General features: G+C 31.8%; 5 protein-coding genes across 6 annotated transcripts in view; 2 read left to right on the plus strand and 3 right to left on the minus strand.

Annotated features, from left to right (window-relative positions):
* Positions 1 to 1,116: 1,116 nt before the first annotated feature.
* Positions 1,117 to 8,804, minus strand: LOTGIDRAFT_236595 (hypothetical protein; the record flags this gene model as incomplete). Its single annotated transcript, XM_009067623.1, has 7 exons — positions 8,216 to 8,804; positions 7,663 to 7,813; positions 7,283 to 7,431; positions 6,573 to 6,673; positions 5,975 to 6,112; positions 3,564 to 5,525; positions 1,117 to 2,862 (listed from the first exon to the last, which is right to left on the minus strand). Exons 1-7 carry the CDS (start codon positions 8,268 to 8,270, stop codon positions 1,117 to 1,119), a joined length of 4,302 nt encoding a protein of 1,433 aa, XP_009065871.1. The 5' UTR covers positions 8,271 to 8,804.
* Positions 8,805 to 13,443: 4,639 nt separating this feature from the next.
* LOTGIDRAFT_222671 (hypothetical protein) lies at positions 13,444 to 27,331 on the minus strand (the record flags this gene model as incomplete). Its single annotated transcript, XM_009067624.1, has 22 exons — positions 13,444 to 13,668; positions 13,980 to 14,094; positions 14,651 to 14,868; positions 15,134 to 15,201; positions 15,509 to 15,672; positions 15,797 to 15,900; positions 16,127 to 16,237; positions 16,594 to 16,704; positions 17,123 to 17,241; positions 17,681 to 17,793; positions 19,389 to 19,578; positions 21,293 to 21,372; positions 21,998 to 22,137; positions 22,564 to 22,677; positions 23,070 to 23,151; positions 23,426 to 23,509; positions 23,757 to 23,906; positions 24,443 to 24,595; positions 25,387 to 25,544; positions 26,145 to 26,210; positions 26,530 to 26,632; positions 27,162 to 27,331. 22 exons carry the CDS (start codon positions 27,329 to 27,331, stop codon positions 13,444 to 13,446), a joined length of 2,838 nt encoding a protein of 945 aa, XP_009065872.1.
* Positions 27,332 to 37,474: 10,143 nt separating this feature from the next.
* Syt1 lies at positions 37,475 to 55,642 on the plus strand. 2 transcript variants are annotated; one of them, XM_009067654.1, is made up of 9 exons: positions 37,475 to 37,797; positions 44,286 to 44,498; positions 45,595 to 45,773; positions 47,292 to 47,417; positions 48,242 to 48,409; positions 49,064 to 49,237; positions 50,476 to 50,593; positions 51,503 to 51,636; positions 54,872 to 55,642. In XM_009067654.1, exons 2-9 carry the CDS (start codon positions 44,309 to 44,311, stop codon positions 55,055 to 55,057), a joined length of 1,275 nt encoding a protein of 424 aa, XP_009065902.1. In that variant the 5' UTR covers positions 37,475 to 37,797; positions 44,286 to 44,308; the 3' UTR covers positions 55,058 to 55,642. The 2 variants fall into 2 exon arrangements, with proteins under 2 accessions (XP_009065902.1, XP_009065903.1); XM_009067655.1 differs by lacking the exon at positions 51,503 to 51,636 and adding an exon at positions 52,143 to 52,276.
* An 11,494-nt stretch (positions 55,643 to 67,136) lies between these two features.
* Positions 67,137 to 67,508, minus strand: LOTGIDRAFT_98433 (hypothetical protein; the record flags this gene model as incomplete). Its single annotated transcript, XM_009067625.1, has 1 exon — positions 67,137 to 67,508. A coding segment is annotated over one exon (372 nt), but the record flags the coding sequence as incomplete, so codon positions are not given.
* A 2,238-nt stretch (positions 67,509 to 69,746) lies between these two features.
* The window catches only part of LOTGIDRAFT_236598 (hypothetical protein), a 9,813-nt gene continuing 7,470 nt past the window's right edge, over positions 69,747 to 72,089 (plus strand). The window contains exons 1-2 of the mRNA XM_009067626.1: positions 69,747 to 69,889; positions 70,993 to 71,175. Coding sequence (XP_009065874.1) covers positions 69,845 to 69,889; positions 70,993 to 71,175 — 228 coding nt within the window. The 5' untranslated portion in view covers positions 69,747 to 69,844. The remainder of the gene's footprint in view (positions 69,890 to 70,992; positions 71,176 to 72,089) is intronic.

Genomic DNA, 72,089 nt, shown 5'->3' on the forward strand with positions numbered 1-72,089 from the left:
AACAAAATATGAGCACAATTCTCACCTCAAAGTCAACAGTACTTACATGAAACATCAGAATGAGCTCACTTTGTAGCAGCAAACAATCCATTTCAAATAATGTTTATGCTGCAATATATTTATTTTCACCAAAAAAAACAAATGTGTTCCAGAAACTTTATTCATGAAAAAAAAAACACAGTTGGTTCTCTGTAATAATTGACACCAAGAATTTATATAGCTTTTCAACAAATAAAATAACATTTGTATAAAAGACAAAATGAAACAAGTGATAGAAGTTACCGTACCCAAAACATCAAACTACTGTAACATTATTCTACCAGAAGTTACAAGATAATCAAAAGGCAAATCTGGATGTGTTGTTTTGTGTTTTTCTGCGCTGCCTCCAGGAGCCATTGCAATAGGGCAAAATTAACTGAACATGATTCAAAGAATATTCTTGTCAGATCAAAGAAGACATGTGTGGTAACCCACAGAAAAGCACAAAACTAATCATTTTAATCAGATTATCTGAAGTGAATATACTCATGGTTTTGGATCATCCGGTGTCAATATTTAGTAGTAAAGACTAGATAACAAGTTAGTATCATCAACAGACATCTTAAGAGCAGCAAGTAAGGACACCAGAGCAGTTTGTATTGCTCGATATTTAACTAGCAAGTACATTGCAGGCGGATAATTATTGGAAAATAAATGAAAATTATTGGATAATATATGCACATGAAAGGTACCAATAAGGCCTAAGTGGTTGGAGAATTGTAGCAGAACCTGACGTCTGATTTCTATTCTGAAAAGTGAATAGCTGAAACTAAACTCTATCTGGACGACTATATTGTTTAGCTGATAATGAAAAATCATTGCAAGAGGGGAGAAAAACTATTACAAATGCACTTGCCAAACTGAGTAATGACAGTTGTGCATTCATGTTAGCACATTAATCTCTAGTTTTTCAGTTCATCAATAAAAGAGCCCTGACACCATAGCGATCATCAGTTGCTCATGGTTGCAAATACAAATAGCGGTGATAAGTTTCACTTTCATCATTCACAACTGGTAATCGCTATGGTGTGAGGGTACCTTTACTATTCTATGTGCTTATATTAGTTGGTGCTTATTCTAACTTTCTAATTCACTTCGTATGCGACATGTATGTTCTGTTAATTCAGATAGAAGACGATTTAAGTTTTTCATTTGAGAATTATCATAATTCATTACACTTTGTTCCATATGTTCTATACTCCATATATAATATTTACGTGCCTTTTCCAAATAAACGAGTCTATTAGGTTTAACACTACCAGTTAATGTTCGGATCAAAATTTTCCTTTTGTTCAGTAAATAGTTCAGATGATCAGTTAAATATGACAGTCTGGATGATGGACCTGATAAATTTTGTTTCTCTTTATAAGCATCGAGTATATCATGTTTAATATTCAGTAAAGACTTATATAACTGTTTAGTCAAAAAAGTATTTAGATACATGAAACAGTCTCCTGTAGCATACAAACAGTTCATTTCATAATCAAAGAGTAAAGATGGCGGCAACCTTTGATTTGGTCTGTATAGAAAATGACTATCTTGTAATTCCATGATCAATTCTGTTTCAACGTGTAGCAAGGCTGATCTTAAAGTTTCTTCATCTGGGGAATCAGAATTCTGATTACATGATAGATTTTGAGATAAATTTTCCAAACAATTGCGAATCACTTCAAGTTCTTGTTTGACACTAGTGTATTTATTGCTTGTAGGAGGTAAGGGGAAAGTGGGGCAACTATATTTTAATTTAATCAATCTCAACCGTTCTTCATAAGCTTCAGACACATGTGGAATATCAGCCTCTATTTTTGGTTCTTTCTTATAGAAGTTCTCGCAGGAATTCTGTGATTCCATTATGTTTCCATTTGCTATCTTATTCAATGTGCTATCTTCAATATGTTCTTCATAGTCATGTGCAGGGGAGAATTCTTCTGAGCTATTAAAATGCACTTTTTCCAGTGAACTGATAGGTTTATCATCAGTTACAGGGGTCAAATCTACAGGACTTGGTGTAGGGCTTTTAAGCTGTTTAGGTTGGTCTGACTGACTAGGACTGCTATCACTGTAAGCTAGAGAACTACCGTTTTTGTTTGGACTGCTACCAAATTGTTTGACATCAGAGATATGGTCCATGTTCTCTTCTTCTTTTACATCTGAACAATTGCTAAATGAATTTGATTCTTCTGTTTTACTAAGTTGTGTTTCAGTAGAGGAACAGTTTGTATGGTATACTTCCATTTCTTTGTAAGAAGGTTTTTCCTCCTGTTCTAACAAACTTGTGTCTAGTTTATCTGAAGAGATCGTACTAGATGATTCTGGAACATCACTTTGTTTATGTGGTGATAAATCACACACCTGAATACCATTAGCAGTCGATTTTCCCGCATTTAGATCTGGCTTCATGTCAATGATTAATTCATTAGAGTATTCATCATCATCATCATCATCATGCAAATCTTTAGCACAACAATCATTTGGTGATGATGCAGTAGTGAGATCATTTTGCAATATTGGTTGGTCACTTAGCCATGAATATTTAGAATCTGATGCACTGGATTCAAAAATACTTTTTAATCGTTTAACATCATTATCATCTTTATCATCACAAGAATTGCGTCTTTTTGCTGGAAGAACATCATCTTGGTTATTTTCAACTGGAACTGATTCCATTTTTTTATCATTCCCTTTCACATTATCATCTTTAAATAACTCAATATGTTCCAAATATTTCTTAACAGATTTATGTTTTTTATTTGAAATATAAGCTGCCAAATCATCTCTCTCTATAATGCAGGTTTTACAGTTAGTTAAGCTAGCTTCAGCCACCTGGAAAGAGAAACGTTGAAGAAGGTAAATTAAATCTGTCAAATTCTAGTGTGCATGCATAAGCTAAAGATTGAAATCTTTGTTTCCATTTCCTACCCTTTTCATCTTTACAATGTCAAGCTATTAAGAACTTTGTACTTATACCTTGACTGAAATGTTCACATTTCTTGTATCATAGAAGTTTGTAGATGAAGTTATTTGATTGGATTGTTCACTAGCAAATACAGGCAAGCAGAGGTCTGCAGAAAGCCTGTGAACACAAAGCCATAATGTTTACAGCCTTTCTGTTGAGGGCTCTGATTGGCTGTATTTGCTGGCAAACAATCCAATCAAACTGTTGCATTCTATGATACAAGAATAGTGGCTATTGCAGTCAAGGTATAAGTACGAAGTTTATAATGACTAGACCTTCCCAAAATAAGCCTTTTTGACTCCATATATCTCTAATTATTTTGGCGTATTGCATCATGATAACTTTTTGAAAATTACATATAGTTTCTACCCTACCTCCTTTGGTGGTTACTGATACCCTTAAGGGATACTATTACTAGTATGGTAAGCTATTTTGGAATCAGGGATTAATGGGTATGGATGTTTTAATGTACATCATAATGACATAAACAGATGATAGAACTTCTTGTAATGTTAATTACAACTGAACATCTTTTCAAAATATAAGGGATCATAATTAATCATCTTACCCTTTTCAAATCAACTAGTTCTACTTTTGGTTGAAACTTAAAGTTCATCTTGTTCACATCTTTATTTTGAACTAACTGATTCTCTTTCAGCCATTTCTTCCACTGTCTCTGGCTTGAATAAAGTCCCTCAAGTTTTTGACTACACTGAATGTTCGGTTCATTAATAGCTACAGGTTTTTCACTGCTAGCTGAAGGATGTTCACTGCTAGCTGAAGGATTTTCACTATTGGCTACAGGTTTTTCACTGTTTGCTGAAGGATGTTCACTGCTTGCTGAAGGCTGTTCACTGTCGGCTACAGGATGCTCATTACTAGAAAGTTTTCTATTGTATACAGAGCACTCACTGCTGAATACAGCCTCGTCATTGCTGGTTACAGTGTCTTCAATCTTGGTAACAGATTGTTTGGTACTAAATATAGAGTGATCAACAGAATGTTCTGCACTGTTTACAGAATGAGTTGTCTGTTCAAGCAGATGATGGGAGCTATTGTCATTGGTAGCAGGATTTTTTGTGATAGTTTTTTCCGAATTTGTCCCATTTGAAGAAGTATTAGCTTGATCTGACATGTGTTGAGAATACGAGACAGAATTTGGCCAGAGAGTTTGTCTAGGATCATTTTGACTTTGTGTGTATTGCACAGTTGATGAGTTTATTTTAGAGGGATCTTGTTTTTGTCGATAATCAACGTCGCCATAGCAATTAACTGTTATATTACTGTTATCAACATCACATATTTTTGACCGCTGATACTTTTCCAAACCAGTCCTATCAACAAGTGACTTGGAAAAATACGGATCTGAAATATTTTTGTCAGGATGAGAATTAGGAGACTGACTGATTTTTTGAGGACTGGCTTCTCCAGTGAAATTAAACTTAGAAATAACATCCTGTAAGTCACCTAAATTCTGCAGTTGTGCTGCCAGACTTTGAACATAGCTTGTGTCCTTTTTAGTCTCATGTTTGATGGGTGACACTGTTTCTGCAGGAGATTCCACCATTTTTGTTGGACTAGAGCAGGATTGTGATTTCTGGCCTAAATTTTCAGTGCTGTCATATCCTGAATGAGGTCCAAACATTGTACCCATCTCCTGTACAGATTCTTTTGGAGGTTCATTAGAAGTTGGAGCTTTGCCGAAAAGTTTATTCACTGTTTTGATCATTTCTGCCATATTGGTTTGAGCAGGAGTTGGTTGAAGCTTCTCAACTTTTGGAGGTGTCACTGGCAAATTAGTCAAACTATCTTCTTCTACTGTGGTGGACTGAGGAGTTGAAGTATCAGACACAGAAAAGTCCAACTTTTCAATAATTAAGTTATTTTTTCTCATCTGGGTTTGGCCAGTGGACATTGTTACTGTTCCTTTTTTCTTTTTTCTCATAAATGGGTGAAGTGGTTTCTCTCCAAGTTTCTGTGGCAAATCAGACTGTGATGAAATGGAATTTGTTGATGATCCTGAGGAATATATAGATTGACCATGAGCTGATCTGCGAGGATCTGATATAGAAGACTGTCTTGAAATCATATCTGGGTTAGCTGTCGGAAAGCTTGATTTTACACCTGTGTCAATCAGTAATTCAGGTCTCAAATAACCAGGTTTCTCATTGTACGTGTCTTTGAAACCTTCCTTCATGATTAAAGGATTGATTGATGGTTGTAAGGATTCTTCCATGTTAAATCCTGCATTTTGAATTGGTATTGGAGATTGATCTAGACTGGTTCTCTTAAGAGCTTGATTTCGTGCGCCATAGGTACCTGGTCTGAATGGCAGACCCTGATCTGAGGAACGACGTCTGTTGCCAAATGTAGAAGATGAGGAAGATGATGTGGTATTAGATAAACTGGAAATCAATGTTGTCTTTGTTTGTATTTTGGTAGCTTTAATAAAAGAGACAACTGCGACTGGTAGACAATGTCTTGGTCTATTAATTGGCAAAGCATCATCGTCATATTCATACAAATAAATCTGAAATAAACATATTACAAATAATTAATCATTCTGAAATAGCAGCTAGTGATATCAGCTTCTCAAAATAAAAAAAAAACTCTTGGTTCAAACATAACATACCCTTAAAATTGACATCTTTCCACTTTTTAAACATTTTCACAAGCAAATATCAATGATTGTCATGTCATGATATTACTTTAATTTTAATAAGCTGGAAGTGATGACAGTCTTAATTTATATGGAAGAATTTAGTTCATTTGCAGAAGAATTAGACATCAGACTGAACTATAAAAATAAAAACAGTTAGCTGGTTTAAGTATATCTGAGTCTTTAGGATCAATAAAAGATTCAAAGTTAAGTATATACCTGTGATCTAGGAAAGAGTACATTGGGTGGATCATTATTAAGAGTAATTAAGTATATCTGAGTCTTTGGGATCAATAAAAGATTCAAAGTTAAGTAAATACCTGTGATCTAGGAAAGAGTATATTGGGTGGATCATTAATAAGAGTAGCTAAAGAACTGGTGGTAGAATCATAGTTTGGTGCTGGTTCACCCATTATATTACCCTGTGGTGGTATAGCTTTACATCTACCTAACATGTACTGAATCAAATAAGAAAATTTGTCAAGCATGGTAATTATTTTATCAATGGAAATATAGCCATAGACTTTTCTGAGAGTCCATTATGAACAAATTTTGTCTGTTTAACAGCCAATGAGGTCTTTTTGACCGAAATATTTGGTTTCATTTTGCCATTTAGACATAGAATGACATGTAATAGGTTTACCTATACTTAACATCCGTTACAGGTTATTGACCCTCAGTCATTTGAGCTGCCCTGACGGTCATGTCCTAACAATTGAGCCAAATCAACAGCTCTGCCATGTCGTTTTGATTATAACCTATCAGCTTTTCACAAGTCTTGTGTCGTAAAATTATCCCTCAATAATGCAATTAGCTTGTAAACTTCACATGTCATTTATATATCAATATGCAACAATAATTTGTGGGAAATTTAGCACAACGCGCCAACTGAATACAAGATAGTTATACTAGATGTACCTTGAATATGATGATGTAAGCTGATTCATCATGTTTCATTGATGGTAATTTCAATTGAACATCAGGATATTTACATATATAAATACCAAACTCATTATCACCTACAAACAATTTGATATTTCTTTCATCATCCTATACAAAATATCTTACATGGATAATAAAAATATAGGATCTCAGCTAAGCATAGTATATATTCAGTACAAATAAGATGTCCTGTTTGTCTACAATTGGATAAAAATATACTTGCAAAAGTGACAGCAGTCTTATTTTCTAATTTCTAAAGTTAATATTACAAAATTATCATTAGTTGTAATTACTTTAATGTTAATAATAATGATATAGGATCAGGTTCATATCATCTTCACAATATCAATCTATTATGAACTGTGTCTAATACCTTGACTGTGATAGTCACTTTTCTTGTATCACAGAAGTTTGTAAATGCAGTGATTTGATTAGATTGTGCACAAGAAAATACAGCCAATCAATGAGCAGCAAAATTGATAAAAGGCTTTCTGTCGTGAGCACTGCTTGGCTGCTTTTGCTGGCATGCAATCCAGTCAACTCTACAAATTTCTGTAATACAAAGAAGATGGCCATTTGCAGTCAAGATATAAGATGAAGTTCGTAATAGCTTGACATTGTGGATGTGTTCAGACTTCAGACTTCAGATCCACCATATTCTGAGGTAAAGAGGCAATAGAACCTACCTAAAGGATTAAAAACAGATTTCTTAGCTTTTAGTCCTTCTTTTATCATCTTTGACATCAAAACCATTTCCTTAACAAACAAAAATCCATAATGATCCGCTAGCTCCCTTTGATTTCGTCCATTTTCCTTGAATTCTTTCTTTTTACAACTGAAAGGTAAGTATAAGATACATTATGAAAATATCATGCAGCACATGAGTCACTCAAAGACTATTAAAAATGGTTTGTGGACTCTCTTAAAGGAGTGCTGGGTTCGGAATCCCAATCACAGACTGGTATCAGATATTAAAGGGGTTGCAAAGATGTGTATCAGGACCATTTAAGGCTTCAATTTGCATCACTTGTAAAGCTAGAAAGGAAATAAAAGATATCATAATTACCTGTATTCCGTCTGTAATTCACTGTTGTCTACTAACGATACTTTATCTATCGTCCAGTCTTCTTTATATCTTTCATTAATACAATTACGATTAATAATATTCATTATCTCAATCGCATCTCTACTATTTATATCAACATTTCTTAAATTACCTACAATTTAAGAAAACAGCATATCAAATATTCTGTTATCAACAAATACTGAACCTTTGGGTCTCTTCAAAAGCCTCTGATGAAACAGCATTTTATATCAAGGGCAAGGCCAGTTTAATAACTCTTATCTAATTGAATAGAGCTCATCTCATGTTGTCAGCATGTGTTTCAGATAAACAATCCTAGTCAGGACAGCATTATTGGAAATTGGGGATAAATCACCAAAATAGGATAAGACATATGAAGAAAGTAGGAAACTAACTGAATAGGAGTGAATACTAGAAAGAGTAGCAAGATGATATGTGTTTCAGACATATATCTATAAACAGGACAGCTTTTTTGGGAAAAAGAGGTATGGATTACTAATTTTAGGACTCAAAAGTCTATATTGAGCTCACCCACCTTTAGATTTGGCTACCTTAAGTTTAGGTATACTGAAGTTCTTTGACTTCTCCATTATTCATAACAGGCCTTAGCTTTCTATTCTGAAATATTCAAAAATATTCCTATTCAATTGATATCCACATTGTCTACAGTCTTTTGCTTCCTTGTTAGGGATTTGCTTAAAAGGAGAGTGTGTTTATGGATGGACTGAGGCAGACGAAATTCAGAATATTTTGACAGTGACAGCAGACTACACGTCCTTTGTTATTTACGCAAAGTATAAAACTAAGCCTTACAAAGACCCTTATTAAGGCAAAACAAAAGTGTGCCATTGAAAGCGGACAAAATCCTTATAAAACAGAGCCTATTTTTTCTAACCCTACTCCAATTGACAACTCATAAGTTGGAATTGAGTCAGATAGTGCGACTGGAACCCAGCCTAATATTTTGTAGATGTACTGTACACGTCTTATTTCATAATATTAGGATCGTTACCATTTCAAAGTTCAATACTTATGCCATGAGCAGTGACAAAAAAAGACACTGACGTCTTAAATCTAAAATGTAAACTTCATTATTTTGAATGATTTTAAGCTTTCATTTTTCATTGTCAATCATATGTTGCCAATTCAATGCAAGGGGACGTAATTCTAGCTTACGAATTAAATCTTTTCAACGGATTTCTTGAGTCATTTCGACCCATATTGACGTTTCGACCTCTGAAAAAACTGATGATCTGTCTGTCAATTTATAATAAATTAATTGCCGTCGCCCAAGGGATGTCAACATTATATTCTAGAACCTCAAGGCACTGAGAAAAGTCAAAGAAAATCTAAATGAAAGTATTTTAGTTATGTTACTTCCCTTGACCTGGTCAAAGGCATCAAATTTAGCCTTTTATGATAAAATCCGGTATTCAAATTTGCATTGTCTACGTTTTTTTTATAAGAGATACTCTCTTATAGAAGCACTTGCCAAGGTCACAAGTAGAGCCTATGGGGTTTCAATTAATTCTACCTCACCCTTACTGACGTATGAGGTAGCCCTGACTCTGGGTTTCAGCATTGTAATACATCAATTTGATAAGAAGTTACCTACTTAATTGTCTGTGTAAGCCATATTCACATTAAAGAAATTTCTGGCTAGAGGGGGGATGGCCCCCTTAAGAAAATTTTAACCCCCCCCCCCCCCCCCCCCCTTTCAAAAAATTTGGCCACCTTGAGATCCAATTGACACTTCGTCATTACTTCAGTGGCCGCCCTAACTCCTGAGATCCTGTGCTGGCCACGAGCCTGGCCCTATTGCATGCAACATAAAAAAAAAACAACGAACTGCAGCATTTTAAAAATTTCATGGCAGCTTTAATCTTTTGAAAAATGACTAATCCATTTTAAACCTTTTTCTTTCCATTGTCCCTTTCAGGTTCCACGAGTTTTTCCTTATTATTTCATGGTTCCCCCTGCAATCTTCTTGAATGTCTATGACTGCATAGAGCGCAATAAATGCCCAAAAATGCTATGCCAGATTACAAAGCACCTAGGGCCTGGAGACGATAACTGATAGGTGACAACTATTGATCACTTGATGATGCAAGCTAGAAATTAGTATAAAATCTTCATTTAGGTACGCCCTTCATCAAATTCTCAAATTGCAAGGGGCAAATTTACTATTTTGTGCTTCATAGGCAGTTTTATCATCCGTTTAACCAATCATATCCTACCACTTTTCAAGACCCAAATCAAACCTCGAAAATGGCAAACCATGGCCTCTAAAAACAAAAAAAGTAGGTTGGTAAAAGTAGTTTATTTCATTCCATACACAGTTGTTATATAACAATATTTCAAGACTTTTATGTAGGTTAGTAGATGACACTTTGAAGGCTTATGAATTTTGACCTTCAATGACCTTCAACTTGGTCCATAAACTCCAGGTTACAAAAAAAGAAGGCCTAACAAATAGCTTATTTTATTTAGACCCAGGCTGCCATTTCACATTTCGTATGTTTTCGATCCCATGACTAACCTGCGTGCGTTTCAGTCCAACTGCTGTTTTTGATATTGCGATCACCGAGTGCGAATCGAACGAAGCCTATGGGCTACTCTCTAATAAAAGAAATTAAAATTGATCTTGATGGCAGAAACCTTTTTTTCGCAGACGACACTATTGATTGAGGTATCTGAAGAGTTATCTACAACAGGAAAATAAACTGCCGCAATTAAAATTTAAGCAAATTGATCGAAAATATAGTTTTGGTCAGGGGACAAATATAGGGGCCTAAGGATACACCCTCTATGATTAGGTTACAACCGACAAAAACGTGTAAGGAATAAAGTTACAGAAAGGTAAGTCTTTCAAATTTTTGGGGCGCAAAATAGGCTTATGTCTGTCTGATCTGTTACCTTTTGTGTGTTTTCAATAGGTTTATTTGCCCCTGTAAATCATTCACGATTTTACTTGAAATGTAGGCATATATGATGTTGGTAGCCTGTTTCAGTAATTGTAAAATTGAGGATAACTTTCTCAGTTAGCAAATTAATTTGGCCCAAATAGTAGCTGCACAATAAATCAATTAAAAAATTGTAGCCAACTTTCTGTATATTTGACTGGATATTAGAATGGACATAAATTTTATAGTCTCAAACTTGGTCATTAAGTGTATGTACATATATTCATCAGTTGGACTTACCAGGTGCAATGACTAAAGAATGAAATCTCTATATAACACAATATATCCATTTAACTAAGTAATAATTACTTAGTTAATCTATTACAGTTCTATGGTTAAATGGATTATTACTTAGTTTTATGGATTTATTGGATTATAGAGGGATTATAGCATATAGTTTTTTGAAACCAAGTAAGTCAACTGATAAACAAGGCTTCAGTTTTCAAATTGTAGGTCCTCCTAAAAGGTAGTATACCTTTAATAATCCAATAACGAGAGAGAACACTACACCCTGAAAAAGTGATTAGTACATGAAACTGAGTAAAATGTGGAGACTCATTTTTAAAAATTTAACAAGATCCATTTTTTCTGGTGATATTCAACATCTTTCATAACATGCAGGTGAACAATCAAAACATAACAATTCATTTGGAGAAGAATTAGTGGTAATTGAAGGTATAGGGTTAAATCAGAACTTTATGGGTTAAATATACAGAGATACATGTTATTTATAGTACATAAGCACCATACATTCTCATTACAATATTCAGTCTCTAATTTGTCTATAACATATTTACAATTATGGCTTGAGAGTGAAAATCATAGATTAAATAAGCTTAAAGTTAACATAACAAAGTTCTACCCCATACTTTTCTACTCCAGATTGATCTGAATAACCAACCAATTGAAATAGTTCATTTTTCAGCCTTTGATCAATATTCAAACATCAAATACAAATATGCAGTTTAAATGCAACAGACATAAAGTATTTAGTACAAGGCAGTGATTGCCTCTTCTGATTGTCTACCTCAAAATTCCAGTTCAGCATAATTAGCAATTGAAAAACAAGAGCAGCAATTGAAAAAAATACATGGTAGGTTACCATTGTAATTTTAAACTTTTATTGAAAAACTTTTATTGAAAAAAATACATGGTAGGTTACCATTGTAATTTTAAACTTTTTTTTGAAAAAAATACATGGTAGGTTACCATTGTAATTACATTTAAACTTTTATTGAAAAAAATACATGGTAGGTTACCATTGTAATTTTAAACTTTTATTGAAAAATATACATGATAGTTGGTGAACATAGATGAGAAGCAAGGACGACACTATTCCTTGGGTTTTAAAATCGCGAAAAGGTCCAAGGTTGTATAAACATTAAACAGTTTGCATCAATATTGACACTTATTCTTCCATTCACAAAGTCGTGCCATTAACGCTGTCCTTTACAATTGCACAAATACTGTGTCAGGTAATACTGGCCACAAAATTATTTCGTAAGAATTATAATAATTATATAAAATAAATATATAGAAATATAAACCCAAACCAAATTTAATTAAAAAGATATAGTCATATAAATATGCTAAAACTTTACTAAAATATTTGTTCAACATTAAATTCATAACTGCCCACAGAATAATGCATAAATTTAATGATTTTCTTAAAGTTAATATTTGCTTGACTAGTTGACATTTTTTAGAATTGAGATGTCGGGTTGCTACATACCCTACAATTTATAATGCCCTAGGTGTGATGTCAGATTAAATTCTAGAAAGTGCTATGGATAACAGAAATTGAACTCTAGTAAATCTATATTCAGACTGAATCCATGTTAATTAAAGGGGCAGATGTGCCATTTTTTTGACCATTCATGCCTTATTCTCAGTAACAGGAATTTTTAGCTTAGCCAATTAGTAATAGTGTTCACAGCTCACCATTGAAATTTGAGACTTCAAATCCTTTTGTGTCTAGAATTATCTGTGTTTGAAAGTTAAAAAGATGAGTCATCTTTTTTGAGACACTGCCACATATAGAAAAGACATCTTTAGAAATAAGAAAAGCAATTCATAGTTTGAGATATTTTTGAAAGAATTATGTGATTTTTGTGAATTTCTAGTACTTCTAAAGACTATTTACATATATTCAAGACTCAAATCAACTCCCCAAAATGGCACACATGTCTGGTTAAGAAGGCAGAAAATATAATCTAAAACTGGAATATTAATTATAATTATTCAGTAAACAAACTAAATTAATTAATTTACATCCAATCTGCTTAAATATAGAAACCTGAACATATAATATGCTAATTTTCATTAGCTATTTTATGTTATATGTGGTTGCATTTGTCAGCATTAAGAAAGTGAATTGGACATAATTTGTGTAAACACAAATTAAGTGAATGTGGAGATGAAATTAAAAATATTTATACAATATGTGGAGTTAAAAATATACTTAAAATATATAACCCAAAAATTCCCTGTAAAAATATCACAATTTTGTGTATATAATGGATTAAAGTAATAACAATGCTCGATTATGGCAGAGATAATCTTCCATAGATATATAAAGATGAGTGTTTCAAACAGGTGTAAGATAAACCAAGCATATCTGTGTCCTTTAACTCCCTTTAAACTAGAGAATAATTGAATTATTCATAAGAAACACCGATAACCTTGATTTGACTTAATACATACTGGGACCCATCTTTTAATACATTCAAACATGTAGATACCAGATGAAAGAAATTGCCTCTCAATATTTGTTTCCTTTAAACATGCAGTATCCAAATAGTTATGTGTATAGGGTAGAAGGTAATAATGCCTCCTTAGTTCCAATAGCAGGAGCCAAATTCTCTGATTTGAGGAAATCTCGTGGAAGCAATACTAAATGTCCTTTTACTCCTTTTAATTTCTCTCGAGCTTCACTTGGGTTAGATTCACTTAATGATGGTGAGTTTGTGTAGTCTCGAAGTTGTTGAAATGTATGCACAAAATCACAAGGAATACAGTTAAAAACCTGGAAAAAAAGTTTGAAAAATTGAGAATCTTCACATATGTCATAAATCATGTGATATCAGCTTTGCTTACAAGAATCAGTGCACCTACTTGTTAGATTCAGATTCAAGCTTTCTATTTTCGAAACCATCTTCGTGATAGGATGTCCTAAAACAGGGTTAGAAGTTAAAACCCTAGGACATCCTAGAGCTAAGATCGTTTCAAAAATACGTGGCCAGGCTTTGTGGTTGTAAAGAGAGTTTTAACAGTTGAGATTCTACAAATTCAATAGGCATGGTTAGTGAGTTGTTTTTGCACAAGAATCAAACTTACTTTATCATAAATAGTGGTGTTAACAACAGCTTGTTTTATCCAAACACCTTTATAAAAATCATCATGTACTATATCAGTTATATCTAAATCATCACTGTCTAAACCAAGATGTTCCCTGTAATATAATAACAGTTATAAACATGGACATTTAATTGATATTATTTCAAAAAGATGAAACTTAAGCCAGTTATTCAGTCTATCAGCCTAAGTAAGTTAGATCATATCAAGTAAATTTTCCCTTTGCTCTATTTGCCCACTTATAAACCACCAAAAAATTTTACTTCATAGAATCTAATCATAAAAAAAATCCCGTATGTCAATTCAAACTCATCTTAAATCTTTTTAATATAAATAAAAATATGAATTTTTGTCAAAATGTCTATACTATAAGTCTCAATGGTGACGCACGTTTGGAGAGTTCTGAACAGTTTCCTTTCGTATTAATTCTGGCTTCAATTGAACGGATGAAACATTTAAAATTTTCTCATCTATTTCTTTCTCTGCCCTTTGAATTCTGTCTACACCTACTAGTACTTGTTCTAAACTCTGTTCCAAATTGTTTTATTGAATTTATTGGTTGATTCCATGATTCCAGAGCACGCAGAACTCACCCATAGAGCAGCCCCGATTTGAGATCTCATGCATGAAAGTGTATAAAATGTTTGTATTACCTAAATAAAGTAGTACGTATAGATGATGCAAATTTTCCAACCATATGTTCTTTTCCGTTAATTTGAACACCAGTTTTCTGATTATCTTCTACTATCACAGCTAGTTCACTATCACGTTTTCCTAACATACTTCTATCATTAATATTAGCAGAGCCAATTATAACTGTATCATCATCTACTATCATTAATTTACTATGTACATATATCAATTCTGTCATCTAAAAATATAATACACAAATTCTATTAGTTTCCACTCTACTTTAAAACTGTGTCAGTGCCAGCGTGGGTACAAGGGGGACAATTGTTGGGGGGGGTGAAAGCCCCAGCAAACAATCCAAGGTAGGGTTGCAAAATGCTTCTTCTTATGCTTTATTTTGAATCCTCTGACTTTAATGCTCCTCCCCTCCACCCAAAAAAAAAATCGACAACAACAAAAAGAAACTTGAAAAGAAAAATACAGAAGAATAATAAATATTATCATACCATTTTTCCACTTAATTCAGCATGTTTTCTGAGGCCACAGAAGACCACATATTTTAATGGATCAGGAACTGAAAAAAAAAGAATCAATATCATTATGTTTAAAAGAAAACAACAAAGATTTGAAATTGTCGAATCATAACAAAATTTATATTAGATTTATATTAACATATTCATGATGTAAACATTGTTCAAATTTTTTCTCAGGAGATATACTGTGGCAAAACACTGTTTCTTACAATTCATGCAGCTATTTGAATTTGTTACCATGCTTTTCTTATAAGAGTCATGAATGACAATTACCCTATAGAAAATATACCAAGGGAAATATCACTAGTGAAAAAGTTCTACTTTAAGTAAGAATATTTGAATATTTACCTTCCTGTGATAATTTTTCTATTAATGAATATTGACCTCTGCAAATAGAAGCATAATTCCAGTTAGTCACAGCTTGTAGATTGGTTCCACCAGCAGTACCAAATTCTCCTTCAAAAGCAGGCAATAATGGCATCACAACATACACTCTAAATTCATCTTGACATCTGAAATGAAAAGCAATTTATTTTACACGTGGAATTTTAGAAAACCATTGGAAGAGGCTAGGTATAATTTGGGTTTCCTTATCTGAAATTTTTATGATGCAAAAAAATTGCTTTTAAAACTAACCTATGTGCTCTAATTATACGCCTATATAGTGCATCACCAATACCATTTAATACTACATTTTGAGAATTATTACCATCATCTATCTGTGTAACAAAAAACTGATTCTACAAAGACAAAACAAAAATATTAATGCCTTTTTCAATTAAAAAAATATAAGCTTTCCTTTAAAGATATTAACTGATAAACCAAATGCTGATTAATAAATACATATTTTATTATCATTTATTCTTTAACAATATTTCCTGCACAACATATCACAAATCTGGCTAAGTTTGTCAACCTTAGAGAGTCCACATACCTTATTTCTTTTTGATACATGTGTTTTCTTACCTCAATATAAATATAATGCTTAGCATTTTCTATACAATGAATATATGCTGTATGAATGGATGCTTCAATTTCAGCCAAACCAGCTGACCAGCTGCAGGAACTTCTCAAAATCTGAAAGGGAAAAAAATATTAGCTGTCAATGTTTGTTTGGTATATGGATGTGGCAGAAAAAGGTGTGAGATTAAAAAATGCAAACAACATTTATGTTACACCAATTTATTGGGTTTATTCTCTGAACTGTTAAGTGGGGGGGTGGGATAGGAACAGTTGACTGATAGTTTTTGGTGGCTCTTGATAGACAGGTTCTGAACACGTTCGGCCTGCTCCAATCTGGCCTCAATCGAACAGACAGAACCAGATTATGTCGCATTAAAAACTCTGATCCAACTCTGAATCCCGAACATGCAGAACTCTCCAATCAAGCAGTCCCCTTTGTAATATACAAGTGGTTAAAATTAAAGTCTCACCTGTGTTTTCACATCATATGTAACTGTTTTAATGGATGTCGGTACTGAACACCGGCTGTAATTTCTTGGCATCAATAATGGATAATTAGTCTTCTCTTTAAATTTTTTGGTCTACAAACAAAACAACACATGATTCAAATATAATCATGCTTAATTTATCAAATAACCTTACATACGAATTTTCATGATTCAATCATGATTCTTTAAATATAATAATTAATATATTCACTTTAATGATTCATAATCATTCCTCAAATACAACACTCACTTCAAATCATTATAAACCTGAAGTCAAGATAAAAACGTTTTTGTAAACAGTTAAATGAGCTGACAGGTTCAGCATTCAAATACCATACATGACAACCTCATGTTCACTTAGCAAAACTCTATAACAGTTTTGATATCTTCTGAATGAGTGGTGTCAATATTAACACTCCAACTAAAGTCATGACAACAAGTTTTTTGAAACACATCTAATCATAAGTAAAATGTCATGATTCTAATATTGTGTAGTTTAACAAATTTGTACCTTTGTGAAATTCCATCGGGTAATAAAATGTCGAGCCACATCTCTTGCAGCTTTTCCATAAACGACTGCTCCAATATCATGCCATGGCATTCTAGGCATAGTTTTTCTGTCAATAAAATCTGTAAATATCAAAATAAAGATGGTTTATAAGACATACACTCATGGCAGTAGTTAAGAAATAATAATCCTGTCTTATGTGATCAAAATATCACAGGCTAATCTTTTAACAGTAAACTCATCTGTTTTGTGCATTGCAACTTCAAAATTGTCTGATATCTCATTCTACACTGGAAAAAACACTATATTTTCTGTAGTCTTGACAATAATTTGAACTAAGATAGATTACTAACTGAAAAATAGCTCATCAAAACATCATCGACTTCAAACGTTTTTGTGGTCAGAAGAAACCCATCTAACCAACAAAGACCACCAGATAGCTCCCCTTTCATTCTCTTTAAGCAAGATCAGAACCATCCTAGGCCTATTCATTTGGGAGAAGTAAAACTTCCCTTTCAAATATATATCAAGGAATTATGTGATGTTCGGCATAAAACCTACCAGTAAATGGTGCATCTAGTTGAACTAAATCCTTAAATATAAAATTAACATAATCTTTGCCAATCCATAATTTAGTAGAAACTTTTAAACCTTGTTCATCAATAGCTTGTTCACTATCAGTTCTATGAAATTCTTCAGACGCTCTCTGATCACAACTAAAACAAACAGAAATACTACAAGAAATGTGCAATAGATGTGGTCTTATAGTCAGCATATACATGTTGGCCCTGGATTGGATAGTTCTAAAAAGGTTTTAATTCAGGTCAAATCAAATGGTATGAAAGTGGATATTTCATATTCAAAATTTCCTGTCAATACCCCTATCTTGATTTCTTCGCCACTTTGAATTCTGTCTACATCTACCTTTTTTCGTCACACTCCAAACTTTGCTGAATATTGCCAATTTGTTTTATTGTTGATTCCATGAATCCAAAATGTGCAGAATTAACAAATAGAGCTTAAAGCCTGCTTTCACTTAACCCGTGGAAAAGCAAAAAGCCAGCTTTATCTCGTTCGGCAATAGGGGGCGTACTGGTCTTTCCAGTCTATTGCATTTCTTACTGGTCAAAACAGTAGTCTTGTACATCAGTTGTTGTCAAAAATGCCCGACTTTGTGATCGAGGCTAAAGTCGTTTGGGAACCAGATTAACTCAGTGTAACCGCAATGCATTCGGCAATAAAGCTGGCTCTAAGCTAGCTTTGAGCCAGCTTAACAATTCTCAGTGGATACACCGTTATTAACTTTAAATATGTGTGCCAATATTTACTAACAAAAACCATACCTTTCACTTTCAGGAGAGTCTGACCCTCTTCTTTCTCTTAGCTTTTCAACTAGACTAGCAAACTGAATAGAAAATACAGTTTTAATACAGCATTAGAAGTTTACTTTGCTAGAAATAGCCACATTACAGTTTTAAGAAACCAGGAGCTTTTGTCAGACACATTGTAAAATTTACAGTAATTAAGAAATTGATGTAATTGATGTAAATGATATATCAGTTATCTGGAAGATTATGAAGATACCAGAGTAACAATCTTCCTTAAAACAGGCCACCAGTGGCAATCCTCAGTCCTTACTACTAATAAATGCGAGAATCTTAGTTTGCTTTGAATTTAATTAATCACATTGAAAGAGTGCATTGGTCTTAGTCTTTGAGTCTTGAGCATATATTTACACAAAGATATGATCAACAAAAAAACAACACACACAGTTTACTTTTGTTCAGAGTTCACAAGTTGGTGTTAATCAGTAATATACTGATCTCAGGTCATTTTGAACACATTTGATTGTTGTTAACTACCTATATCTCAACTTACCTTAGATTGCTTTGTCGGTTTTTGATCTACAAGGTACTTTTCAGGAATTGTTTCTTGTTTGCCATCATCGTGTTCTGAATCATTTCTACCACCTTTCAAAATCATTTTCCACCTTCTCCTTGCTGGACTTTCACCTTCAAAACTGTCCCTTTTTTGTAATCTATAAGAAGCGAACATAATGTGTAGGTATGCATATAATTGGTGTCAAATTGTCAGATAGATGTAGGTCTACAGTGATTTTAATTTCAAACAAAAGTAATCTATAACTAGTAAGGAATAATTTGGTAATACGTTGAAGGTTTTCAACTCTTGAACATACATCAAAATAAACTTTTTTGTTTAGTTAATGATGCAGAAAAATGAGATGACATTCCAAAAAGAGTGTACATACCTATCTAACATGGAAGCTGTCCTAGCAACGGCAGAGATATCAGTCAATTTAGATGAATTCTGTGTCTTTTGTGTCTGTTTACCAGTTCCTCCATTTTCCCCAATAGAATCGATATGATCATCATTGTCCTGTTCACTATTTTTATAATTGTGTTTCAAATTGCCAGCTTTGCTAGTATCTAAGTGAAGACCTTTGTCACGTGCTTTCATCCATAAATGAGAACCTTTTTGAGTATTTTCATTCAAATCATTGGAGATGTTATCAGGGTTATCATCTGCGTATTGGATATCGTCATCCTGATGCATATTGTGTTGTTGAGATTCATCATTATTTGACATTCTTCTATGCTGTTCATTGGAAGATGAAGCATTGTTACTGGCTTTTATGGAATCATTAGAAGTCTAAAAAAAACAACAACAAAAAATATAATTATCTAGAGAAACATATAGTGTTCAAGTTTATATTTTGAGAATATGTAATCAAGTGTATATTTTGAGAATGTGTAATAAAGTGTATATTTTGAGAATGTGTAATCAAGTTTATATTTTGAGAATGTGTATTAAAGTTTATATTTTGAGAATGTGTAATCAAGTTTATATTTTGAGAATGTGTAATCAAGTTTGTATTTTGAGAATATGTAATCAAGTGTATATTTTGAGAATGTGTATTCAAGTGTATATTTTGAGAATGTGTAATAAAGTGTATATTTTGAGAATGTGTAATCAAGTTTATATTTTGAGAATGTGTATTAAAGTGTATATTTTGAGAATGTGTATTCAAGTTTATATTTTGAGAATGTGTAATCAAGTGTATATTTTGAGAATGTGTAATCAAGTTTATATTTTGAGAATGTGTAATCAAGTTTGTATTTTGAGAATGTGTAATCAAGTTTATATTTTGAGAATGTGTAATCAAGTTTATATTTTGAGAATGTGTAATCAAGTTTATATTTTGAGAATGTGTGATCAAGTTTATATTTTGAGAATGTGTAATCAAGTTTATATTTTGAGAATGTGTAATCAAGTGTATATTTCGAGAATGTGTAATCAAGTTTATATTTTGAGAATGTGTAATCAAGTTTATATTTCGAGATTGTGTAATCAAGTGTATATTTTGAGAATGTGTATTCAAGTGTATATTTTTAGAATGTGTAATCAAATGTATATTTCGAGAATGTGTAATCAAGTTTATATTTTTAGAATGTGTAATCAAGTTTATATTTCGAGATTGTGTAATCAAGTTTATATTTTGAGAATGTGTAATCAAGAGTATATGTTGAGAATGTGTATTCAAGTGTATATTTTTAGAATGTGTAATCAAGTTTATATTTCGAGATTGTGTAATCAAGTGTATATTTTGAGAATGTGTAATCAAGTGTATATTTTGAGAATGTGTATTCAAGTTTATATTTTGAGAATGTGTAATCAAGTTTATATTTCGAGATTGTGTAATCAAGTTTATATTTTGAGAATGTGTAATCAAGTTTATATTTTGAGAATGTGTAATCAAGTTTATATTTCGAGATTGTGTAATCAAGTTTATATTTTGAGAATGTGTATTCAAGTTTATATTTTGAGAATGTGTAATCAAGTGTATATTTTGAGAATGTGTATTCAAGTGTATATTTTGAGAATGTGTAATCAAGTTTATATTTCGAGAATGTGTAATAAAGTGTATATTTTGAGAATGTGTCATCAAACTCCTTTTTTGTGACTTTAATGTGAATTTAATGAAATGAGACTTTACTACAGTTTAATATTTAGGAATATTTGTCATTAAGAAAATTACTAATGAAAATTTCTTAAATTTTGAGCTAACCATAAAAGGGATAGAGAAGAAAACGTCTCTGATAGGCCTTCACATAGGCTATAAAACATATATAAAAAAAGAGAATGTTTTTGTACAAACCTTGTTGGACATAGAAATTTGAGGTAGATCTATCACAGAGTTTCGCCGTGTGATTATGTATCCGAGATCTGTTAATCTACAATTAAATAAAAAGCATACTTAGATATTGACCAGGGATACAGTTTATTTACTTATGACACTATTCCGTATGCACATCTGGAGTGCCGTTAATATGCAATCAAAAACCTATATACTAACTTTATTGCCTTACATTTTATGACCATTGGTTCTCAAACACCATTTATAAGGCTATTAAAAGTAATTTCTATTATGACCTCAACAGTCTAATTAAAATTACACCAAACTTTCATTCCATTATTTTTTATTTTTTTATTTTTAACATAGCCACTTCAGTTAGGGTCTAACAATATCCCTCTTGAACGTTCCTCAAATTAACCTCTTGACCTAACCCGATGACGTCTGCTTTAACCAATCAAATTTCTACCTTCTCCAGCGCTGGTTTTGTTTGTAATGCAGTGTTTATCAGGTTAGGTTAAAAGGTTAATTTGACAAACGTTCAAGAGGGCTGTCATTAGACCCTAATTGAAGTGGCTATATTAAAAAAAAAAGCTAATAGAAAATGGACCGAAAGTTTGGTCTAATATTAATGAGACTGATGACCTCAGTGAACATTTATGGACAGGCAGAATTGCCTAGAAAGAAAGATATGGCCATCTAGATAGGTATATAAAATAAGTCACCTGTGCTGAGAATCATCCCATCTACCATAACAAAGGTCAATACCTCCAAGAAAGGCAACTCTTTGATCTATAACAACCATTTTTTCATGATGAGCCCACAGTAAAACATCTCCTGGTAAATGATCAGGATGTCTTATGACCTAAAGGAGACAGATGGATAAGGGATATAGGTCTCTTGAAATATGTCCTAATTTCAGCTGTCTGTATCACTTTTGATAATCAAAGTGAAAAAAACACATCGTTTACTTTCTGTATATATATCATTCTAATTGTAATGAAACCCCTTTAATCTAGCTGGCCTGATAATGGATGTCAGTCACTGGGATACTTCACTGTTACTAAAATCTAAGTTTTAAACTGGTATGGCACAATTTCAACCAATCCAATGATTTGTTCAGTGCGGGCTTAATTACAACTTTTGAGGAATTCTGGGATATTCAATAAAAAGCATTGTCTGGTACTGTGTCTAAAATGGATGCTGTCAGATAAAGAATGATTGAATTCACTCACTGAAATAAAGGAAACAAAATGGCCTAGCTAGAGAGTAAAAAAACAAGTATATTTACCCTAATATTTTCCGAATTTAAACCTAATAGTTTATATTTACTATATGCACTATCTATATTTAAAGCTACCGTTACTTCCTTATATAACATAATATAAATCTTTACACCAGCATCCTGCAAAATAATAGGTTTCATTGACTGAAAAAGACCTATTCTTCTTTTGAAAATGGGAGGGCTAGGATGGCTTGCAAACTTACGAATGCAATATGGCATAGGTTGGAATAGTTTTTTCTATAACTGATGCTAGTTGGAGGGACTGACATAGATATATCCTTTACTTGCTCAGATGGGACAATTAACTGAAGCACCGCACAAGATTCTTGTAGAAGAGTTGACTAATGTTTCTAAATTTACCCTCATTGAATGGTTTTGCAAGTCTTCATTAAACAAAACATCAGCAGAATAGTAGGATATTACAATCAAATTCAATTTCATTAACTAAGCTTTCCCATAGAGAGCTGTGGGCATATAAAAAAGATGAATTGTCTAGCAGTAGTATTACTTACAGCTTTCCTTTTTAATATTACATCTAATCTCCATTTGTCCCCTTCTGTCATTGGTCGTTTTAAATATATTTCAGGACTCAACCTGTAATAGGAAAAAGATACAGATGGTCTTAATATGAAATACATTTCAAACTTTCGACATAGTGAGAGAGATCAAACTATTAGGCTAGACATCAACAACAAGCACCAAACATTCTGAGTCATTGATCAATAAAGGTAAGTTTCTATCTGTTATCTATATCATCATCATGTATATATTGACTAGATAATCTTCTGACAAAACCTTAAAAAGGCTTCAAGTACATAGCAAGCAATCATACTGATCATATATGATTAAAAACAGATATTTTACTTACCACCAATCTGTTATAAAGATTTCTTCTCTAGCCTTTTCTAGTGATTCAGCAACAGCTTCAAAATAACTACCAGCATCAACAAACCTGTAAAACATAATCCTAAGCCTTAAATTTGTCGGGAAATGTCAGGAAATCGTGTTTTTGGGCGTCTTATTCTCAAATTCTCTAAGCAACACACCTCAGACCCAGAGAGATTGAAAAGAACTTTTTGTATGTTAAAAGAAATTTGCTAACATCAGCATTGCTTTAAGTAACTTCTTTATATCAATTCCATACATCAATTATATCAGGGCTCTTTCCACTCTTAACTACATTGATAACAGAATCTTACCAATGTGCATATGAATTTTCTCGCATGGGAGCAAAGGCTTTAAAACGATTTTTTTTGGTGAAGTCTGAAGCTGTAGTTTGTCCCTTTATTCTGATCCTTTCTGTGAATTCTTGAGCTTTTCTTGCAGTCCAGCATTTCACAATCAAATTCCTAAAACATACAAAACAAAGAGCTTCTGAATTAAGACGCAAAAATACAATTTAGATAATATACATAGCTTTAACGTTCTTACAGATTGAACATTAGCAATGAAAACTTTGAACTGTTGGATACAGCACAGTTTTTATCAACAGATATTCTCATAAGCCTGGAACATTGTCCATGATGCATCTTGTAGAGATTAGGGTGGATGAAAGGTTACAAGTGACTAATCATCAGGCATTGGCACCGGTTAAACTAATGTTCCCTAATGTTAAGGCTAGTAGGCCTACGTTAATATTTAAATTTGTAGCACACGTGTACTTTCATTTCTGACATAGACCTAACAGTCTAGAAAATAATTAGATGGATGTCCTTACTACCATAAAATCTATGCCAGGGTGGAAACATTACCAACAGACTGAAATTGATATAACATGTTTAACTTTCATACCCTAAATATATATCCGCCTTTTCACTTGACCTCATAAAACGTAACTAATTGCTTTTTAATTAGAATATTAGAAGCTATGTAAAAAATATCACACCTTTGTAAGTTGCCAATGCTAACACCATCTTGAGAACCAGTGGCATTACTTCCACATTCAACATTAAAATGGGAATCCATTAATAAAACATCTCTAACATAACCATCTTCAGGTCTAATATATGCTAAGAAAGTGTCTTTTAAGACTAGCCACCTGTAAAAATGAACATTGTTATAAAAATACCTTTCCTAGCTCAGATGAAATAATTAACCAAGGTGCTATGTGCTCTAGAATGGGCAAGACAATGTTTGCTTGCAACGAGATAAAGTTGCTATCCTGACAAAATTACCCTCATTGCACACTTCACTGGACTGCATGTCCACAATAGCCCTAAGCTAGGAAATCTGGACTCTTTTCAAAGTGATCAATTTAAATAAATATAGGCTACTAGTCAAATATACATTATCAGCTATGTGTTGGATGAAGAGTTGACACATTTGCTGAGTACCACTAAGTGTTCTAATGGGCATTCCTGCCAGTGAAACCCATGACCCCAAACTCATTTTCACAATGTCAAGCTATTACAAAATGCATCTTATACCTTGACTGCAATAGCCACCTTTCTTGTAAATGCAGTGATTGGTTGGATTGTACGTTAGCAAATACAGCCAATCAAAGTCATCGACAGATAATATGTAAACAATAAGCCATTAAGGCTCAAATTGGCTGTTTTCGCTGGCGTACAATCCACTACAATCGCTGCATTCCATTATAGAAGATATAGCGACTATTGCAGTCAAGGTATAAGAATGAAGTTCGTCATAGCTTGACATTATGAAGATGATTGTGAGATGAAGAGTTGACTAGAGCTCATTTCATATTGCTGACACGAGTTTTGGATAAACAATCCTTATCAGGACAGCTTTATTGAAATATTGGACTTAAGGCATATGAATAGAGTTAGCAAACATGCCAGAGCAAGGAATTTTAACATGAGATTGTACCTTTTATTCCATCTACTAAAGAGAGATAAATTTCTAACACATCCCCAACAGGTAAGTATACGACGTCCACCAGAACATTTCTTTACCATGCATTCTTTCTCTTTAGTATTTCCTAATGCTTTGATGAATGACAAATGGCTAACTTCTAAAAATTCTATCTAAAAATACCAAATAAATTGTTTTTGATGACAAAAATATAAGATAGTGGACCACAGCCATACACGCCCACCACGTAATGCGGATGGTAAATATTCAAGATTTTGGGGCAAGGGCAATAACTCTGCTTCTAACTGTCGAAAATAGCTCAAATTCAAACTTGATCTTCGTTTAATGAACATGCATACACAAACCGAATTTCATTTGATTCTATCAAAAAATCTAATTTTTTAGAGCGTTTACAAGCAAATGTTGACGGACCAACAGACGGACAGGGGTGCCAACAATATACATCCACATAGAGAGATGTGGGCGTATAAAAATACAGTCATTTCAAAATAATAAATATTACATGACAAATCATGAAAAAGGGTTGGTGAAAATAAGAATTGAAAAGGGTTAAAGGATGTGTGTTGGATTTGTCACAGCAGGTTTTCAATAGCAAAGTAACCTTTGTGATAGGATATTCATTTGCATTATCTATAATCCTTCTTTTGGACAACATGAGCAGTCACCCTCACAGAAAATATATTTTAGGCAGATTTAATTATATGTTATGTATTACCATAAGTAGGAAAGAGAATAAAATATATTATGCTTACTGTTTGTGTGTGATTTCTATACAACTTAATTTTCAACAGGCTTTGTAAATATTTTTCAAGTTGTTTCTGAAACAGAGCAATAAGAATTGATAGATACTAGCTTTGGGTAGATTTTGTATCAAAATCATTTTGTTCTCTCTTTAGAGTTATAAATTGTGCCATGTGTTAAAGATCTACAGACCAGTTGGGAAGATTGATGTCAAATAATTGTAAATTAAATCTATATGTCTTTATCCTTAATCCATCCATAGAATCTAAAAAAAAAACTTTGATTAAAAGCTTTCAAGATTGAACTCCTTCAAGATCTAATGAATATGAGAAATGGCATAATCAAGTTTGATGCTGATTTAAATAAATCACTTGCATCCAGTAGAAAGAATCTTACCATTCTCTGAGGAATTGAATCCTCTGAAACTAAAGCTTCTGGCCTCTTGGGAAATTTAACACTCATCTTCTCTTTATTTAATGTTTTTCTTCTTTCTCTGTGGCTAAATTAAAATTCAATAACATTTAGTTTGAGAGCTTTTGTCTCGAAATACAATGCCAAAATATTATACCTTGAACTAGTGTTAGTATATAATCAAACAGCAAGACAAAAAAATCGGATGCTGATAATCACGTGCCGATCATGCAATTGAAAGGAAATGAATCTGATTGGATGATGATGCTCTGTCTTGAAGACAATTGACAACAAATATCAAGCTGGTTTGATATTATTAATACTGTCGGCAAAGCAATAATCTTGTTGTGACAGAGCGGGCACATGTGAGATTTTAATCAAGATTCGCGTTGCCACAAAAATCGGCAACCAAGACTGTTGCTGTATTAACAATTTAAATATCTCCATTTCAGCTATTAGTAACATTTTCAAACTGAAATTGGTAACTTAATCCATTCTATTAGATAAATATATATACCAGCAGAAATAATGACAATCTAAATTGCCAGGGTCTTATTAATCTTATTAAGGCCATTACAACCTCATTATATTGGCTTTACACAAATATCAATACTTACTCTTTAGAAGGTAGTGGAAAACTTTGCTTTGCTCGAAATATTGACAGATGTTCAAATAACTGTAGAAAATGTTTATATCTCTTTTTAACAATCCATGTAAATTCCCCATGTTTAACATTGATGGTGTACCTGTTAACAAAATTACAGACTTGAATAGGAACATTTTTCATTGTTTTTTTACAAATTACAAATTATCTGAGCACAAAATCAATGCATAGTCAGAACAATTTTATCTCAAAAATATAAATTTCAATCACAAAGGAGAGCGCTAATTGTTTCAAATTTGCATAATGTGTTTTGCTTGACAAACAATAAAAAGTTAACAAAATAGCATGTAATTAAAGTCGCACTGCATGTGTGTCTTTGCACTTGGAACAGTGATATCACTACGCTTATCCTCTCATGCAAATTGAAAACCTGTAGACACAATTGTGTGGCTCGCCCATTTTCTTGAATTATTCATTAAATGGTATGCTGCACTGATCATAAGCCTAGAAAAACATTCTGGTTATCAATCATTTGTACCCGGTCGTACCAAATTTTCTGGAAATACACCATGCAGATTATGAAGGCAATACTTACAAATTTGGATTTAAAAACTTCGATTCTAGTCTTTCAAAATCAGAAATATGTATCTCAATAGGTACAGCAGGTATCCAGCAGTTATCACGTATATCATCAAATGGCACAGGTTGACCCTGAACAGCTCTATAGGGTACACATACTCCCCCATCCTCTTCTGAAAAATCAGATACAAATTGTGTACATTAGAGAAGGCATTTAGGAAAATTAATTCAATAGGAAGCTGTCGAAAATCCAAACGAATGGAGTTTTACATCCTACTTTTCTGCACCATGTGGGCTAATGAAGATGGGTCATGCAGGGTGCAATGAGGGAAATTTTGCCAGGACAGCAGCATAGTCTGCATTTTCTCAATTTCCAAATGTCGTGGGATCTTTAATGTGCACAGCCTGTAGCACACAGGGCCTCGGTTTATTGTCCGATTTCTAACTATCAACTATCAAAATAAATGCGATCAAAACAAATATTATATATATCGCTTGGAAATAAATATAGGACATATATACAACATTATACTGTTGTTATTATTATACTTTCACATTCAGAAAGTTTGTTACATTGTACATTTTATATAATTCTGATTTAAGCCACTCAAATGGAAATTGGTGATAGGTGATATTGCCAAAGCCTTCATTACATACAATTATTCGGTTTTTGTTATATCCAGGACAATAATTGATATGGTTAATTTGATGCAATGCGTCATAACAGATTTGTTACCATCTTCCAAAGTCATTGTAATGGAAGCTACTGTAAACATTACTATATATCTAAAATATTACTAAAATACCCTGCAGATTCAGACCGCTTTTTTCTCAATATAGTTCTGCACTCCATCTTACCCCTGTAGATTTGAGAGAATAAAACCCTCCCTTCCCCAAAATTTAAACAGTGCAAGGTGAGCAGCACTCCAATAATACAAGCCTGTTTTAACATGTGTTTTCAAGTTATTTTCTATTCAACCCATTCATCTAAATAAATATTGTCAAAGTGGGATCTCACCACAAGTTTCATTCAGATTGATTGATGAGTAAGAAAATCTGTTGAGATATGACACTCAGTGTCTTAAAGTGGCTAGCCACTACAATAACAATAAAACATTCCTTACCTTTATTTGTGACTTCACCATCTGCAGTGTCTCCTCCTTCATCTATAGGAGAGAGAAATTCAAATTCATCTTCCACATCATAGTCTGAGATGACAGAGACTGATCTTAAAAAACTTCCTGTTGTATTTTCTGCTCCAGACTGATTCATTATGACTGATGAGTATTTGGGTCATGTAAAAAGGCACTACAATAAAATAAACAAAAACATTACAATAATATAATAGACATTGTTTTTTTTTATTTCTATTTTGCTCTACAATTGATGTATTCAGCACTATTTTAGCAGTGAAATTATTTTGATATTTTAGACATTGTTTTATATTTATATAGATCCATAAGTGAACTTCTGCCCTTGTAAATTTGAGATCTTTTATTAACTGGATTGTAAAGAGATTGTAAGGGGGTTTTCTAAACTTTTATGTGTATCGGGGACACTCATAGCTTCAACTTGCAACATTCCAATTTTCATTCCGATGCCTGTGGTTCTTGCAATACCACAAAACTAACACGTTTAATGACGTCACTAGGGGGGAGCTACTGGAAACTACTATTGATATCTATGCAGTTCCCTTCTAGTGACGTCATAAAATCCTCATTGGAATTGCAAGGAAGCACAGACGTCAGAATGAAAATTGGAATGGTGCAAATTGATGCTACCAGTGTCCCTGATACACATAAGAACCTCTTTACAATCCCTTTGATAAACATATGTATTGACACTGATTTGCAACATTCCAATTTTCAATTGGACATCAGTGGTTCTCGCAATTCCACTCAACCTAGGATTTTATGATCTCACTGACTCACTAAATATTGCAAAAACTACTATTGATATAAGGACCATTTGCAATAGAGTCGTCATAAAACACATAGTAAGTGGAACTGCAAGAACCACAAACATATGATTGAAAAATTGAATGGTGCAAATTGATACCGCATCCTGAATATATACATAAATTTGTTATAAAACCTTTTTACAATCTCTTTCATATTAAGTATGTAAGCTATTCACACAAAGAAAAAAATGTAATTATTTTTTTTTATCAAAATAGGGCCCTGCTAACCTATTTAAGCAAATAATTTGCACTGATTTTGAATAATCATATATAATACACATTAATATACAGTTGTTGTGTTCAAGATCATATGTAGATTACCTTACAAATATGGGTTAAAGATTGGTCTCCTAATCGTGTATAATACAATAATAAAATACTTTCACTGTTAAAATAGTGCTCAATACAACCAGTCTAGTAAAAGAAGGTTTTTACATATTCAAAGGCAATAACTCAAAAAATGTTCATCCAATAATTGCCAAATGCTAACTTGACTATCGTGAACGGATACATGGGTGCCCACAATATATATCCACATGAAGAAATGTAGACTATAAGCTTAATTAAACTATAAAAACAACACCCTTGTTTCAGACAAAAAAAGTGGTATTGAAATGTAGAAGCTTAAAATAGATGAAAATCATGAATGAGTAATATATATGACATTAAGATTAAATCAATATTACACTGTATTGCAAGTTACAATATCAATTCATTATATCAATCAATATCCATTCAATAAATTCCTCAAAAATCTTTCAAAGTCAAACCCAGATTGCTGATTATTCCAAGAAGCAACATAATCACAAGCACATTATCAAAATTCCATCACTATATAAATCTATATTATGATTTAACTGAAAGTCAAATGAGATCTGTTATGCCTTGATATAAGCCTACACATTAAAAAAATCTGTCAAAAACTGTCACAAGGCCTTAGCAGAGTGATTTAAAAGTTGACAGACAGAAATTATGATTACAACATATGCCCAAACTCTGTGCACTTGAGCAGAGAATTCGAAGTTACACAAATAGAAAGGTCCAAGAATCTTATTCTAAGACGTTCATATTATAACCTTGCTACTCATGTTGATTGGTGAAAACCATAGGACTTTTCAAGATGTTAGCTAAAAATACCAGTATCTTAAGAAAAGTTTTTGTAGACTAACTGGAGTAAGCTTATACATGCAAAATATTTTTTTCAATCCATAGGCATTTATATTTTTTACTAGGTTATTTTTTTTTTGTTAATGTCTTAGCTTAATATGCAAATTTTTCTAAATGGATATGCTGCAATAAACTCATTCAAACCTACTACAGGTAAAACCACAGAATAGAGAATTAAAAGTGAGGAATAACATTTTGTAATATAATTTTAAAGTACCAGTACCCTAGTAAACTTTAGCAACAATAAAACTCATTCATGATATTGGTTATTACTTAATATGCATGAGTAGATAACTCATCACAACATTTATTAACTGTTCAGTTATTCTCTGTTATTTTGGAAAAAGACCTGAATCGAGAATAATGCACATAAAACTGCACTTAAAATACACATAAAACTTTGGAATGTCTTTTCATCCAGAAAAAAACCTTAATGTTAAATTTTGAAAACCAGACTGTTTGAAAACATGCAACATGCAACATGCAAAAGGAGATAGTAAATGACAGATTTTTTGTGACTCCTAGAAAGAAATTTAATAATATTTTATACCGGTATATAAAATTTATATAATTTTTTCTGTTGAGGGTAGTTTGACATTTTGAACTTCTTCAATAAATTGTATAAGCTTAAGCATTAATAAGTTTTTCATTCATTAAATTCATTCATAGGCCTAGATCTACACAACCAAATAGTTTTCTATATATATGGTACCTGTGCAGTATAATATTGATTCAATTCCGAAGTATAGGAACTTTGAAAAAAATGCATAATCCCTACAAAACATTATACCTAAAACCGGGCATTTCCCTTTCTATTTCTATCTGCACTGGTTTCCCCCCATGCCTAAATATTGTAAGTCTTGTCAGTGTGCTCAAGCTCTAACTTAACAGGAAATGATAAAAAATCCAGGGCCTATTGTATGGGAATGTCTTCATTCACCATTCCACTGGTGACACAAAATATAGTTGAAAATGGCAAAAAACAAAGTTTGAGGGTCTTAGTTGGAGGTTTGTGTTCCATGACCATCGGTTATATTATCTCAACTTTAATTATCGGGGTCATTTATAGGCTACTTATAATACAGGACAAAAAGGATATTGTTTGTAAATGATGTTTTGATGAAGTTGTACATCCTGGGTAGACCTACGTGAGGTTTTCATGTCACTCAACAAGCTAAGTGTATATTATAACGTCTACTTCGAAATTAGGTCGTGACATTCTACCTGGGAAGTTCTGAAACTGTAATATCTCTTTTAAAGTAAAAATGGTTTACCTGTGTTTCTGTTTAAAATATAGTTTCCTTCGTGCTGTCCTTTAAGATTGAATATACATCAATTCCATTTCTTGGTAGGTGAAAATGTCACAGTTGGCCTTTATGGCCGATGGTTTCCTAATTTGATGGAATGTGTGACAGTCCTAGTAAACAAAAACGTAAAAATTAAAAGTAAAAAAAAAGATGGAAACAACCAATGGCGTCTAATATTTATCAGAAACTATAATTATCTATTTTAAGACGTCATTGGAAACAACCCTTCCTTAGAGGGCACCGGTTTAAAGTCAAAATTACAATTAATCAGACCACAACAAATCAACGTCATTCCACAGCTGATGCATTTTTCGGATGTTTCGACCAAAAGTCAAATCGACCAAATGTGAATTAAGTTTTGAAATACATCGTATGAAATAAAATTGTAATTAAAAAAAAAATGGAAATATATCGAAGGGCGAAAATACTTGAAATTTTCTGTTTTCCATTAAAGGGACAGATGCGCCATTTATTTTACCGATCGTACCTCAGAAACGAGAATTATTTAATCCAATCACAACCCACCATACGGAGCCCTCAAATCCATGTATGTCCAGAATTATCCGCGTTTGAAAGTTTAAAAGACATAGAGAAACGTCTGAAGGAATAAGAAAATTGATTCATTAATTTTAAGGAATCTGCCCCTTTAAAAAGTTTTCAGGTGATTAAACTATGTCATTAGCCTAATATTATCAATAGTAGATTAGACCAAGTGTCTAATCGGTCTAATTGACTAAACAATATCGTTAAACGTTTCCTAATCGTGCGATGAGATAACTAAGTTTGGTGATATTTCTTACATAATAAATACAGTTAATTAATTATATGCGTACATATTACAATATTGATGACAATGGCCACAAACAGTTTGTTTAAAAGTGAATTATTTGAAAGACTGGACCCGTATTTTAACGTGAATATTATTTAAGACAAGCAATTGTTATTAAAAGGAGCAGCATGCAAAAATTATAATTTCAAAATAAGTGTAGATTATACGTTAAAGGATATGGTGTATGCCCTTATAATGGCTTGGTATTTTTCAATTTTAGCCTTTGAAAATCTCATCTTCACAATGATCAAGATATCGCGTCTTCATCTTATATCTTGACTGCAATAGTCCTTTCTCATGTAGTTTGTGAACGCAGCAATTTGACTGTACAGACTGTAAAAAAAATAATTACGCATGAAATCGAGGGCTCCGATTGGCTGTATTCGCTGGCGTACAATCCAATCAAATCGCTGACCATGAAACCAGAAAGTGGACCATTGCAGTGATGGTATAAGTTGAAGACGTAGTATACCTATAGACCATTGTGAAGATGTGAAAATATTGATTGTTCCAGTTTTTCTTTTCTCTGCTCTTGCTTGTTTGTGTAGGTCCAATAATCTGAATTTGATACTGGTGAACAGTTGCAACATCTGGCACTATATAGATTTCACAATGACAAATACTCTAATAACATTTATTATATTTATGGAAGCCGGCTGCGGCCATATCTACTTTCGACTTCTCGCCCACGAGAAAGCGTGGCAAAATAATAGGGTTCTCGTTTAATTTTAAATATTTTATAGTTTAATTTCAAATCGGATTCTGTTATTTGAATCTGTGTGTGCTGTCTCCCACGAAAATGATAATTTCTCTCTGACCAAGCGCGACGCGAAACGAAACCATCAGCTATTAATAGCAACAACATTAGGCCCTTTTCAAGAAGCACATGCACAGGGTATTATCATCTTCACCATAGGATCATCTTCACAATGTCAAGCTTTTACGAACTTCGTAGCCTTCTTATACCTTGACTGCAAAAGCCACTATTCTTGTATTACGGTATACAGCGATTTGAATGGATTGTATGTCAGAGAATACAGCCAACCAGAGCCCTCGGTAGAAAGGCTGTAAACATCATGACATTTTGTTTCCAGTAAATGCCAGTGTACAATCCATTCAAATCGCTTCATTTACAAACTTCCATGTTTCAAGAAAGGTGACTATTGCAGCCAATGAAGTATGCAGTATGAAGTAGGTAATAATTTGACATTGTGATGCTGTTTTAAAATTATTTCAACTTTCAAGTCAATAATTGTGCTATAACAATACAATATGTGTTTCAAATTATTTGTATAATTTGTTTCTATCAATTATAGTTTTAATTACGCTTTAATAGCTATCCATTTGACAAGCAGTCAAGCCTGCTTCTGTTCTCATACTTCAAAGTGATATATAAACATTCTCGACTGCAATTAAATAAACTATTGAAAAGGAAACAAGTCTATCATCAAATATGTCTGTAGGGTGAGGAATGAGCACTAGATAGTAGCCTAGGCCTTTACCCGTCCAACGCTGTCGATTGGTGAAAATTTGCCTGGTGCTTACAAAAACAATAGGCATATTCTTAAACTGCTGCCAAATTACAGATTCTGTCAAAACTTGAAGTGTTGCCCGTGGAATGAGCACGAGATAATGCGAATAAACGAATGGACGACAAAACTTCGAGTAGGGGTATATAATTTATAGCAAAGTATTGCCGAAGCTTGTTATTTAAGTGTAGATTTTCAACACTTAGGATCCTTGATCGATGGCATTACCTCCCTTCCCTCTCTAAATTCTTACAAATTACTCTTAAGTTTTCTCTTCAATTCTCTAAAAAAATTATGCTCCAGTACAAAGCGCCCCATTACACCTAAAAAGTGGTCCGAGTGTCTTTTTCTTTTAAAGTAGGTCCAAGTCTTACAAAAAGTGGTCCGAGTTTTCTTTCAAAGCGGTCCGAATTGTCTTAGAAAGTAGACCGATATGTGAGTTGTCTTGCTTCCGGCCAAGTAGTCATGCGCGCGGCTTTCAACTCTTCAATCAAGGAGATCACAAAGTTCGATATGTAAACATTAATAAACATTAGAATTAATTTGTGTTTATTTCGCCATAATAATAACCAGTGAATCGAACTAGAATCTAATCCATTCGAAAAAAATAAACATTTCAGATTCCTTAGGCGGATGGAAATATTCATGGTTGGTACCTTATCTATATACTTCAACTCTGTCTACTACTGGAGTACTAGAGCATTTCATATTCATTTATGACGTACATATATTCATTATGCATTATGATTGTTTGTTAGCACAGATTCCATACCAATCGTCAGGAAACCTTATCTCCGACCACTGGAATTGTCAAATGCTCACAGAACTTCTTTAGGTACTCAGTAAGATATTTGTTGTGATTATCCTAACGTCCTCCTGCAATGATAATGATAATTTTTAGCCTCGCTCCCTTTGATTGTGAATTTCCACACTAGGACTAGTGATTTCATCCCAGGCAGGAGTACATAGTAGTTTGCACATCTTTTAAGTTCTAAAGATTCTCCTCTCTCATAAACTATATAGGCCTAGTAGTTAAAACGTTGAAAGTTAAAAAGACCACTAGAAATAAAAATAATAAAGTCCTAGTTTGAGGTATTTTTGAATGAATTATGCCATTTTTGTTCATTTTGGTGTTTCTGAAGACTATTTACATAAATTCAAGGCCCAAATGAACCATTGGAATATCTATCTGGAATAATTTTGGAATGTCATTTCTTCATCAATCTTTGTGTGTAAAAACATCTATTTCTCTTATAACTTCACAGTTTTATGCTGTTGTAAAGTGCTGCCAAAGTTATTTTATTTCTGCCAACAACTGTTAGTGTTGTTAACATCCAATATCCTTACTAAATACTTAGTATTTTATTTGTTTTTGCCATGTTTTCACAGAAATGATAATATTTGTCAATAGAAATAATCTCACTTTCCTCTCAGAAATTACATATAAATGTTACCCTTGGACTGAAAATTACCTTTTAAATCTTTTATAATATCTGATATAATAATTTTATCATATATTGTTATTCATGAACCCAAAGACAATCTAAAATTCTCATCATTTTTTGTCAACATTCGTAATAAGCTAAACAATTTTTTTTATATATATAATTTGTGATTGGGACTGACGTTGCAGGTAAAAATTAGTGTTATTTGGTACATATTTAAGTTGAAAGTTTTAGATGATGCCATTTCTAAAGATTTTTGCTGCAATTGAATTTGGACATTGTCTTTTGCTCGGGAGAATGCTCATTTTTTTTTTATTAGAGGGGAACCAAATATTGCATTCTGGAAAGTGATACTCAAAACTACAAATATTTACAGAGGCGGCATGCAAAATATTCATTATCAAAAACTTCGTAAATCATTTCTGAAAATATGTTTAAAATATGCTTGTCACATTTATAAATCTACTTGGTCAAACTGAATTAGTTTTAAAGGATAATGAAAAACCCAAATGTACTATTAAGTTAATTGAGTAGCTAACACTAGTTTTGGTTTCCAATATTATTGGTTGAAACCTTTATAATTTAAGCTTACGTAGGAGGCGTATTTCTCTACAATTATGCATCTATTTTGCTTAAATCGGAAGAGAAGTTTCATAACACCTATCAAAAAGCATGACAAACTTTAAAAGGTTTACGTTTTTAAATAGTAATAATAGCAGGATTTACAAAATTGAGAGTGATTAGCGATGGCAGACTAATGATCAATAATTGATTAATAATCGAAATAATTTAATTGAGAAACCATGTATATACTAAATTAAAAACATGCCGAAATTCTTAATTTTATGGTTAATTTTTTCATGATAGATGTATATTCTTTCTTTGATCAGTTATTATAGTTTATTGTGGGTATGTTATGTGCTGAAGGGAAACTATGTGGAAGAGATCACTACTTGTTAATGGGTACAGTGGAGAAAATGTAGCTTTGACTTATAATCGATTAAGAAATTTGATAATCAAAATTATAAATTCCTAGCATTTCCTGGGACATATTCCTCTGGATTTTGGGTTCATATAGTTTTGAATTTGAGCAAAAAATTTTGTTGAACTACAAAAATAACAAAATGCTCCTTTAAAGATCTATGTCCCTGATGTAATTAATGAAAAGCACCAAGTCATTTCTTCGTTCAATATTTTTGTCAGTGAAGTTAGTCCTTCTCTTTTGTCAATGGGTTCATGTATAACTCTTGATTATTGATAGAAAGTAACTAAGCTTAAATGTAAATAATGTGCCCTTTATGACCAATTTTTTTGACAAGAAATGGTAAAATCCATTTTGCTATTAATCCATTTTTATTATGACTGAGTTAACCTGTAAGTTTATCCTGGTTTATTTTTAGTAAACAGTTATTCTTCCAGTCTCTTTCCTGGACTGTAATGACATCACTAATGCCATAGCAACCATTGATTTTCATAAAATGTACAAGTAATTGCTCTCAAGGATGAATATATTCCAAATAAAATATGTTATTGTATAAATACTTTAACTGAAATTTATTTTTTTATTGAATTGTGTTGTTTGTAGTACAATAATAATATTGATTTGTGATCAAGAATAAGTCTTGAATATAGGACAGTGTTTAACATATGGTTGGTATCAGACTGATCTTATTATTGATTTTTTTTCAGTCATTGTTGATTATCGTGTGTTGATAACACTGAAAAACTACGTTTTGGAAGTGATATGTTTCCAACACTGATGAAGACACAAATTCCTTATTGATATGGTAGTGACAGATTTGTCGTTGATTTAGACATATATCGGAAATAAGTAAGATTTCACTTTATTTTTAGAAAGGTTTGTATGAGTGGGGAGAATGCCTTCATGAGAATTTTGTCTTGTATTAAGTAGATTAAATACATAGCTGACATGAAGGAGATTTCCTTCACAAAAATATGGATGTAGGTCAGAAGTCTTGGAATGTCACTCACACAGACCCTTATCTCAAGCATTATCCAGCATAAACATAGTCATTATTGCAGCATATCATCCAAGTTGAAAATTGTGAGGGTCCACTATTAAAAAAAAAGAATTAGTATGAAAGAAACAACCATTTTTTACAAGGTGGGCAAGGAAAAATTTTGATTTAAAAAACTGTAAGAGAACATTTTATTCTGTTAAAAAAAATAACCTATTCATTAAAAAAAAATTGAAGAAAGAATTCTTTGAAAACGTGTCAATTTTGCATTTTACACCATAAGGGACACTTTTCATGTTTCTTGCTGTGAATACCGGTATGTCTTTGTGTGAGTTTTGCATTTTTATTGTTCTGAATACCTCGTAATGAGGACAATGTATATTCAAATTATGACTATACCACTCTTCTTACCTAAACATACATGATGAGATATCTTAAAGGTAAGCTTATACTACCTCTTAGGTAGGGCTGGCCAAAATGATCGAAATAATCGATTATCGTCTCTAGGAATTTATGATTTCCATCATCGATTATCAAATTTCATAATCGATTATATGTCAAAGTTACAAAAGTGACATTTTCTCCACTGTACCTGTTAACAAGAAGTAATCTCTTCCACATAGTTTCCCTTTCAGCACATAACATAACCACAATAAACTATAATAACTAATCAAAACACGAAGATACTATACTCAATAATTACTTAATTTAATGGATATATCGTCTAATATAGAGATACTCGTATTGACCAAGTTTAAGACTTTTATGTCCATTTTAAGAGGAAGCATTAATTTGAATATTTTAATAGAAATACTATATGGTACTATAAGGCCAAACTTTGGTTCTGAGTGTGTTTCTTGCTACCTTGGACTGACATTACAAGGTTTAATTGTCTTATTGGACGAATAATATCGTATGACTGCAATTTTAGATTTTAAAGGCCATGATATGCCATTTCCAACAGTTGATTTGTGTCTTGAATATATGTAAATAGTCTTCAGAAGTACACCAATTGCACCAAAATTGTATTATCACTACAAATATACCTCGACCTAGAAATTTCACTTTCTATATATTTATTATTCTATATAAATTCCTGATTCCGAGACTAAAGTAGGATTGGTCGAACGCACGATTGGTCAAGATTTAAATTATGAATGGCATCAAGATACAAATTATCAATGACATCAAGATACAAATTATCAAGGACATCAAGATACAAATTGTCAATGACATCAAGATACAAATTATCAATGACATCAAGATACAAATTATCAATGACATCAAGATTCAAATTATCAATGACATCAAGATTCAAATTATCAATGACAACAAGAGACAAATTATCAACGACATCAAGAATCAAATTATCAATGGCATAAGAGTCAAATTAGCAATGACATCAAGATTTAAATTATCAATGACATCAAGATTTAAATTATCAATGACATCAATATTCAAATTGTCAATGACATCAAGATACAAATTATCAATGACATCAAGATTCAAAATATCAATGACATCAAGAATCAAATTATCAATGACATAAGAGTCAAATTATCAATGACATTAAGAGTCAAATTATCAATGACATCAAGATTTAAATTATCAATGATATCAAGATAAAAATTATCAATGACATCAATATTCAAATTGTCAATGACATCAAGATTCAAAATATCAATGACATCAAGAATCAAATTATCAATGACATAAGAGTCAAATTATCAATGACATAAGAGTCAAATTATCAATGACATCAAGATTTAAATTATCAATGATATCAATATAAAAATTATCAATGACATCAATATTCAAATTGTCAATGACATCAAGATACAAATTATCAATGACATCAAGATTCAAATTATCAATGACATCAAGAGTCAAATTATCAATGACATCAAGAGTCAAATTTTCATGTCACAATACCCTTATCATATAGCGTATTGATACTTGACGATACCTCTCATTGGAATAATAAACTGAGGATTTTATAAGTTGGTAAACGGAATCACAATTTTTTACTGACTTGAGTTAAATTGTTGGAAGCAATTTATTAGACAGTGGATGTTAACCACTCTTATTAACTACATTATCAAATATCACAGTTATAAAGTTCAAAATTAATATATAAAAAAGTTTTTATCTAATTACTTCATATCACGATATGTATTGTATCACGATACGTATCATATCATGGCATGATTGGTGATACCCGGCACTATTTCAAACTCAGAGCACAAGTTAACCTATTTCTCTTCTTTTAGGATATAAACTTTTTCCAATATTACCCTGAATTTACAAAAGAGAAATTTAGTTAAAATATATTCTGATATTTGGAATATTGTGTCCCAAGAAAAAGCTGTGGAAATATGGCAATATATGACCATATGTTATATAAATGAATGAAATGAGTGCCATGGATTAGTGTTATTATCATTAATTATAACCCATTATGTACTTGTTAATTACAGAATCATTATTTACTCTACTTGTATTCATATCAATTTAGTATAATGTCAGATGTTTGATATTTTAGTGTACATGTGGGAGTATTTTATTTGTTTATGTGTGTTAAGTTTTTGGTAGCAAAGGACGAACTTTGGTAAGGGTTGTTTTCTTCATATTCAAATCTGACATCAAAATGGAGATTCTGATATTTTTCAACCAATTTTTGCGGCTTGCGGCTTGCATGCCTTTGTGTAGAGGAATATGTCTCTTTTTTCGAAATTTTCATCTAAAAATATGAAAGCATTAAGTCACAAACAGTTACAAACAATTTCTCTATTAACAAAAACATTTCGAAACCCACAGGCTCCAATTCTATTGTTCCAGCATTTATTTGATTATGAGAAATGGATTTTGATTGGACCCCCAATTGTTAATAAACCAATCAGCAATTATTTCGTATGAACCTCCGGAAGTGAAGAGTTGCAGGTCCATAGTTCGAAATACTCTGTCTACGCAAAAGTCACGTCAAGTATTATTTATTAGCAATTGTAAAATTTGATATTAAAAATGGTTGCTCAGTTTCCAGGAAAAGGTACAAAAACTGTGAAAAGTGTTCAGAAATATACTATCAAGATAATAAGTCTAGTTTTACACTCTGAAATTAGATTGGAATCTCCCTTTAAGACAACTATAGTAAAGGTTGTTCTGTTCTTGTTTGTAAATTTTGGTAAATCAGGCTTACAGGATTTCTTTAAAGGGACAAGTGCCCCAATTTGGGGGGTTGAAATGAGTTTTGAAAATATGTAAATAGTCTTAAGAAGTACGGTACTAAAAATGTACGAAAATTGCATATTCCCTTCAAAATCTTATTTGTTACGCCAAGGACATTTTTCAGAAAAGGGTAGACTCCAAAATGAAATAACTACATAAAAAAAGGGCAAGGAATTTAAGAAAAATATGTGTTTATATATATAGTTGAAATAACCTTGGATGAATAATGTACTGAAAAAGACGCTGTGTATGTAATGAGTACAGAGATATAATTTACGTTAACTTAAAACCAAATTAGTTTGATAATGTATGCAATCAAACTGTATTATATTAATTCATAATTAAGTAGCAGTAAATTAAACAATTGCCAGAGTTTGGCACGCTAGTACATTATAATATCAAGACCATAATGCAACAGAGTGGTATTATTGATTATCAATATTAGCTAGCTGCCACTGAGTTGTGTCAGCCATTTTTTTCCTTTAAACATAGAAATATCAGTTTTCAAGCCTTATATACATATTAATACAATGTTGGGTATTAAATAAGGGTTGTTTAAGTGGACAGTTGATATTGTGGATTACTATTTAGGATTTGTTTGTGAAAGTAAGGTAAATAAAAACCACCATATTGTGAACTATTTTTCAAAGAATATTCTGATATTGTATTGATTTTCTTATCACTAGTCTTGCCATAGTTCTTTAGACATACTTTATTTAAAAATCCACCACTTAGGGGACATTTTCAGTACATTATATTCAGATATAACATGTTATTGAGGTCAGTTATTCATTTAATATCATATAAAAAATATCAAAGACACCAGATTAGCTAATCCCGTGTAAGTTTAGATCAAACTCAAAATAGTGATCAATGACATTATAATTAATTATGACAAGGATAATGCTGTTTGATTTTGGAAATTGAGATGATATTTCAGTAAAGTTTCTAAAACATCAACATCTCGTGCTCTATAGCATACTTTTCAACTAATTTTCTTATACTCCTACACATTTATCAGTTTATATTGTCACCCACACTTTCAATCTACACATTTGACTCATATTTTTAGTTTTACTGCTTAGATTTGTATTCAGGCCAGAGGGATTTAAGACACTTTAGCTTGAAAATGTCAAAAATTCTCACAACATCTCTTGCTCTAGGGACAAACAATTTTGACAGACTTAAACATACCATCTTGCTTTAAGGCAATGGTATTTTAATAAGCACTATAGGTGAAAGCCTGTTCCCTAATCCTATTATGTCAATAAATATTGTTTAGACCAGACCAATTTTTTTTCTTGTTTTACGGATTCTCCTACCTCAATTTTCCAGAAATTCGAAAGAAAAAAACCCAAAATCAGCTCTGCTTGAAAAAAAAATCAACCGTCATTCCTTATGAAAATCAGAAACTCCCAGTTTTGGGAATATTAAAATATATGATCTTTGATCCACTGAGAAAGTAGGAAAATCCAGGTCAGTCCTGGCAGTTTTGATTATGGTACTGATCAGAAAAACATCCAGTGACAGAATAAGGCTTGAAAGTTGTTCTGTTGTAGACCTATTTAGTGATTGCAAAAAAAAAAGGTTTTCTAGTCCTAGCCTTTGTATATGTGTATTTGAAGGTCCTTAATCTTATATTTACAGTATGCCATGTCTGATGTTTGTGGTTCCTGTTATCTCAAAGAACTTTCACAGAATTTCATTGCATGAGATGATAGTATCTGGAATTACAGGAACCACAGAAATCGGATAGGAAATAGAATAATTCAAATAAGAGCTTAAAAACCTTTAATACGTGTACAAAAGTTGAAACATATTTTTCTAAACCCTAATGACTATAACTGAAAAGTAATTAAAAGTGATTGTAGGGACGAACTTTGATTCAATTTGAATAAATTATAAACCTCTATTCATTTTAAGAGGTCATTTTGAAATTGGTCAAGTATAGAAAAAGTTAATATTATTAATTCTGCTCTACTGGCATAGAAAAATCATAGTTAACACTTTAGTTTACATTGAATGACTTCACCACATCTTCAATATTTTATGATTTAGTCTGTTATCAAATTTCATATTTCTGACAATATGTCACATTTTAGAATCATCACACTTTTGTCAAATTTTAGAATATTGATTTATTTTATCATAAAATAATCACATTTAAAACCCAAGAATTATCACATTTTAGAACTTAGAATTGTCACATAAGATTTTAGAACCTAGAATTGTCTCATTACATTTTAGAACTAAGAATTGTCACATAAGATTTTAGAACCTAGAATTTTCGCATCACTTTTTAGAACCTAGAATTGTCAAATTTAGACATAGAAAATAGATTTATTGTACATCATAGATCTTAGAATTATCAAAGAACAATCACCTTTAGGAACCTGGTTATTAGATTATAGAACCTACTATGATTATCACATTTAATAATATGAAATTATTTCGTTTAACTATATAGTCTATAACCTAGACTTGTCACATTTTAGAAACTAGACTTTTCACATTTAAGAATCTAGATGTCACATTTAAGCAATTAGATTTGTAACTATTAAGAAGCTAGACTTGTCACAATTAAGAAACTAGACTTGTCACAATTAAGAAACTAGACTTGTCACATTTAAGAAAATAGATTTGTCACATTTAAGCAACTAGAATTATTTCATTGATGAACCTAGAATGATAACCTAAACTATTTTGATTTTAGATTCAAGAAATGTAGAGACTTACATTTTAAACATGCTTAATAAAAATTGGGAATGGCCTGATGCATTAACATGACATATTATGCAATATCACAGAAAAGCAAGTTAAAAACAAGTAAAAGTAGTTTACTCTCAAATGCAATATATGACGTCTGTTAAAAATTAACACATGATAAAGTGTATTTGTCTATCATAACAATTACACAATTAAAAGCAAGAAAAATATCTTGGCATTAGCAATATCAAAAGTTTCTGAGGTACCGTATACAATACACAGTAATCATTATATAACACACCTAGATTTTAACACATGGAATTTGTGCTATAAACTACTGAATTATTCCTGAAAATTGTCACGTATGCTGTGAAATATTTCTAATGATTTCATTTTTATTCCCTATTTCAGGTTGAGTATCTGAAAGCATCAAGATGCCGATCTTACATATGGACCACATGCACAGGCTGCGGCGGGCAGCAGAACAGGCAGTCAATGCTGCTGCAAAAGCTGTTACTCAACCACCAGCAGATGATGGTGTGACCTCAGCAGATGAAACTACTACTGCTGGACAAACTAATTTTGATAAGATTAAGGATAAATTTATGGAACAAATTGAAAAATGTAAGTATGTTATATAATTATAGCTTATATGTTTAAAAATCCATCTCTCAGCATTTTAGTGATTGACCGAATTTTTTGGGCTGTTTTGTATAAACCTAGGTGATATTGATTCAAATTTACTATTTATCTTCAATATTTCAAAATTGAGACTAAAATGAGATTGAGGTGAGGCCCAAAAGGAAAACTTGTGTGAAGTGTCCATTGACCTTTCACAAGCCGGAGGTAGGGGGACATAGCCCAACGGCCCACCTCTAAATAGGCCACTGATTATAATATTACACTAATATAGGGTATATGAATTCCTATACAGATATTACATTAATATTGGTATATCTGTATATGAATTCCTATACAGATATTACATTAATATCAGGATATCAGAATATAAATTCCTATACAGATATTACATTGATATCAGAATATAAATTCCTATACAGATGTTACATTAATATTGGTATATCTGTATATGAATTCCTATACAGATATTACATTAATATTGGTATATCAGTATATGAATTCCTATTCCTATACATTAGTATCAGGATATCAGTATATAAATTCCTATACAGATATTACATTAATATCAGGATATCAGAATATGAATTCCTATACAGATATTACATTAATATCAGGATATCAGAATATAAATTCCTATACAGATATTACATTAATATCAGGATATCAGAATATAAATTCCTATACAGATATTACATTAATATCAGGATATCAGTATATAAATTCCTAATACAGGTATAACATTAATATCAGGATATCAGTATATATAGATTCCTATACAGATATCTATATAAATTCCTATACAGATATTACATTGATACCGGGATATCTATATAAATTCCTATACAGATATTACATTAATATCATGATATCAATATATATATTCCTTTATAATATTGGGATATCAGTATATGTTACATTCCTATACAGATATTAAATTAATATTTGGATATCAGTATGTAAACTTCTATACATACATGTTATATTTATATCTGGATATCAGTATATAAATTCCTATTCAGGCATTATATTAATATCTGGTATTCAAGTTTTATAGTTCCATGTTTATTTGATATTTCAGTACCAATATGGGCTATTATATTAATATGTGCCGGTGCATTATTGTTTCTGGTTTGCTGTACTTATTGTATGTGTAAGAGATGTTGCCGAAAAAAGAAGAAAAAGGAAGGAAAGAAAGGGTTAAAAGGAGCAGTGGACTTGAAGAGTGTTCAGTTATTGGGAAATGCTTATAAGGAAAAGGTACGTGAGCTATTGTTTTGATGTTTTCTTTGATGAATTAGTATAAGAATAGTGTATAATTCTTAAGCAAGATTTAGGGGTAGAGAATGTAGTTTTATTGTACTCAAAACGTTCCATTTTTTTACCCGATAATAACAATGTAAACATTGTGTACAATATAACTAAGAAGTAGTATACCATAAAATTGTGTTCCATATAAGGATAGTTTATGTATGTGTATAACAACAGAGCATATGGTCAAGGCATTAATTACAGTGCAATATAACAGTAGACATTGCCACTTGTCAAATTTCAGAAAATTACTAAAGATCACATACTATACTCTTAAGTATCAAAGTGTTTCAGGTCCTATTCTAATACATTTGTATGTGTTTGAGTATGTTGATATATAAAGTGGCTCAACTACTATAGGGACAGGTTGATATATGTCAACAAGCCCCTATCCCACTAAATGAGTGAAATAGCATTAAGTACAGGCTGAAAATCTTTAAATCTTCCATTAACCATCATTAAATTGACTTATAGACGGGTCTCAGAATGCAGGAGAGCATTATGTTAAAAAAAACATTTCCTGAGGGAAGGGCCCAAATTCAGTTAAGTCCATGGGTCCCCCTCTTGTCTAGTTGAGCCACAGTATACTGAAAGGCAAAAGAAACATCATTTGGGTGAATCATATGCGTATATACCTTATTATCAAAGCTTATATGTAGTTAAAGTAAAGTCATAAGGTCAGTTTTAAATGAACTTCAAGCAACAAAAATAAGAGTTCATTGACCACAGTACATGTAACTGCCAGTGTCTCTCAATTTATATCAGTATTAAGTTACGTTTCTTTTGTTTGCCTTTCAGTAAGCTTATATATGTTATATTTAGATATTAGATCTGTTATATAATCTGTCTTAAACGACATTTAGGGGTAGAGATCATCTTAACTAACGTACCATAACACGATTTTATGGTATACCACTCCCATGTCCTGTCTTTTATATAGATCATATTTTATCAGTTAAAGGTTTAACTCAGTTTAAGTTTTAGACTTTTGGGGACTTGTTTTTCTATACTCTTAAGCAGCGTTTACACTACCTTTAGAATTGGTGCTCTTGTAGTAAACTGTAATTGATCTGTACCTGGACGGTCTTTTCTATTTCATCAGTACACATATGCTCTCCAGTCAGTGGAGGCAAAAAAGTCACAGACATTTAAAAGAAGCACAACATAAACAAAGCGATGATTTTGAAGTCATGGTTAATTTTGTCACTTTGAAACAACAAACAATTCTTATAAAACTCCAATTTTGTTTTTGAGACACACAGAAATGAAGGTTCATGTAACGGTATACAGTTGTGCTTCATCAGTCCAAGTAGCTACTCGTTGAGCACACATTTCAAACACAGTTAAAAAAAATTATGAACATGTACAATAAAACTCAGCTCAGTATACCACAAATCATTACTATAACTTATGAAAGAGATGTAGATGAACTTTACAAATCTTTAAGAACGGATAATATTTCTGTAGGTACAGCCTGATTTAGATGAACTTCAAGTGAATATGGAAGATAATGAAGATGCTGAGAGCACCAAATCTGAAGTCAAATTGGGAAAATTACAATTTTCTTTGGACTATGACTTCCAGAAAGCTGAGGTAAGTGTACAGAACATTGATCATTAGTTGATTTAATTCCCTTAATATTGTTAATTGTTAGCCAAATCAATTAAATGGACCATAGGACTTGCAGATTTTAACAAAAGGACATAAATCATAAAATTAGATGTAAAATTGATACTTTAAGACACTTTAGATTGACAAGAAAAATAATTAGCATGATTGAAGACCAATTTATGTTTATGATGATGCTCTATAGGCATACATTTTTAGCATAATATTTTGGTGTATATATTGTTTTGATTTTAGACCAATTGAATGTGCATTTTTATGGCACCAATGTATATGATAATAATTATAAATTCATGAATTTGTATTTGATAATAATATATATTCATGATTTGTATTTGACAATAATATATATTCATGAATGTTTATTTGATAATAATATATATTCATGTATTTGACAATAATATATATTCATGAATTTGTATTTGATAATAATATATATTCATGAATTTGTATTTGATAATGATATATATATTCATGAATTTGACAATAATATACATTCATGAATTTGTATTTAATAATAATATATATTCATGAATTTGTATTTAATAATAATATATATTCATGAATTTGTATTTAATGATAATATATATTCATGAATTTGTATTTGATAATGATATATATATTCATGAATTTGACAATAATATACATTCATGAATTTGTATTTAATAATAATATATATTCATAAATTTGTATTTAATAATAATATATATTCATGAATTTGTATTTGATAATAATATATGATAATAATGTATATTCATGAATTTGTATTTGTTTAAAATTGTATTTTGTAGTTATCAGTAGGTGTAGTACAAGCAGCAGATCTACCAGGAATGGATATGAGTGGTACATCAGATCCCTATGTTAAAGTCTATCTGTTACCTGATAAAAAGAAGAAATATGAAACAAAGGTTCACAGGAAAACTCTTAATCCAGTCTTCAATGAGACTTTCACATTCAAGGTACAATTCTCACATTTTTATATGCCCACATTTATAATGATTTTTCGATGGATGTTTTTTTAGTTATTTCTCTTGACTTACGAAAAATTGCTCAAATTTTGTTTGTGAAAACAATAGAGACTACAGTTTTCATCCCATTTAAATGAAATTTGGTGTAATCATTTGTCATGATGAGATCTTGGATTTGACACAGATTGGTGACCGCCTTTGATATACTGAAAATTTATGAGGGAAGTGAGTGTATCTTGATAGGCAACCACTTGTTGTTATGACTCAATTCCTCATTACCATGATAACACTTCAAGATAACTGTTACAAAGTGATTACTATAATCAAACTGTGACAGGACAGAAAGAAACAAACAAACAACTTAAGTTCACAATTAAGGATCATTATTACCATCTTGTCGTCGGCTAAACCTTTTTGCTTTGATCTTACTCAGATAATCTGTACCCATCTATAGCTAGGTTGACTGGAATTATGAGTGAAGATGACTTATTCAAGATCATCTGACATTCACCCGCTGATTGAAATTGGAACCCACAGCCACCATTTGTTTGATGTAACCAAGAAAATGACATCATACACAAAGAAATGCTAGGTAACATTCAGTTACAAAATGTCCAATGTCTTAATTTTATGTGTCAATTCCAGGTACCTTATGCTGAGATTGGTGCCAAAACTTTGGTATTTGCTGTCTATGATTTCGATCGATTCTCCAAGCATGACCAAATTGGTCAGGTTAAGATTCCATTAAATAGCATTGACCTTGGTAAAGTGACAGAGGAATGGCAAGATCTTTCTAGTCCAGATAATGAAGCTGAAAAGGTAAAATTTTATAAATTGTTTAGTTTTTGATTTGTCTGCCGAAGAATTATTGTAACTAAAACTAATCATAATAATAAACTTTTTATTTTTCATAGATCGGAATTAGGTGCAATACCCCAAAGTGCTATTGTCCTATCTTAAAAAAAAAGAGTTTTTAATATAATGCAATTTACTTTACGTTCAGTTCTATAATTCATTTATAATTTCGCAGTTTAACATGGCTTTTAATATCTGGAGTAGTAAATGCAATTGCATTCTGAACATTTCATGTAAAAAAGTAATAAAGTAGAAAGAAAAATGACGTCTTTGTACTCATAGTCGAGGTCTATTAGTTTACTACCACATGTCTATTTATTTACTACCTCTTGTCTATTTATTTACTACCACTTGTCTATTTATTTACTACCTCTTGTCTATTTATTTACTACCACTTGTCTATTAATGCACTTACACATGTCTATTAATGCATTTACACATGTCTATTAATGTAGTAACACATGTCTATTAATTTACTAACACATGTCTATTAATGTACTAACACATGACTATTTAATTACTAACACATGTCTATTAATTTACTAACACATGTCTATTAATGTAGTAACACATGTCTATTAATTTACTAACACATGTCTATTAATGTACTAACACATGACTATTTAATTACTAACACATGTCTATTAATTTACTAACACATGTCTATTAATGTACTAACACATGTCTATTAATGAACTAACACACAACTATTTAATTACTAACACATGTCTATTAATTTACTAACTCATGACTATTTAAACAATTACATAATTAAATGTCTATCTATTTACTAGTACCACATGTCTATTTATTCACTACCACATGTCTATTTATTTACTGGTACCACATGTCTATTTATACACATGTCTATTTACGTAATAACACTTGTCCATTTATTCAATGCCACATGTATATTTATTCACTACCACATGTCTATTTATTTACTGGTACCACATGTCTATTTATACATGTATCTTTTAATGTACTACCACTTGTCTATTTATTCAATGCCACATGCATATCTATTTACTACCACATGTCTATTTGTGTACTAACATGTCCATAAATTTACTACCATGTGTCTATTTATTCACTACCACATGTATGTATATTTACTAACACATGGCTATTTATTTATTACCACCTGTCTATATATTTACTACCCCATGTCTATTTATTATTTATTTATTTACTTATTTCAGGAAAACAAACTTGGTGATATTTGTTTCTCATTACGATACGTACCTACTGCAGGTAAACTGACGGTTGTTATTCTGGAAGCCAAAAATCTCAAGAAAATGGACGTTGGAGGCCTATCAGGTAAAGTCAGCTCTACAAGACAATTATAAGCTATCCATTATTGTTGAGGTCTGGGATATCAAACATTTGACCAAGGCTTAAAACACTGCCCAAAAGTTCCTGCAATTTTAAATACGTACCATCTACTCTTTATAGAGTGAGCTCATACCAGTTTTCTAGATTTGAATTAATTCTGTTCTTTGCCTCTGAAAATTGCAGACAGATTATTGATAATAATAATGATAAAATCTTTACAAGGGTGAAAAATTGGTCTAAAGCCTTTTTACAATTTTGCCCTGTGAAAATAAACTTGACTTATCTGTTATAAGAACTATTGTCTTTGCATAATTGAAAGTTTGTCTTTCTTAAATGCCATTGATGTGCAGTCAATATCTAACAGTACCCGAGCTTGATGCCCACTCTCCTTCAGAAATTTTAACTAGAGATCTTGAGCTTGCAGCTCATTAATTTCAGATTTTCAGTGATATTTTTTTCACTTTATAATGCCAAAGGGATGTAGGCTTCTAGATATTTGCTTTACCAACTGATGGCACCTTAATTAAGCTATCCTTAGCTCTTTTCAGAAGGCAAATGTTCGTGTCAGGTTGGAATACATGAACTGATATGATTAAGATTCTGAAAAGTTTTACTGAAATTGAGCTCTTGATGTTGATAAAAGCAAATATGTGATGACAATATCTCTAAACTGATATTTTTATGTCATGTTTATTACAGACAGGCCTGTAGCTAAGGGGGCTGCCAGTGGAGGGCTAGGTCCCCCCACCCCACATTGAAAATTTTTAGATGTCTGAATGACTTGTTGAGTCCCCCATTAAAAATTTTGGCTCCCCCCTGATACCCTGGGCTAGCTACGGGCCTGATGACAGAAATGGATCACATTAATGTAATATGAATATGTTTACTCCTTAGATCCCTATGTGAAAATTGCTCTCTATCAGGGTTCAAAGCGCCTGAAGAAAAAGAAAACAACTATTAAGAAACGAACTCTCAACCCCTACTTCAATGAGTCATTCACTTATGAAGTACCCTTTGAGCAAATTCAGGTATAATGAAAGTTGCGCAGTTGGGTGTTGGTGTTTTTTCATATTTTGCTTTTTGCTAACAATTGTCTCTTAGTTCATAATATTTTGTGGAATCATTTAAGACATAAATCTCAAAATATAAATTTCAAATTTTGACCAGCAAATTTTTGCCAAAAAAATATGCCACAGTGCAACCAATAGATTTTGCACATCTTTGATCACTAAGGTTTAGTATTTTAGAAACTTGAACAGTTTAAAATGGCATTTTTTTTTTTAAGATGCTTTATGGACAACCTTTTCTTTATACACTAAAATATCAAAATTCTTGTTCCCATTTTTTTTTCGGATGTAAAATTGTTTGCTTCTCGCAATATCTTGCTGGGCTAAAATCTAAAATATTCAAAAAATTTGACAAAATGACAAAATATTATGAACTTCTTGGTTTGGTCTATCTATCAGTGTGTGGGCTTATTTATGCCATTTTAACTTATTTTTTGAGTCTTTTTCACCATTTCTTCGTTTATCAGATCCTTATGTTAAGATCTCTATGAATTTGAATGGTAAGCGTATTAAGAAGAAGAAGACAACTATCAAGAAGTGTACATTGAATCCATATTATAATGAATCATTCACGTTTGAGGTTCCTTTTGAACAAATACAGGTATACATAGCAAAACATGATATTTACACGTGTATGTTGTGAGTATATTGTAGAATATAGTTCAGCTTGACCAAAATGATAGCACAAAGTACACTAGAAATTTCAATCCCCTAGCTTTTATTTTTTCTTTTTTTTGTCCTCTTTAATTCAGTTAGTATTTTAATACCAGTAACACAATAGGGCAATATTATCTCATATTGCAATTATATCTATAAATTTCAATATTTAAAGGAAAATATGACGTTTTGAATTTTGTACCATCAAGGGAGTATTAAGATCTTCTGCTATAGAAACACTGGTCTAGGTCACATAAAAAAAGAGTTGATGGAAAATAAGATTGAAAGTTGAGTAGAAAATGGCAGTATATTCTGTGAATTAAAAATCTGAGTATAACAAAGACAATCTCAACAACATGGGTTTTTAGTGCTGAGTAATTTCTTTTTGGGGTCAATTTGAAAATTGAATGATGAAATATATTATCTATATAATATCTATAGAAAATATCTTGCTGATAAGGTTTCAATAATTTCTTTTCATTGAGTTTCCAATCTGTTATTTTAAAATAATTCAAAATTCATTGGTTAAAATTCAAATTTGGATGCAACTGAAAACATTGAAATTTTTAGATGTAGGTTTTCAGAGACTAGTTAATTTTTAGGGTACAAGTCTTACTTTGAGGTTACTTTAAGGTTAACAAACCATTTCATGTAGGTAATGTCTTTCCTGGGCAAAATGACATATAAGTAAAACTTAATATTTGGCATTAGGAACATAGTGAAATAATTATATAACATGACATGTTTGTATTCTTTTATCACATCAGTTTTCCAGTCACATGTTTACTTAAATATGACTTCTTTTACAGGACTTTTTTACTCTTACATTATAGAGAAATCTTTAACATTACGCATGTACCTACCTTAAACATCTAAACTTGCTGAGTCATTATTATGCTCTGGATAATATATATTTTTTTTACCCTAAAATGGATTTTCTAAACAGTGGGTGCACATTATAGACAGTGATTTTGGAATTTATCCATGAAAAAAATGATTTTTTCACAAAAAGAAATTGCTCAGAGTTGCTTATAGGGGGACAACTAGGGAGGAACCGAATAAAAAAAATGGGTTACAATGATTTTCAAGACCAAAATTTTTTGACCCAAAAATGGATTTTGAACCCACAGGAGTTACTTCACCAATTTTCTTCACTATTTTGAAAAATCAAACTTTACAGCTTCACCACGGTCAAACCATTTCAGATAGGAAGATGAAATTTACACACAAACTAGATTGAAATCTTAGCTTTCCAATGCCACATTTCGTGATTCCATATCTACTTTTTTTTTAGATTTTTTTTTTTCGTTAGAGTTCCCTTAAAAAGTAGGCTTTGTTTTTATGTCATTCATCAAGAGACCAGATAAAGATTCAGCAAGTTTCGAATACTTTCTTCCTTCAACTTCTAACCTCCTTTTACCTTTTCATCCATTTTGCATGTTAATGTTCTTAATAATAATGTTCATTATATCGTTGACTATTTGTTGTTTAAATTTAATGTTTACGTGTATTTTGAATAACTAAATGAACCATGATAAATCTATAGAATTATTTCATTAATATATTTGATATAGATATAGATATACAGAGGTTTGTGAAGAAGATTTTTTTCACAATTTTTTCAAAAAAGTAATATATACTATGTGAAATGTCTGGTATTAATATGTTTGAATTTTTGAACATAGTAATATTTATATTTGATTATATATTTGTGGGTCAGGATTTGTGTTGTGAAATTTTTTTTCTCGAAATTTTGAAAAGTTATGAAGTCACTGCCTTGACTATTATTAGTCTTTAAATCAACTTGTACTTGTGATAATATATCGTTAGTGACCGCTTGAACCTTGTATAACGATATATGACACGAAATTACTTTTCGAGAAAAACGCAAAAAACTATTTGTACGCGTATTTTGGTAAAATCTTTTTTATTATTTTTTTTACTGCTATACGTGGTTTTCATTCTTTGAAAGTATAAACCTTGTATAACAATTTGAGTTCTCTGGTCTATTGAACCAAAAACTCAAACAGTATACAAGGTTTTCATTTTCATCTGCAGAAAAAGGAACATTAAACCTCGTATATATGATATTTTACGAGGTTTTAAATCTGACTGTTTATATACGTGTTATTTAATTACTTCTTTTTGAGTTATTTACAATCAAGCTAAGACTTAGAGGTTTTGATCATAAGATACGAGCTTTCGAACAATACCAAAAACTCAAAATGACCAAATATGGCATATACGAGGTTTCAAGCGGTCACCCACGATATTCAGTTTTGATCTGTAACCTTTTGAGGCAATCTAATGACACAATTACTAAATCTTGCTTAGTAGGCTTTGATGTGCTTAATTCATGAAATTAACAGACAAAAGTCTTTGAAACTATGAATTTTAGACTAATTTCTGTATATATTATTTAATTTTTGGAATTGATGTAATTTTTTTACGAGAACACACTCATTGCTAAATTCACAAATCCTGACCCTTCATTGTGATTGGTTAACACAATATTAACAAAAGTATTCTCTTTTTCCAGAAAGTTCAGCTGATCATCACTGTGGTTGATTATGACAGAATTGGTACATCAGAGCCAATAGGACGTGTTCTATTAGGCTGTAATTCTACAGGCACAGAGTTGAGGCATTGGAGTGACATGTTGGCGAATCCTAGAAGACCTATAGCTCAGTGGCACACACTACAAGAGGTGCCAGAGAAGAACTAAGATGGATGAAAAACAGAGGAAGAGCTTTTATTTCTTCTCAGATATTTTAAACATTCTACAATGTCAATACACAGACATTGTTCTGAAGATACTGTGAAGTCATTATTTTTCGTTGAGTTTCATTTTCATGGGTTTTTGGAGGGTTGACCAATTTACACAATAATTGTTTCTCCACAAATGTACAAAAGTATTTGAGAACATTTTTAAAATATGCTTCATGAAATTTGGGGCCTACAAAAATAATTGATTTCACAGTAAGTTTGGCTTGGCTTGTAAGATACCATCGTGAAACCCAGTGAAGTTGGATGTTAAACTCAACTATACATATATACATATTACTTGCCCTCTAACATAGCTAATGTGATATTGAAACTTATTTTGAATGACAACCATGGCCTATGTGTTATAACTTGGAAGTTTATTTGAGAATTTAAAGTGCGCCTAATAACTTTTTTTTTCTTTTGTTAACATTCCAGTATATTCACTTGCAATTCAATTAGGATTGAGTGAAATTATTGTTTTACAAGCCAAAGCCAAACATTTTGTGATTATAGATGTCTGTTTTGTTTGTCTTCACTTCTAACCAAAAAAAAAAAAATGGTTTGGCAATAGACGTTTGTTTGAAGTATTATGGTTGTCGATAACAACCAGTTTATTATACTATATATCTATATTTATTGGGTTATTGTAACATCTTATTTACTAACAGGGTCACAAGACATCCATTAATTGTTTTTAATATATATATTATTTATTATTTTATGGGTTTATTTGTTATTGTTATAGAGTGAAGATCAATGCAGTTTTAGAGGAGTTAGGAGAATGTCAAGGCAAAAACATCAGATTACCTTTACAGCTTTATATAAGACCTTTATTAACATCAGAAAATCATAGTCAAAACTAGCAGAATTTTATCCTGCATTTTAAGTGTTTATAGCTTGTTTTGACAGATGTTGTCCGGCTTATTCAGAAAAACCGGACATTTTCACGATTCAGGTCTGTCATTAAACTTTTGTAACTTATGACCAATGTGATTGGGTAATATTGCTATAACATAAACCAATCAATGATGTTTTTGACAAGCTTGACACCTGTCAATCACTATTAGGGGCCAATGAATATCACAAATCATATATTATATATCATGTTCTAGGGGTTTTGATATGATTTAAATTTAAGGTCACATAATTTTTAACGCCCATGTGTATGTTTATGGGAGGGACAATAAATATCTGTATTTATACAATTGATTTTAATCGATTCCTTATCTTGGGGCATTTATATTTGAGTCGTGGAAAAAATTAGTAAAATTGTGTCCATATATAAACTGTACAAAAGAAAATGGCACTTTTTAATTTTTGACCCATGTTTTAATGTAACCACATTACAAAAATGTTTTATTTTTCTGTTCTGTACATTCCACAGACACTTGTTATTTGAAAGGCTATAGTAATCTAAATATTTGTTTAAGCAGGCGATAAAGCTATATTTCATCTATCTGTATCACTTATCAAAATTGGAATCATTCGTTCAGAATGCATTGTTAAAAAATATATGCATGGACAATATTAATAAAAGCCTGGAAATGATTACAGTATAAAATTGTAATGTATTTTAGAGTAACTGGATGTAAGATTTTAAATCTGATAAGTGATACATACAGCTAATTTTCAGCTATTACTATGTAATTAAAGCAAATACATGTAGGTAGATTACTATTTACTTGTACTTTTATTCCACATATTGACTGGCCAATATATATATGTAAGTAACTGTTTATTTATTCAAATGTTATTAAGGTAGAATTGCAACGATTAATTTATATTTAATGCATAATAATAGTAGCATAATAACACAATTTTATTTATGTTGCTATGGAAAAAGATCTGACAAGGTTTGGTCACAAAATTTATCACACTAGCTACAATCACCAACACAAAATTGATCACAATTAGCATAATATGACATCATATCATATGAAACTACTTATGGTTCTTACGTATGGAAATAACACACACAAATGTAGTTCATAACCATTTTGAATCTCTTTTCCTCGACCTTATAAGTGGAATGTTTAAAAAGGCAAATTTGGAAACCTTTAATAAATCTGTTTTCAAAATTCGACTCATTCAGTTGAGTTAGAGAGTCAAAATAGCTGAGAACTATGTTCGTGTGTGTTATTTCCATGTAAGAAGCATACATAGTTTTATATGATCCTTCTATTAAACCATATATTATAATGTACCAGAACTCATTTATTAAAGCCTTCAGCACACTCAATTGACATTTGCACAGATTTTGTGTCAAAGCATTGTAAAGAAGGTTATGGTTAAATATTGTGAAATGTGTACAAATAACATTAATTAGTGTATTATTCATTGTCTTTTAATAACTCACCATCAATTTAAAGGGATACTACCTCTTAGAATGACAAAAAATTTAAAGCCTCAAACTTGGTCAATAAGTGTATATATTCATCAGTTGGACTTACCATGTTGTATAGTTATAACACCAGGTAAGTCCACTGATGAACATAGTCTCATTTTGGCTAAGTTGAAAATTTTTAATTTTTTGGTCATCCTAAGAGATAGTATACCTTTAAATATTCAATGATATTATGAACATTTCATGGTATTTAGTGTATTTTGTGTCCATATAAACTGAAAATAAAATATCCTTCATTATCAATGAATGAGGAATTTTTAATTTATTAGAATTAGTGCTATCTAATGCTTTGTAAGGTTAGAGATCAAAAATATTATCTGGTAGTTGTGTATATTTATGTAGAAAGAGATCTGATTTCATTTTGATAGTTTAGTTGTTAATGAAGCAAAATAAACATGTTTTATTTCACAAAGGATATGTTGTGATACACGGTATGACATACACTGTCTATTGGTCATTTTCTTTGTATCAGTTTTTCTATATATCACTGCATTTATAGTACGTTCAGACGACTAAGGTTAAGGCAGCTTAACTATCAACCTTTTTTCGAGCCTGTTTAACACAGTCAAACTTGGTTTGTGATACATGTATAGTGAATTACCGTAAAAAAAAAAAGATACTAGTATATACTTAAAGCACTTGTAAAGAGGTTATGTGTATCTGGGACACTGTTAGCATTAATTATCACCATTCTAATTTTTAATCAGGTGTTTGTGTTTCCAGCAATTCCACTGTTTTATGATGTCACTAATAGCAAAATATGCTTTATCACATAAGGCCTTCGCAATTTGTGATGTCATCAAACACCTAGTTTAGGTGGAATTGCAGGAATCACAGACTTTAGAATGAAAATTGGAATGGTGCAAATTGATGCTATCACCTTTGACGATACACATACAAAATTTAGAAAACCTTCTTACAATCCTTTTAATATCTGTCATGAAAACTAATTAAGTAAATTCGTGTTCATTGTAATAAGCAATAATGCTTTCTACTATCACAAGTAAACTATCAATATGTAAATCAGACGTGTATAGTACTGAAAATACTGTTTCACCAACTTCAAATAACTCAGACTTAAGAATACATGTTGTATTACTTAATGATGTTTAACAGTTTTAAAAACCTAATAAACTAATCAAAGTTAATGTGTTATTTTTCCCCAAAAAAAATCTTTTTCAATCAGGCGTCTGTGGTTCCTGCAATTAAACATAAATGAAGCGTTTTATGACTTCACTATCGTAAAAGGTTTAATATGATATAAGCAGTTTTCCTCAGCGACACCATCAAACCTCTTGACAATTCCTTCAAAAAAAAAGTCAAATTTACTCATGGCGAATTTTCATCCAATTTCGAGTCAAGGACATAAATTACCCTCTTTTCTGTAATGAGCTTAGATTTGAATTTTTGATCTCATGTCACAAAATTTTCAACAGTATCTTTTGGTCTAAGAATGTCTTCAGATATAGATCTACAAGAAAATCTGGACTGAAAATTCTCATCTGTAAAAAACTTTTCTGGTGGTTGGTATTTTCATCTACCCAAAAACATTCAAAGTCTCCCAGCAAAGGGTTTCAAGTTGTTATTACAATTCATACAAAACTCAAATAGTTCACATGCAAGAATTGAATTGGCATTACCAACTATATGGCAATCCCACCCCTCACACATATAGTAAATTTCAATTGCATTTGTAAGGCCATAAAATCTGACGGTTAATTTTTTGTCATTGAAAAAATTGAAAATATATTTTTGTTTATCAGTTGAGTTTTACATAACATCCTTACATCAAAGGTTGTAAACAAAAACAAATTTGGAAGCACGTGCAGTCGTATAGGTCACATGACATATCACATGACATAATAAGATGAAGGTACAGATGATAATTGTGTTTGGTTATTGATTTGATTCATGAAAAATATATTAAATTGAGGTAAGTATTGTTATTCATTTATGATTTCGTGAATCATTTAAGTCTTGAAGGTTTTGGAATGTATATTAGAACCAGGTTATGTCCTACAGTTATATTGTGAATTATACAAATCGTCCTCATGGATTTGATTTATGTTTGGGTTGGTGAAAATCATATCCACTTAAAAAGGAGTGTTTTATTTGAAGGTGCAACACGAAGGAAGTGAGTTAATTTCCTTTTTAGAACTACTATCTAACCCAGTGGTTCCAAACATATTTTAGCCTTCACACCCCTGAAGCAATTTTCACACCCCAAAAATTTGTTTCATCCACATTTGATAATATGAGGTGCTCTCTCAACTCAAAATAAATTCTTCTACAACTGTTAGTCCCAACACCCCAGGTTGGGAACCAGAGATCTGGAGACTATACAATTGAAATAAATGCACAGATTTCCAGAATCTTCTGTGAAATGTTAAACACGAATGAAGTGTTAAGGGTCTTTTCAATAATCAAACAACTATATACTGTAAGTTTTATTAACCACATTGTATTTGATTTGAATGCCAGATAAGTTGGCAATAGAAAGAGATAATGTATACAGAGATAGTATAAGATTGACTAACAGATTGCAATGTAATTAACACAACTAATCTAGCTGTGTGTATTACATCATAATAATAATGATATAACAGATAGATATATTACACAATACTTAGTCTAAACAAAATATCAAATCCAATATCAATTCAATTATTTGGGTAACTTCTCTCAAGCCATGATCTGACAACATTCTTCTTAGATTCATAATTGAGCTCTGTCAGCGTTAATAGATAACATTGAAATTGAGCTGAGTCAGCTTTATTAGATAACATTGAAATTGAGCTGAGTCAGCTTTATCAGATAACATTGAAATTGAGCTGAGTCAGCTTTATTAGATAACATTGAATTTGAGCTGAGTCAGCTTTATCAGATAACATTGAAATTGAGCTGTGTCAGCTTTATCAGATAACATTGAAATTGAGCTGAGTCAGCTTTATCAAATAACATTGAAATTGAGCTGTGTCAGATTTATCAAATAACATTTAAATTGAGCTGTGTCAGATTTATTAGACAACATTGAAATTGAGCTTTGTCAGCATTTTTAGATAACATTGAAATTGAGATGTGTCAGCTTTATCAGATAACATTGAAATTGAGCTGAGTCAGCATTTTCAGATAACATTGAATTTTTTTTTTAGACAACTTTAAGCCTCTAGTTAGATTGTATAAATCAATATTTGGATGGAATAATATATCACAATTGAGACAGAAACATTTCTGTAATTTTACAAATTTACATAACAATTTTTACAATGTATTCATATATAGATAACTGTATAACAAAACATAAATAAATAAATAATATTCAAAATACTATACATTAGTGTGCATATTTTCTATTGTAAAGTTTCATATAAAGATCACTGACTAAAATGCAGCTCTGAATAGTTTACATGTTTCAGAATGTGTGAAGTAACTCATACGAAAAACAGGAAACATAATATCTAGCACTGTAATTTAACCAGAGTATATTAAATTAAAGGTTCCCTCACACCATAGCAGATCACCACTTGCCTATGGTTGTGTTGTTGTAAATAATGAAAGTGGCCATGAGTTCCAAACGCAATTCACAACTCAGTTGCACGAGAGTTGCATCCAAAACTAAAATTTGCAACCAGTGATCGTTATGGTGTAATATGGTGTTATGTAAATTGCAAATAAACCTTATTCCTTAGTGACATTTATCTATTATAGGTGACCTCCACTAAAATTTCTTCTGAATGGGCAGATTCAAGTTAAAGTTAAAAATGCACTTAAACTGTATCTACTATACTCCATTAAAAAGAGCCTTTTTCACAAATATTTGAATTTATGCAATGCAATGATTTGCAAATATTATCAATATTTATAATATATAAATAAAATCAGATCCTATTTCATAGAAAAATGAAATGCAGATTTAAAAAAAAATACAGTGATCAGAATAATTAAAAAAACTAATAAAAATTTCACATAAAGGAAACCCTCATCTTACTAAAAATAAATAACCAGCACACGGAAGCTATCATATGAAAAAGTGCACCAAAGTATTTAATGTGCGCTGGACTTGGGTTTAGGTGAAAGTAGTAAATGAAATATGAACTGTGTTCAATCTAATAAATTGATATGAACTCTTTACTGCACATGCCTGTTAGATGCCCTTCACATTTTCCACGGAATTTCGTCATGATTCAGTGCTATTGCAATTTACATCCAACAACAAGGACTAAATTCAACTTCTTCTAGAAGAGTTTTTAAGAACTGTTTCAAATGACACTACAATTTAACATTTCTCAGACCACTTGATTTGCTGTGTAATGTAAATGGTAACAGTGGCATTGAGAACAGAATGTGTTAAATCGACCAAGTGTAAAAGGGGCTAATGAGTCACAAGAAAGAAACCAGTGTGTGTCGATCATAGTATTCAATAGAGACAATAGGAAAATACATGTTTTAAAGTATTCATAATACTTACAAAGATCTTATTTCCTAGATCTATTTTGATTACTGCTATATGCAAAGGTTATAACTGATAAATATGATATTCACGAAAATATAGATAAGAAAATTCAGGATATGTGTGAAAATTTATATGTAAAAAAATAAGACTTCAGTGAAATGGTACCAATATTTTAAAGACCAACTAATTTAAGTTAAAATTTGCATTGTATAAAGCAAAATCAAGCCACAATTTGTCGATAAATTTTGAGAAACGAAGCCCCAACTGAGGAAAAATATCTTCGTTTGAAAATATCAAAGTATATTTGTGGTCATCTTCACAATGTCAAAATATATTTTAAACTTCATACATTTAAGTTTACCTGGCCTGCAATAGTCACCTTTCTTGTATCATGGTAGTTTGTAAATGAAGTGATTTGATTGGATTGTATGCTAGCGAATACAACCAATCAGGGGTCTCAATAGAAAGTCTCTTAACAATAAGCCATGATATTTCCAGCCTTTCTATCAAGGTCTCTGATTGGCTGTTTTCGCTGGCATACAATCCAATAAAATCACTGCATCATTCCATGATACCAGATAAGTGGCTATTGCAGTCAAGGTATAAGTATGAAGTTTGTAATAACTTGACATTATAAAGATGATTTATGGTATATGAATGATTCATCATAACATGACTTCTTCAATATCATCTTCTATATTATCTATTGCATTTACAGTTGGTTTTGAACTAAATGTTGTGGTAGTGTGTTGGGGTCGCTTTGGTAATAATTTAGTTGCACCATTTTCAAATCCATCATCAAATTCAATTAAGGCTGATCCACCACCAAACAGAGTGCTGGAATTTTCTCGTTTAGCAGAGGAATTATTTATAATCTTTGATTCGGCATTATCCCAAGGAAAAGGAGAAGTCTTTGTGCCAGATGATTTTCTAACTTTTTCAGTGAAACCAAAGTCTTCATTTGATTTCGTGTCTTCGGTTTTTTTACCAAAAAGATCATTTAATAACTTGGCCTTTCTCTCAGAACTTGCAGGAATGGTAGTTCTCTGACTATCATTGTTCTTAGAAATCATTGTCTTATTGTTAACAGGGGGAGCTTTCAGATTATCACTATTGAAAATACTGGATGTAAAAGACGGTTTGTAACCTCCAACTTCTTCGTCTTCTTTTTTAGATTTAATTTTGCGTTGTTTTTCTATGTAAGGAATTGAAACATCATCATGAGAGGGTAAACCATTATGTAAGTTTTCAGTAGGTTTAGTGAAACTGTAGTTGCTTTTAGTGGAATAATTGCTATCTAAGCCAGGGGAATATGAAGGATTTGAAGTAATAAATGTAGCTCTTTGAGGAGAATCAGCTTTCATGGACAACGGTTCGGGTATTTTCTCAGATGAGTTATCCATTTGTTTCAACTTGGCCAATAACCGGTCCTTCTTCCTTCTTTCTTCCTGTAATTTTGGATCTATTTCCAATCTTCTTCGTTCTTCTTCTGCTTCTTTTTCTCGTAATTTAGCTTCTTCTTCTCTTTGCCGTCTGGCTTCATCTTCTAAGCGCTGTTTTCTTTCTTCTTCTAAGCGTTTTATTCTCTCTTCTTCTTTCTTTTCTCTATTTCTTCTCTCTTCCTCTTCTCTCTTTTCACGGTCTAATCTTTCCTGTCGTTCAAACTCTTCTTGTTCTTCTTTTCGCTTTCTTTCTCGTCTTTCTCTCTCTATCTCTTCTTTCCAATTATTTTCTCTCTCTTGCTCTTCTCTTAATCTTCTATCTCTTTCTTCTTCTCTTCGTTTGCTTTCTTTCTCTTCTTGTTCATTTCGTTTAATTCTCTCATCTTCCAATAACTTTCTTTTATCTTGTTCTTCCTTTTCCAGTTTTATTCTGTTACGTTCTCTCTGAATCCATAAATCTGCTTCTTCTTCTGTTTCAATTCTGTTTTTAACTTTATTTTCATCTTGTTTTGTTTTTAATGGTTCTTTTGATACTTTCTCTTTTTCAGTCCAGATATCTCTTGCCTTGTGCCTTGGAGACTGGAAAACACAAAAACAAACATTCAGAAAATGTAGTTCACAGGAACTAACTGTACTTAAACAAGCAAATTTTTTTTCTGTAGAAGGCTCTGCTTGGTGTTAAAGTCTTTATGCCAAGGGCTTTGATTGATTGTTTTTGCCAATGTACAATCCAATCAAATTGCTGCTTTTGTGATGCAAGAAAAGTGCCTTCATATAGAAAATATAAAGATGATGTCTTGTTATTCCCAATTAACTTTTTCAAAAGCTTATTTAGTTCATAACAATTTCTTTAAGAAGCCTTCACACCATTGCGATCTCAAGTTATGTATGGTTGCTAAAAGCAATAGCGATCATAAATTCTGAATGCAAGTTCTGCAACTGAGTTGTGAGTTGGTGTTCAGTACTCATGACCACTTGCTAATTGCTAAGGCGTACGGGCAGGTTTACGGTTTACAAAAATTCTCACCTCTGATTTTTTCTTTTCTTCCATTCTACGTTTTTCTTCATACAATTTCACTTTTTCTCTGGAAGTAAGATCTGTAAGTGACGGGATGCGTTTCTTACGACCTGGCGGAGGTGTATGTAGTGGTGTTCCATTATATGAAGCATGATGTTTGGGTGATGCCTTCATCAATCGATTACTATATATATTTTTAATTTCTAACTCCTTTTCTTTTTCCTGAAATAAGAGCAATTTATTCACCGGCTAACTAAAGGTATAACAAACTCCATCTAATACCTTGACATCATTATGCACTTTTCTTGCATCAAGCTTGCATCTGAATGCAGCGATTTGATTGGATACGATTGTGCGCCAGCAAAAACAGCCAATCAAAGCCCTTGGCAGAAAGACTTAAAAGCCCACAATCTAATCTAATTGAGCTTACAAACTTGGGTGATGACAGAAAATGGGCTAATGATGTCAAGGTATTACACAGAATTTATAAAACTTGACATTGTGAAAATGACCTATGGTTGCAGGTAAGGTTAAAATGGCGAATGTATGTTAGTTTACTATCTAAAATAAATTATATCCACATTCAAGATATTTTTAACTTAAATATTAACAAGTTATTAGAAATCGTCAGTCTCAGTAAGATAATCCACAGTTTCTGACATCCCAATTCAGCACCAATTATCACACAATTTATAATAAATTATAAAACTTTTCCCTTTGCATTTGTTACTAGGGATGGGCGATATTGGTTCAAGTGGAAATCACAATATTTATCATAAATATATCACTATAAAAGTTTTATATCACAATATTTCTTAAGATTTCTAATGGTTTTTGAACTAAAATGTTTTGTTTTTTTCCAATTTTAAATTGGTGAAATTTGACGCTTTTTTGGTTTATCTCATGATAACCACCATCCATCAGAATATGGTAATATTTCGCAATTATTTTATGAGGAAATATAATTACTAACAATATAAATACTCTATATCATGAAGTTATAATGATGTCCCACCTTTGGTATATTTACCAACAAATTAAGATTTTTTTACATAGAACTCTATGATAATATTTGTCATATACATACATATGCCTTAGCTTGTAATAACCCTATTTGATTTTACAAAACAGGGTCCTGAATACAATCAAATATACCTTACCCTTAGTGCTAATACAACATCACTCTGTTTTCCTTCTAACATCTTTAACTGTTTCTTGGTTTCTCTATGATGAGCCAATTCTATTCCCATTTCATGTCTGTGGTTTTTATTTAATGCCTCTATATGTCGTTCCAATTCCTATAATATTAATATAAATGAAATATGAATCACTTTACACATCATCTAATCAAAGAGTAATGTATATCCAGACTTATTTCTCCCCCATGGTTTTTGTGAAGTGATTGCATTAAGAATTTCAGCATTAAACAGAAACAATCATCATGAATTGCTATAATTTTTTTTGCCCGCAATGTAGACATTTTACAGATTAAAGGGAATTGTTAAGTGTTTTTTTCCCTATTTTTAAGACATTTCTGGCTTCATTTTGCATCATTCCATTTTTTAGTCAGATGTCTACAATTATAGATAAGCTTATGCTTAACCGCTTTATGATTTCATTATTGCAAAAGGGTCTTTGTGATACCTAAATATTAAAATGTTTATTTTTAGTGGAATTGCAAGAGCCAGAGACATCCAATTGAAAATTAGAATGGTGAAAATCGATGCTGTCAGTGTTCTTAATACACAAGAAAAGTTTAGAGAAAACCTTTTTACGATCCCTTTATAAAGTATTAGATAAATGAATGTGTGGATTTACAACAATTGCTGTGCCAGTGATATGAATAAAAAAAAAAAATTCAAAATTTTAATATCTCTTTTTGCTTATAATTGACTTGCCAAATTCTGCAAATCATTGTCATAACCACAACTACACAGGTGTATCATAATATAAGCTAAGATAACATCATTTGGAAGTTAGAGAATGGTGTTCTTGGTTGATCAATTTATCATTATCACTATGACAGGATGACATGAATGAAGTTCAATTAACGATCTAACAACTAATTTGGGTATTGATTATCTCTATGGAAATAATTAATACTATAAGAATGGAATACGCCCAGCAAACTCTCTCGAAAGAAATTTTATCTCCAACATGTTTGGTTCTTAATTCTTATTATTCTTAACAGCATATCAAAATTGATATAAAACTTGACCCATACACATGTCCACTGTCTGGTGTGGTTTACGTTTCTGGATTATCAATGTTGCCCAAGTCTTGTCCATATTGTGATATTCTTTTTTTCTGGTGTTAGAGGTAGATGTAAATATTATTCACATAAAAACACTGGATATCTGTTAAGAGTCCAGTAGACACATAAACCATTGGGCGCATACAAATAGACAAGACAGACAAACAAAAAATGGACATACTGGCAGAGCAAACATACCAATGGATGGAGTCTGACGGTTCAGTGTACGATGCAGGATTATCGATACAGCAGAAAATAGTAGAAGTGAATCATGTCCGCATTGTGTCTGGACCTGTACCTCGTGTGTTCTCCCCCCCTGACACCATACATCGTCTTTTCGCAGCTTGACAGGTAGACAGATATATTGCCAGGCCAGATATGTGAGTGATGATATGAATGATTTTACAGACCTTTATCCGAGAATCTTTTTCTTCTAACCATAATTCCGATTGTTGTACTGTACGATATAATTCATCTCTTTCTTTTAGTCCTTTCTGATTACATAACTTTTTATATTTCTTTAAATGTGACTTGGTATTTTCCAATTCATCTTCTGCATCACGTAGATAACGATCAGTCTGATTGAATTTATCTTTCATTTTACGATTCTGTTCACGTAGAGTCCGCACTTCGTTGGCATGCTTTGTCAGAAGAAGAGGCAAGTCGCTCTCTTGTTCTTCAAATTTACCTAAGGCCTTTTGGTGACGGAATTGCATTTTTTTCAGTGTCTTATTTTCCTCAGCTAGTTCTCGTATTCGAATATTAAGCTCTTCGATTTGATTTCTATATTCATTCATCCTTATACGACTAGCAGATAACATACGTTTAGCTACAGAGTTAGCAGGTTGTGGTGTACTGTGTTTTGAACCAAATTGACCTCTGCCTCGACCTCTTCCTTTGGCACCTTTATTGGGTATAGTATATGGACTTGCTGAAAGTAAACAGTACCAGTACATTATTCTTCAAAATGCAATTAATCCTAAAGACCTAAATATAATATCAGGTAAACAAACACAAAAGTCTAAATTAAAGTGTTGCCCTACCCTTTCCTAGGACATAATATAAGCTTATGGATGGAATATCATCAAAGGTCAAAGGTCACATTTCATTGGAGTTGCTCCAATCCATATTTGGGTCACTGGTTTTTGAATATTTAAACCATGACAAAAGCCAAATTTGACATAACTTTTGGTAAGATACCTTTAAAATGCTGATCCATTATTGAGTCCATCAAGACATTGCCGGATATTCTACAATGTCCCTGTGCCCTAAACAGTAATCTTTTCCCTTCTTTGTAGGCTACAACTCTGTAAGTTAAGCCTAAACTTCAACTGTATTGTGGTACTGTGCAGGGCACACAAAGAGTGAAATTGGTACTGGGTACCTCACAAATATAACTACATCAACTAGTAAAGCAAATAAATGGACAACAATATCCTTTTAATGCATTAAAAAAGTCAAACCTTTTTTAGCTGCAGGTTTACTGGTATAGGAAGTCTGTCTGATGGACACCACATCATCATCACTAGCAAAACTATCACTATCATATCTTGCTGAATAATCATCATCACTATACAAGGAGCGAGATGGTGAAGCCATTTTTTCTTTTTATGGTGTTCTCTTTCGATAATCAGTTCATTGTGTAGAATTATACCTAAAAACACATAATAAATATCATCACTGTTTCAGACATGATAAAAGCAGCATTAATTTATTTAGTCTTTAGTCAGGGGCAATTGTGACACTAATATGCAAAGACATTATCTCAACATCAACTTCACAATGCCAAGCTATTACAAACTGCGACTAATACCTTGACTGCAATAGCCACCTGTCTTGTATCAAGAAATGCAGTGATTTGATTGGATTGTACGAGAGAGAATACAGCCAATCGAAACTCTTGACATAAAGACTGTAATCATTATAGATTATTCGAAAGACTTTTTGTTGAGGGCTCTGATTGGCTGTATTTGGTTGCGTACAATCCAATCAAATAACTTCATTTACAAACTTATATAATACAAGAAAAATGGCTATTGCAGTCAAGGTATCAGACACAGTTCGTAATAGCTTGACATAAGACATTGTGTCATTGAGAAGATGTCTCAACCTGTGCTGTCATTGAACCCCTTAAGATAAGCAAGTGTCCAGCTCACTGTGCCACTGCAACTCCCTGTAACTGGAATGAAATGAAAATGAAATTAATGGAGTTTTACGTACTATTTTTCTGCACCATGTGGGCTAATGAAGACAGGGGAATGTTAAATAAGGGATAACATCAGTTGTCAGAAGATTGTACAACATGAAACTCTGAGTAGCATGTTCTGTTTGTACATTCTTTAGTTTATTAGATTATATGTCCTCATTCACTCATTGATTTTGTGGCGAGATGTGAATGTTATTCTTGATATATATTTTAATAAGATTAGCCTAAGTCTAGTTTGGACCCTTGAAAATAAGGTCATTTAGGATTAGATCAACTAGACTAGAACTACACTGAATTGGATAGTTGCGATGCTGGGGTTTTGTCATTGCGGCATTCTGACAACTCTGAAGCCCTCCAGACAATACCCATTAATTGATATAAAAGTATATAAAAATGTATACCAGCGATTCTTATTTCACAACGTAGATATTTAAAAACAACAGGCAGGAAAAATAAAAAACACGAGGAAAATAATGTCCACAGAAAAATATTTCTGACGTACAATCCGTATCCAGTAAACAAACCAGTGAAAACAGGAATCAGACCACTAATAATTATTAACTACGATCAGGTGTCCGTAAAAATCTGACGCCTCCGACTAACCTGTTGCCTATCAGTTGCGAAGTTTGTTGATAATTCGACAAAAAAAAGCACTTATGTGTGGCATATGTGAAAATGCAATTTTAAGCGTACAAAAAACAATCGTGGCCGCATTCAACTTTGAGCAGTACTGCATGTTACGCTGTATTTTGTTTATCATCCCAGCAACAACATTGTGCACATATATTGCTGACGTCAGAAGGGAATTTCTCACCTATGAGTATATTACGTCATGACATTGAACGTACTTCCCTAACTTGGTAAACTTTGGCAAATTTGTTAGCTGAGGGGTTTTCGGTGTTGGGTGTCTCGATTTGTCTTGATTTGCTGTACTTTTTGCCCCTGGATCCACGGAAATTTTTAGGCAAAATGGTTGTCCGTGTGTATACAACACAGTTTTTTAGTTCCAATGCTGTAAGTAATATTTCTACACAATCGTATTTTTAGCCTACACTATTTTTGGCTGCACTCTTGAAACTTCTCAAGTCTCAAAAGAATGATAACAATCTTTCAGGATAATGATCAATCATTTCAATCATCATACGAACTGTAATAGGCCCTATCTATTAAGAGTTGTTTGATATAATTGAAGAGTAAAACTATAGAGCTAAATGTATACAGAAATCTGGTGTTCATTAAATGAGATATTATGAAACAATGTAAACAAACAATTAATTAAAAAATAAGAATAAGGCTTTCTCAATCCTAGCCAGTACCGAAGTAGGCTACAAGATTCACGCCTATGCAAGAGTGTGTTATGTCCCCATCCTAAATTATATTGTGTTTTGCACAAAAAATTTTCAGATGTTTCATGAGAGGCTTGGGACTATGATGCATTTGCATTGGTTCGCCTCGACAATTATTTGAATCCCAATCCCACTAGCTTATAGTGTCCCACTATTCTCCAACTACAATATTTCCTATTGCATGCCATTTAATTGATCTTTTTTAAAATAGATAAAATAAGATAAAAAAATTTCCTTGTGAAATATTACATGAAAAAAAGTGACCTACATTTCAGACTGAAAATCCCATTCTGAAATATCATATTTCCAAATACTGTTTCTAATAATTTTCATTATTTAGAATTTCACCAACCATGGAAAATCTTGGACCTTCAGTAAGCTTACTATTTGGAGTAGATATTTCATTGAAACACAATTGAGTTCCAAATGGTACAATTTGTAGATAGTAGTTTGCAGTTCACCTGTAATATAATGTCATTGTTGATGATGGTCATTCCCACTGAAGACCAATATTTCAACGATCTTAATCACATAGTTCCTGACAGAAATTATAATATTTTAAGAAGGTTTCCAAATGACAAAATGTTTATGGTATATCAGTTTCCACAACAAATTATTACCAGCAATTACTAATTCGATATCTGATTAAAATTGATATGAATGTGAGGCCTTTTTATTGCCCAGCCCAATTGGTGGCCATTTTAGATGTCACACCCATATTTGAGGCTTTTAGATCAAATGAATTCACCCTTATGATAATTTATTTTGTAGATAAGAAAACAGCAACAACATGTTCTAGATATTTTAGAAAGTTTACAGATTAACCATGAAACTATTGATATTTCTGATCCTTGTGAAGAAGAAGCCAAGAAATTTATGAGGGCCAACAGTGAAGCAAAAAACGGCAAATTTCCCTTACCCCCTCAGATATTTAATGATGATGAATATTGTGGAGTAAGTAAACTTACTTATCTTATATTCTCGAAATACTTAATCTTGAAAGCTAAAATCCAGATTTTAGTAAATGCAATAATCTGATTGGATAATAAAACTTAGTTTAAAATTTGATCAATCAGATGACTAGAACACTAAAATCATCTCAAATTAAGTTTTTGATAATAAGTTCACTGATAAGTAGAGTTCCATTTTTTAAAAGTGGTATCGCATCGCAATTTGAGATTCAAAATGACCCGTTTTGCTATCCAATATTTCTTTTGATTCGCCAAAATTATCATGACGATCTGTGAATCAAATCAAATTACATTTTGAATTGCTACTGAGAAATAAGCTTACACATCAAAATTTCACTTGATTTACCAAAATTAGAATTTGGTGTGATATCAATTTGAAATATATTTGATTGTCTAGAGTTTATCTCATGCTGAAAACACATATTCGGATATTCAGTCCTTATGACAGTTAGTTATTTAAAAGAGTGTTATTTTTCCATTAGCTTGACTTTATGAGGCAAGTATTTTCAAATGTTAAAGTATGTCAACCTCAATGGAAATTATAAACAACTCATGTAATTGGCTTAAATTTTTGCAGTTCATGCTTCACTACCTTTAATAGGTCAAAGATGCCTTTGAATTCTGTAGTTATGGAAATTGTATATTCAGCCTGTTAGTTTATTTTGAACTTATGTATTTGAGAAACTCTGTAAATACTAAATTAAAAACATGTCAAAAGTCTTCATGGGTTATTTCTGCAAATGTAACTTTGAGATATAATCGATTATGAAATTTGATAATCGATAATCGAAAATTTTGATCGTTTTACCCTGCCCTAATTGCATAGCATCTCTTATGACCATTGTAACATATGTAGCAAGATAAATCTTGGAACTGGAACACCATTATGATATGTGT

The sequence above is a fragment of the Lottia gigantea genome (genome assembly GCF_000327385.1).
Source record: "Lottia gigantea unplaced genomic scaffold LOTGIsca_84, whole genome shotgun sequence".
In the NCBI taxonomy this organism is placed as follows: Eukaryota; Metazoa; Mollusca; class Gastropoda; family Lottiidae; genus Lottia; species Lottia gigantea.

What these genes read in the sequence shown, in the direction of transcription:
- Syt1 (XM_009067654.1), top strand. Translation starts at nt 44,309, where the DNA reads ATGCCGATCTTACATATGGACCACATGCACAGGCTGCGGCGGGCAGCA. An exon ending in ATGAGACTTTCACATTCAAG is followed by an intron (nt 48,410 to 49,063) that starts GTACAATTCTCA and finishes TGTCAATTCCAG; the next exon opens with GTACCTTATGCTGAGATTGG. An exon ending in CAGATAATGAAGCTGAAAAG is followed by an intron (nt 49,238 to 50,475) that starts GTAAAATTTTAT and finishes TACTTATTTCAG; the next exon opens with GAAAACAAACTTGGTGATAT.